We start from the raw sequence: 72,089 nt of genomic DNA, 5'->3' as shown, positions 1-72,089 counted from the left end.
TCTTTATGTGTACAGATGTGACGTAATGAGCAATATAGCCTACTAGCCGAGACTCTTCTTTATGTGTACAGATGTGACGTAATGAGCAATATAGCCGACTAGCCGAGAATCTTCTTTATATGTACAGATGTGACGTAATGAGCAATATAGCCGACTAGCCGAGAATCTTCTTTATGTGTACAGATGTGACGTAATGAGCAATATAGCCTACTAGTCGAGACTCTTCTTTATGTGTACAGATGTGACGTAATGAGCAATATAGCCTACTAGCCGAGACTCTTCTTTATGTGTACAGATGTGACTTAATGAGCAATATAGCCTACTAGCCGAGACTCTTCTTTATGTGTACAGATGTGACTTAATGAGCAATATAGCCTACTAGCCGAGACTCTTCTTTATGTGTACAGATGTGACTTAATGAGCAATATAGCCTACTAGTCGAGACTCTTCTTTATGTGTACAGATGTGACTTAAAGGTAGGGTAGGTAGGATTTATATAAAAACTTTTTACCAAATTTGATTAAACTTTCTATATATATCAATGCATAATTAAAATGTAAGTACTCTGATAAAAAGAGTATAAAAATCGAGTGACTCTAGACCGTTTAATCTTCATTAAACACAGCTCATTATTTCCATTCGGGACGAATCACAGGATTGGCTTGCGCGACTGTCACTCTCCGTCGCCATGACTACCGCCGTTATTACTGGCTCTGCCCACGTGCGCGCAGTCGCGCACCCGTTTTTAGGTGGGAGTGAATGGAATTAATGAGCTGTGTTTAATGAAGATTAAACGGTCTAGAGTCACTCGATTTTTATACTCTTTTTATCAGAGTACTTACATTTTAATTATGCATTGGTATATAAAGACAGTTTAAACAAATTTGAATAAAAGTTTTTTTTAGACAATTCTGACCTACCCTACCTTTAATGAGCAATATAGCCTACTAGTCGAGACTCTTCTTTATGTGTACAGATGTGACGTAATGAGCAATATAGCCTACTAGCTGAGACTCTTCTTTATGTGTACAGATGTGACTTAATGAGCAATATAGCCTACTAGTCGAGACTCTTCTTTATGTGTACAGATGTGACGTAATGAGCAATATAGCCTACTAGCTGAGACTCTTCTTTATGTGTACAGATGTGACGTAATGAGCAATATAGCCTACTAGCCGAGACTCTTCTTTATGTGTACAGATGTGACGTAATGAGCAATATAGCCTACTAGCCGAGACTCTTCTTTGTGTGTACAGATGTGACGTAATGAGCAATATAGCCTACTAGCTGAGACTCTTCTTTAAGTGTACAGATGTGACGTAATGACCAATATAGCCGACTAGCCGAGACTCTTCTTTATATGTACAGATGTGACGTAATGAGCAATATAGCCTACTAGCCGAGACTCTTCTTTAAGTGTACAGATGTGACGTAATGAGCAATATAGCCTACTAGCCGAGACTCTTCTTTATGTGTACAGATGTGACGTAATGAGCAATATAGCCTACTAGCCGAGACTCTTCTTTATGTGTACAGATGTGACGTAATGAGCAATATAGCCTACTAGCCGAGACTCTTCTTTATGTGTACAGATGTGACGTAATGAGCAATATAGCCTACTAGCCGAGACTCTTCTTTAAGTGTACAGATGTGACGTAATGAGCAATATAGCCTACTAGCCGAGACTCTTCTTTAAGTGTACAGATGTGACGTAATGAGCAATATAGCCGACTAGCCGAGACTCTTCTTTATGTGTACAGATGTGACGTAATGAGCAATATAGCCGACTAGCCGAGACTCTTCTTTATGTGTACAGATGTGACGTAATGAGCAATATAGCCTACTAGCCGAGACTCTTCTTTATGTGTACAGATGTGACGTAATGAGCAATATAGCCTACTAGCCGAGACTCTTCTTTATGTGTACAGATGTGACGTAATGAGCAATATAGCCTACTAGCCGAGACTCTTCTTTATGTGTACAGATGTGACGTAATGAGCAATATAGCCTACTAGCCGAGACTCTTCTTTATGTGTACAGATGTGACGTAATGAGCAATATAGCCAACTAGCCGAGACTCTTCTTTATGTGTACAGATGTGACGTAATGAGCAATATAGCCTACTAGCCGAGACTCTTCTTTATGTGTACAGATGTGACGTAATGAGCAATATAGCCAACTAGCCGAGACTCTTCTTTATGTGTACAGATGTGACGTAATGAGCAATATAGCCGACTAGCCGAGACTCTTCTTTATGTGAACAGATGTGACGTAATGAGCAATATAGCCAACTAGCCGAGACTCTTCTTTATGTGTACAGATGTGACGTAATGAGCAATATAGCCGACTAGCCGAGACTCTTCTTTAAGTGTACAGATGTGACGTAATGAGCAATATAGCCAACTAGCCGAGACTCTTCTTTATGTGTACAGATGTGACGTAATGAGCAATATAGCCGACTAGCCGAGACTCTTCTTTATATGTACAGATGTGACGTAATGAGCAATATAGCCTACTAGCCGAGACTCTTCTTTATGTGTACAGATGTGACGTAATGAGCAATATAGCCGACTAGCCGAGACTCTTCTTTATGTGAACAGATGTGACGTAATGAGCAATATAGCCAACTAGCCGAGACTCTTCTTTATGTGTACAGATGTGACGTAATGAGCAATATAGCCGACTAGCCGAGACTCTTCTTTATGTGAACAGATGTGACGTAATGAGCAATATAGCCAACTAGCCGAGACTCTTCTTTATGTGTACAGATGTGACGTAATGAGCAATATAGCCGACTAGCCGAGACTCTTCTTTAAGTGTACAGATGTGACGTAATGAGCAATATAGCCAACTAGCCGAGACTCTTCTTTATGTGTACAGATGTGACGTAATGAGCAATATAGCCGACTAGCCGAGACTCTTCTTTATATGTACAGATGTGACGTAATGAGCAATATAGCCAACTAGCCGAGACTCTTCTTTATGTGTACAGATGTGACGTAATGAGCAATATAGCCGACTAGCCGAGACTCTTCTTTATGTGTACAGATGTGACGTAATGAGCAATATAGCCGACTAGCCGAGACTCTTCTTTATGTGTACAGATGTGACGTAATGAGCAATATAGCCGACTAGCCGAGACTCTTCTTTATGTGTACAGATGTGACGTAATGAGCAATATAGCCTACTAGCCGAGACTCTTCTTTATGTGTACAGATGTGACGTAATGAGCAATATAGCCTACTAGCCGAGACTCTTCTTTATGTGTACAGATGTGACGTAATGAGCAATATAGCCTACTAGCCGAGACTCTTCTTTATGTGTACAGATGTGACGTAATGAGCAATATAGCCTACTAGCCGAGACTCTTCTTTATGTGTACAGATGTGACGTAATGAGCAATATAGCCTACTAGCCGAGACTCTTCTTTATATGTACAGATGTGACGTAATGAGCAATATAGCCTACTAGCCGAGACTCTTCTTTAAGTGTACAGATGTGACGTAATGAGCAATATAGCCTACTAGCCGAGACTCTTCTTTATGTGTACAGATGTGACGTAATGACCAATATAGCCTACTAGCCGAGAGTCTTTTTTATGTGTACAGATGTGACGTAATGAGCAATATAGCCGACTAGCCGAGACTCTTCTTTATGTGTACAGATGTGACGTAATGAGCAATATAGCCTACTAGCCGAGAGTCTTTTTTATGTGTACAGATGTGACGTAATGAGCAATATAGCCGACTAGCCGAGACTCTTCTTTATGTGTACAGATGTGACGTAATGAGCAATATAGCCTACTAGCCGAGAGTCTTTTTTATGTGTACAGATGTGACGTAATGAGCAATATAGCCGACTAGCCGAGACTCTTCTTTATGTGTACAGATGTGACGTAATGAGCAATATAGCCTACTAGCCGAGAGTCTTTTTTATGTGTACAGATGTGACGTAATGAGCAATATAGCCGACTAGCCGAGACTCTTCTTTATGTGTACAGATGTGACGTAATGAGCAATATAGCCTACTAGCCGAGACTCTTCTTTATATGTACAGATGTGACGTAATGAGCAATATAGCCGACTAGCCGAGACTCTTCTTTATATGTACAGATGTGACGTAATGAGCAATATAGCCGACTAGCTGAGACTCTTCTTTATGTGTACAGATGTGACGTAATGAGCAATATAGCCGACTAGCCGAGACTCTTCTTTATGTGTACAGATGTGACGTAATGAGCAATATAGCCTACTAGCCGAGACTCTTCTTTATATGTACAGATGTGACGTAATGAGCAATATAGCCGACTAGCCGAGACTCTTCTTTATATGTACAGATGTGACGTAATGAGCAATATAGCCTACTAGCCGAGACTCTTCTTTATATGTACAGATGTGACGTAATGAGCAATATAGCCGACTAGCCGAGACTCTTCTTTATATGTACAGATGTGACGTAATGAGCAATATAGCCTACTAGCCGAGACTCTTCTTTATGTGTACAGATGTGACGTATTGAGCAATATAGCCTACTAGCCGAGACTCTTCTTTATGTATACAGATGTGACGTAATGAGCAATATAGCCGACTAGCCGAGACTCTTCTTTATATGTACAGATGTGACGTAATGAGCAATATAGCCGACTAGCCGAGACTCTTCTTTATGTGTACAGATGTGACGTAATGAGCAATATAGCCTACTAGCCGAGACTCTTCTTTATGTATACAGATGTGACGTAATGAGCAATATAGCCGACTAGCCGAGACTCTTCTTTATATGTACAGATGTGACGTAATGAGCAATATAGCCGACTAGCCGAGACTCTTCTTTATGTGTACAGATGTGACGTAATGAGCAATATATCCTACTAGCCGAGACTCTTCTTTATGTGTACAGATGTGACGTAATGAGCAATATAGCCTACTAGCTGAGACTCTTCTTTATGTGTACAGATGTGACATAATGAGCAATATAGCCGACTAGCCGAGACTCTTCTTTATGTGTACAGATGTGACGTAATGAGCAATATAGCCTACTAGCCGAGACTCTTCTTTATGTGTACAGATGTGACGTAATGAGCAATATAGCCGACTAGCCGAGACTCTTCTTTATGTGTACAGATGTGACGTAATGAGCAATATAGCCTACTAGCCGAGACTCTTCTTTATGTGTACAGATGTGACGTAATGAGCAATATAGCCTACTAGCCGAGACTCTTCTTTATGTGTACAGATGTGACGTAATGAGCAATATAGCCTACTAGCCGAGACTCTTCTTTAAGTGTACAGATGTGACGTAATGAGCAATATAGCCTACTAGCCGAGACTCTTCTTTAAGTGTACAGATGTGACGTAATGAGCAATATAGCCGACTAGCCGAGACTCTTCTTTATGTGTACAGATGTGACGTAATGAGCAATATAGCCGACTAGCCGAGACTCTTCTTTATGTGTACAGATGTGACGTAATGAGCAATATAGCCTACTAGCCGAGACTCTTCTTTATGTGTACAGATGTGACGTAATGAGCAATATAGCCTACTAGCCGAGACTCTTCTTTATGTGTACAGATGTGACGTAATGAGCAATATAGCCTACTAGCCGAGACTCTTCTTTATGTGTACAGATGTGACGTAATGAGCAATATAGCCTACTAGCCGAGACTCTTCTTTATGTGTACAGATGTGACGTAATGAGCAATATAGCCAACTAGCCGAGACTCTTCTTTATGTGTACAGATGTGACGTAATGAGCAATATAGCCTACTAGCCGAGACTCTTCTTTATGTGTACAGATGTGACGTAATGAGCAATATAGCCAACTAGCCGAGACTCTTCTTTATGTGTACAGATGTGACGTAATGAGCAATATAGCCGACTAGCCGAGACTCTTCTTTATGTGAACAGATGTGACGTAATGAGCAATATAGCCAACTAGCCGAGACTCTTCTTTAAGTGTACAGATGTGACGTAATGAGCAATATAGCCGACTAGCCGAGACTCTTCTTTAAGTGTACAGATGTGACGTAATGAGCAATATAGCCAACTAGCCGAGACTCTTCTTTATGTGTACAGATGTGACGTAATGAGCAATATAGCCGACTAGCCGAGACTCTTCTTTATGTGTACAGATGTGACGTAATGAGCAATATAGCCGACTAGCCGAGACTCTTCTTTAAGTGTACAGATGTGACGTAATGAGCAATATAGCCAACTAGCCGAGACTCTTCTTTATGTGTACAGATGTGACGTAATGAGCAATATAGCCGACTAGCCGAGACTCTTCTTTATATGTACAGATGTGACGTAATGAGCAATATAGCCTACTAGCCGAGACTCTTCTTTATGTGTACAGATGTGACGTAATGAGCAATATAGCCGACTAGCCGAGACTCTTCTTTATGTGAACAGATGTGACGTAATGAGCAATATAGCCAACTAGCCGAGACTCTTCTTTATGTGTACAGATGTGACGTAATGAGCAATATAGCCGACTAGCCGAGACTCTTCTTTATGTGAACAGATGTGACGTAATGAGCAATATAGCCAACTAGCCGAGACTCTTCTTTATGTGTACAGATGTGACGTAATGAGCAATATAGCCGACTAGCCGAGACTCTTCTTTAAGTGTACAGATGTGACGTAATGAGCAATATAGCCAACTAGCCGAGACTCTTCTTTATGTGTACAGATGTGACGTAATGAGCAATATAGCCGACTAGCCGAGACTCTTCTTTATATGTACAGATGTGACGTAATGAGCAATATAGCCAACTAGCCGAGACTCTTCTTTATGTGTACAGATGTGACGTAATGAGCAATATAGCCGACTAGCCGAGACTCTTCTTTATGTGTACAGATGTGACGTAATGAGCAATATAGCCGACTAGCCGAGACTCTTCTTTATGTGTACAGATGTGACGTAATGAGCAATATAGCCGACTAGCCGAGACTCTTCTTTATGTGTACAGATGTGACGTAATGAGCAATATAGCCTACTAGCCGAGACTCTTCTTTATGTGTACAGATGTGACGTAATGAGCAATATAGCCTACTAGCCGAGACTCTTCTTTATGTGTACAGATGTGACGTAATGAGCAATATAGCCTACTAGCCGAGACTCTTCTTTATGTGTACAGATGTGACGTAATGAGCAATATAGCCTACTAGCCGAGACTCTTCTTTATGTGTACAGATGTGACGTAATGAGCAATATAGCCTACTAGCCGAGACTCTTCTTTATATGTACAGATGTGACGTAATGAGCAATATAGCCTACTAGCCGAGACTCTTCTTTAAGTGTACAGATGTGACGTAATGAGCAATATAGCCTACTAGCCGAGACTCTTCTTTATGTGTACAGATGTGACGTAATGACCAATATAGCCTACTAGCCGAGAGTCTTTTTTATGTGTACAGATGTGACGTAATGAGCAATATAGCCGACTAGCCGAGACTCTTCTTTATGTGTACAGATGTGACGTAATGAGCAATATAGCCTACTAGCCGAGAGTCTTTTTTATGTGTACAGATGTGACGTAATGAGCAATATAGCCGACTAGCCGAGACTCTTCTTTATGTGTACAGATGTGACGTAATGAGCAATATAGCCTACTAGCCGAGAGTCTTTTTTATGTGTACAGATGTGACGTAATGAGCAATATAGCCGACTAGCCGAGACTCTTCTTTATGTGTACAGATGTGACGTAATGAGCAATATAGCCTACTAGCCGAGAGTCTTTTTTATGTGTACAGATGTGACGTAATGAGCAATATAGCCGACTAGCCGAGACTCTTCTTTATGTGTACAGATGTGACGTAATGAGCAATATAGCCTACTAGCCGAGACTCTTCTTTATATGTACAGATGTGACGTAATGAGCAATATAGCCGACTAGCCGAGACTCTTCTTTATATGTACAGATGTGACGTAATGAGCAATATAGCCGACTAGCTGAGACTCTTCTTTATGTGTACAGATGTGACGTAATGAGCAATATAGCCGACTAGCCGAGACTCTTCTTTATGTGTACAGATGTGACGTAATGAGCAATATAGCCTACTAGCCGAGACTCTTCTTTATATGTACAGATGTGACGTAATGAGCAATATAGCCGACTAGCCGAGACTCTTCTTTATATGTACAGATGTGACGTAATGAGCAATATAGCCTACTAGCCGAGACTCTTCTTTATATGTACAGATGTGACGTAATGAGCAATATAGCCGACTAGCCGAGACTCTTCTTTATATGTACAGATGTGACGTAATGAGCAATATAGCCTACTAGCCGAGACTCTTCTTTATGTGTACAGATGTGACGTATTGAGCAATATAGCCTACTAGCCGAGACTCTTCTTTATGTATACAGATGTGACGTAATGAGCAATATAGCCGACTAGCCGAGACTCTTCTTTATATGTACAGATGTGACGTAATGAGCAATATAGCCGACTAGCCGAGACTCTTCTTTATGTGTACAGATGTGACGTAATGAGCAATATAGCCTACTAGCCGAGACTCTTCTTTATGTATACAGATGTGACGTAATGAGCAATATAGCCGACTAGCCGAGACTCTTCTTTATATGTACAGATGTGACGTAATGAGCAATATAGCCGACTAGCCGAGACTCTTCTTTATGTGTACAGATGTGACGTAATGAGCAATATATCCTACTAGCCGAGACTCTTCTTTATGTGTACAGATGTGACGTAATGAGCAATATAGCCTACTAGCTGAGACTCTTCTTTATGTGTACAGATGTGACGTAATGAGCAATATATCCTACTAGCCGAGACTCTTCTTTATATGTACAGATGTGACGTAATGAGCAATATAGCCTACTAGCCGAGACTCTTCTTTATGTGTACAGATGTGACGTAATGAGCAATATAGCCGACTAGCCGAGACTCTTCTTTATGTGTACAGATGTGACGTAATGAGCAATATAGCCGACTAGCCGAGACTCTTCTTTATGTGTACAGATGTGACGTAATGAGCAATATAGCCTACTAGCCGAGACTCTTCTTTATGTGTACAGATGTGACATAATGAGCAATATAGCCGACTAGCCGAGACTCTTCTTTATGTGTACAGATGTGACGTAATGAGCAATATAGCCTACTAGCCGAGACTCTTCTTTATGTGTACAGATGTGACGTAATGAGCAATATAGCCGACTAGCCGAGACTCTTCTTTATGTGTACAGATGTGACGTAATGAGCAATATAGCCGACTAGCCGAGACTCTTCTTTATGTGTACAGATGTGACGTAATGAGCAATATAGCCTACTAGCCGAGAGTCTTTTTTATGTGTACAGATGTGACGTAATGAGCAATATAGCCTACTAGCCGAGACTCTTCTTTATGTGTACAGATGTGACGTAATGAGCAATATAGCCTACTAGCCGAGACTCTTCTTTATGTGTACAGATGTGACGTAATGAGCAATATAGCCTACTAGCCGAGACTCTTCTTTATGTGTACAGATGTGACGTAATGAGCAATGTAGCCGACTAGCCGAGACTCTTCTTTATGTGTACAGATGTGACGTAATGAGCAATATAGCCTACTAGCCGAGACTCTTCTTTATATGTACAGATGTGACGTAATGAGCAATATAGCCGACTAGCCGAGACTCTTCTTTATATGTACAGATGTGACGTAATGAGCAATATAGCCGACTAGCTGAGACTCTTCTTTATGTGTACAGATGTGACGTAATGAGCAATATAGCCTACTAGCCGAGACTCTTCTTTATATGTACAGATGTGACGTAATGAGCAATATAGCCTACTAGCCGAGACTCTTCTTTATGTGTACAGATGTGACGTAATGAGCAATATAGCCGACTAGCCGAGACTCTTCTTTATGTGTACAGATGTGACGTAATGAGCAATATAGCCTACTAGCCGAGACTCTTCTTTATATGTACAGATGTGACGTAATGAGCAATATAGCCTACTAGCCGAGACTCTTCTTTATGTGTACAGATGTGACGTAATGAGCAATATAGCCTACTAGCCGAGACTCTTCTTTATGTGTACAGATGTGACGTAATGAGCAATATAGCCTACTAGCCGAGACTCTTCTTTATATGTACAGATGTGACGTAATGACCCAAATACATGCTCGAATTTCCCGCGGAAATCCACCAGTACCACTGGAATTATTACAAGCTTACCGTTTTGAATCGAGCTACGGCAAGCAGATAGTTTTTAACACTGGCTGGTTATGTACTTGCTCAAAAATTTATTTTGATTCATTTTTAACCCAAAAAAGTTACAGACTGCAGCTTTAAACATAAATGCAAAATGCACGAGAGAATTTGGTGGAGGGGAAGATTTAAAGTTTTAGCCGGTTCCTGGTAAGGTTTCAGAAAGTTCCCCTGGATGTGAGTCGTTCAGTTGAAGCGCGGCGATATCAAACTGCTCTTCTCCAGCTGTGTTTCTGCATGTGGAGACTGGAGAGCTCTTCACCAGACATTAGTCATTCACTCGCTCACTGAGCACAGCTTTACATTACTCCTCGACTTGTAGTGATGCATTATTTTCGATTTTTGTGTAGAGAAAGAGAGAGATAAAAACACTGTCAAAGTATGAGGTGTGTCCTTTATTTAAGTTTTAAGTTGTATGGAGAGATTTTTAGTTGTTTTTTTTCCACTGTAAATTGTAAAAGGCGACTCTTTTTACTTATAAAAACAGCATAAAACATTATTAGGTAACACTTTAGTTTAGGGTCCAATTCTCACTATTATTGTCTTATTATCATATTAATTGGCTATTTATTAGTACTTATAAAGCACATATTAATGTCTTATTATTCATGACCATATTCTACATCCCTAAATATATACCTAAACTGAACAACTACCTTACTAACTATTAATAAACAGTGATTAGGAGTTTATTGAGGCAAAAGTTGTAGTTAATAGTTAGAATTAGACCCTAAATTAAAGTGTGACCCATTGCAATTGTACAATGTTAGCGGTGTAACAATATATCATGTCACAATATAACGCAATACAGAACGGAAACAATATGTATCGTGGATAGTGACTTTATGTATTGGGTATAGTTTATCCAAAATTAAAATTACTGTGTGAGAAAAAAGTTTTAGTGTCAGTACTACATTAAACTGCTATATATAATGTTAAATATAATGTATTGTAATGCATGAATGGGGGATGATAATGATGTGTATTGAGATATAGTATTGTGTATTGTACATGAGGGTATCGTTACAACCCTAATAAATGTATATTTAAGGAGACACCATGAAATTTTGTAATAAAATATTGTGAAAGTGTGTTATATTGTTCAATGTACAATTAAATAATAATAAAAATATAGTATAATAAAAATACTAAATGTATTTTATTGTTGTTTATTTATTTATTATATTTGTATATACTTTACAACATGTGTATTTTTATTATATGTAAAATATAAAAATATAAACAGCAGCAAAATAATAAATATTGCATCTTGTCTATTAGAAAACGTTTTAACTTAAAAGGTTTTACTGGATAAAAATGTATATCCACATTACTAAAACTTTAAGGAACTGCAGAGTGAAATGTTATTGCTCAAAGGTTGTGGTTTTTGAGACTTCAGAGTTAATTTTGAGATCTCTTAATTGGTCTTGATATGGTTGAGATTTCGGGCGAATTCAAAACGGCATTTTTGCGCGCTTGAATCTTTTTTGAAGGGGTGTGCCAAATGAAAGTGAACAACTGCATCCCTAAAAGGGTTAGTTCACCCAAAAATGTGTGGGCCTCTGAGTGAGTTCACGTAGTGCAACAGCGCAGCGCTTCTGGGTCGTACATCAGAAGGTAGGCTCACTATTGGCCGACGCTGGTCATGTGTGTGATGCTGGCCAATAGCGAGCCTACGTTCTGACGTATAAGTGCTGCGCTGTTACATTACGTGAACTCACTCAGAGGCCCACAGAAGAAAATCAATAGTTAAATAAAGTCGTTATTTTTATTTTATTTTTGCACACAAAAAGTATTCTCGTCGCTTGATAAGCTTAAGGTTGAGCCACTGTAGTCCCTTGGACTATTTTAAACATTGTCTTTACTAACTTTTATGGGCCGGCAAGTTTAAATTACAATAGAAGCCTATGGAGGAGTGAGACAGCTCTCAGATTTACTCAAAAATATCTTCATTTGTGTCCCGAAGATGAACGAAAGTCTTACGGGGAACAACATGAGGGTGAGTAATTACTGATAGAGTTTAAATTTTTTGGGTGAACTAACCCTTTAATGTATATTTATTTGCAACAGTTATGTTAAAGCTACAATATGTATTTTTTTTCGCCGCTAGAGGTCGCTAACCTCTTACAATAACAATAACTTGTCGTCAAGCCGATGGATCTAATAATGTTTATGGATGAGTGAATACATTGATGTTTTTATCATGACTGTGAGATGAAGCGGGGCGCGAGTGCTAAAAATAGACAGATATCACACGCGAGTCCCGCGGATATAAAGGTATAAGGACATTAATTCTACCGAACTACCCGCAAGTGCTGAATTACTCACACAGGACAGTTTATTAGACTGATTAAGCTTGTGAGGTAACGCAGCGCTGTCTCACTCGCTCTACACTATCACACTAAACTGCATTTGAGTGTTGCAAGTTATAATGTTATTCTATGTGTTAGTTTGTCTGTATAAGACTAGCAGTGAGCTAGATCAACATTATAACAGATCATATTCTAACATTTCATCATGTTGAGCTATATAACATTGATTAGTTTTATGTACATTTGCTCTCCTGTCTAATAAAGTACATGCAAGAGCGTCTCTGTCAAGTCGAAGTTTGTTGCGGACGTAGAGCTCTCGGCGTCTCGAAAACGCCACGCTGATATTGATCCTCGTTTTAGTTCTCCTTTTGTCCCAAAGTCTGCTTGCCATGGTCCATAATGTTTGAACGAAACAACAGCATGCGTCAAACAGCGCGTAACGCAGTTGTCCACGTCTGTTGCCATGGTTACTTTGGCAGTACGAGCGGAAACCAGGGGTAACGCGGATATTACGTCAGTGACAGGCGACAAGTGAACGGACGAACCAATTATTTAAAATTGGAATTTCTCTGAAATTAAAAATCTTTGGGAACTTTTGGAATATTGTAAGTACACAACTGCAGGAAATACATCACACTGTGCAAGTGATTTTTGGATATTTTATTACAAAATTCTTACATATTGTACCTTTAACAGCAATAATAAGACATTTCTGTCAGGAGAACAGCTAATCAGCTGATAGACACCATGTTGCGTCGTCATGGGAACATTCTCAGGGGACGATAATGAGGAGATTACACTTTACAATTAAAGTGCGTTCAAAGCGGCTACATAACACACAAGTGCCCTGCTTCCTCCAGTCAAGCGCCCTGCTCACTTTTATTAGAAATATGCCCTTCTTCTGAAGCTCCGGAGGAAACGCATGTGATACTCAATATACTCGAATGACTCGGTCCTCCAGAATAATCATTTCCACAGCGCTTCATCTCTGTGTCATGTTTGTTTGCGTGTGTATCTGACTGAAGACTTCCGTCATCCTGTTTTAATGAAGGGCAGCTTTATCTTCCGGCACCTCGTTGGGCAGCTGGCATTAGGACCCCTGATTTCACACATCCCACCTCCTCTTATCCGTCACTTTAGGCCTGTTTTAGACACAAGCACAATCCGCCACGGCTGCGGTGTGTCATCATTCATCAGCCGCTTAAATACAGCATGACAGCATCACTGCACTAATAATGAAAATCCCATTCAGACACATTTCAGTCAAATGACATGCGGCCATCGAGAGATTATAGCGGCTAATGCTACTCTTTAACTGAGTCGAATTGAGATGAGTTTGAGTTTAATTTCAACTAAATTGAGTTCATGTTATGTTAAAGAGTCTGTTCACCCAAATATCTTTGAGCCTATTGACTTTCATTGTAATCCCAAAAAAATACTGGAGCATTTCTTTCAAAATATTTCAAAACTTTTCTGTTGTAAACAAGAAATAAAGTTTCTTTAACTTTATATAAAGTCAAAGAGGTTTGGAATGACATTGGTGAGTACGTGATGACAGTTTCCTTATTGGGGGGCAAACTAACCTTTTTAATTGTGTTGAATTTAACCAAAGCTGATTAAATTAATTGAATGAACATTTCAAATGAAGTAAAACTTAAAGGAGAACTCCAGTCAATTTTAACATTGAGCTAATTTTTTTGTAAATTTGGAGTGCTGTCAATACAGAGAACAACGACAAAAATCGGTGTTGCCTACACCGTGTTATCCTCTTTTTAAAATTTGCACCCTGTTGACTTCAATGGGGCAAGTTTTAAACCTGCTTTTAGCCTCTTAACATCCTTTATGTGTCTTTACAAGTGCCCAGCCATGTTGAGTGATTCTTTTAGAGTGAACACGGTGAATCTGACTGCAGTAGATGTGAAAGATATGAATAAAAATTATGTTATTTCAGCCAGCGCACATACCTGTATTTACATCCTGTTTTCGGTCGAAGTCCAAAGTAGTCGATTGTCGAGTTCACACGTGTGATCATACTGTAGGTAACTAAACCTACTGCAGTCAGATTCACTCGTGTTCACTCTGAAGGAATCACTCAACATGGCTGGGTACTTGTATGACACATCAAGATGATAGGACTAAGAACTGGTTAAGTTTAAAACTTGCCCCATTGAAGTCAATAGGGTGCACATTTTAAAAAGAGGATAACACGGTGTAGGCAACACCGATTTTTGTCGTTGTTCTCTGTATTGACAGCACTCCAAATTTACAAAAAAAATGAGCTCAATGTTAAAATTGACTGGATATTAATATAAGTCATAGTCTATAATATTTAATAAAATAAATAAATAAAATATATACTTTTATTAATTCTATATAATTTGTATTAATGCTATACACACACACACACACACACACATATATAAATACACACACATATATATATATATATATATATATATATATATATGTATATATATATTAGCATTGAATGTAAGTCTATAATATATTTATAATATAAAATATATAGATACAAAATTTTATATATTTTAGCATTTTAGCTTATATAAGTCTAAATATTATTTATATAATGCTAAATATATATATAATAATATAATATTATATATAAATAAAAATAACAAATAACAAATAACATAGATAAATAAAATAATAATATACTTCTTAATTTTAGCATTGCTGTAAGTCTATAATATATTTATAATGTAAAATAGATACATACAAAATGATATATATATATATATATATATATATATTTATATATAAATTAATTATTTATTTTAAGTTATATTCAAGTCTATATACTTAAATAAGTCTAAATATAATAGCTTTATATAATGCTAAAACTAATATATATATAAAATACTAATATTAATATTAATAAAAAAAACGAATAAAATATAAATATACATATATATATAATTTTTTTGTATATTATATATATAGGTTAAACTTTACAATAAGGTTTTATCAGTTAACAGTACATTAGTTAACATGAACTAATAATGAACTGCACTTCTACAGCATTTATAAATCTGTGTTAATGTTAATTTCAATATTTACTAATACATTAATAACATCAAAAGTTGTATTTGTTAACATTAGTTAATGCACTGTGAACTAACATGATTTTTTTGGCATAAGATGCGGTTCTGATTCAGTGACATTTGTCCAACATTTCCTTCTCAAAATCTTCCCTGCCACTATCTTAAGCAACCGGATCTCATCCTGAAACTTTCTGGGTCTGTTCTCCATTATTCTGACAGCTGAAGATGCACTTCTCCTCCTCTGCAAGGCTTCCTGTCTTCCCTCACTTCCTCTATTCTCTCTCTCTCTCTCTCGTTTCTGTCCCTGGAGATGTTTCTCAGCAGGCTTTTGCTGCGACTCGTGTTTAGTCTCCCACACTTCGGCTTCATGAAACCATCTCTGTGTGTCTCTAACTCCTCGTCCTCTCTTTCTCTCCATCGCTGTGCTTGTTACTGGGAATGTTGAGAGCTGTCTGACAGACTGTCCTCATGTCACTGAAGTTCACTTCTTCATTTACGCAGTGACCACCTGCTCCACGGCGTACTAGTTTTGTGTTTCACAGTGGCCTCCAAAAGTATGTGGATTCTTCATTTTAAGAATAATTAAAATGAAATTGCATTGCAAAAAATCAATCTGAGCTCTTCAAAGAATCTTCCCTTCTGCTGTAACTCTCAAATCTACAGCCACACTTCCTTAAAGGGATAGTTCGGCCAAAAATTATATTAAACCCATGATTTACTCACCCTCAAGCCGTTCGAGATGCATATGTCAATCATTTTTCAGACGAACACATTCTCAGTTATTTTAGAAAATGTCTTAGATCTTTCAGTGGATATAATGTCAAGTTATGGGGTCCACCTCCTTCAAGTCCCAAAAATGTGCATGCGTCCTTCTCAAAATTAATCCATCCGGCTTCAGGGGGATAAACGAAGGCCTACTGAGGGTAATCCGTAGCCTGGCTAACGCCAGACCCAATTCTCGTTGAGACTTGGGTCTGGGAACCACATGTGCATTTTCTCGTATTTGAGGCGTGGTTTACGAATGCGCCGGCGCCGTTTATTGGGTGCTAAGAATGTCTATCAAATGCGCCTGTACGTAGCTCATAGCCAATCGTTTTTCCATTATACCAGATGACGTATGTAGAGAAATGGTTTAACGCCAAATGCTGCTCTTTTTTCTAAATAAAATTGCGATCTAAACTACTTAGAACAATATCTAAGGCTGCATCAAAAGGTAGCTTCGCGTCTGCTGCCATGTTGATATAAACAAACTGCTTAGTTGTGTCGCAAAGATGTCGTCATCGTCTTGCTGCTCCCTCCCCGTTCTGTGATTGGTTCCCTAAACGAGGCGAAAATCAGGTCCATGGTTTCCAGACTGCCTTTCAGCGAGAATAAAATCGCGCTGCGCAAAGGCAGTCTGGGGAAACCCAGGCTAGGTAATCCGTGCGGTTTTGTCGTAAAAAAATACTTAAATCTTTATAAATTAAAATAACTGGCTTCCGGCAACGGTCGACGCGCGTTCACGGGAGATGGTTGCTGGCGTTTGACGTAGGACGTAGCGTAGGAAGCCTTGTGACGTAGAACTCAAGATCCTCTTCTCTAATATCAAAATCCTCCGACATTTTCTTTTAAATATAAGTTTTTTTAAATCGCGGAAATCCTGAGTGGAGTTTTGTTTTGCTCTCTGGCTGCGCTTCTACGTCACGACGCTTCCTACGCTACGTCATACGTCATACACCGGCAACCATCTCGCGTGAATGGCCGTCGACCGTTGCCGGAAGCCAGTTATTTTCATTTATAAAGTTTTAAAGATGTATATTTTTACCCTCAGAAGGCCTTCGTTTATCCCCCTGGAGCCGGATGGATTACTTTTGTGAAGGACGCATGCACATTTTTGGGACTTGAAGGAGGTGGACCCCATAACTTGACATTATAACCACTGAAAGATAGTGGAAACTGAAACATGTCTTTTAGAAAGACATTTTCTAAACTAACTGAAAATGTGTTCGTCTGAAATATGATTGACATATGCATCTCGAACGGCTTGAGGGTGAGTAAATCATGGGTTTAATATCATTTTTGGCCGAACTATCCCTTTAAAGTGTAAATTGCAGGTTGACCACCATAACCAATTAATGTGTAAATTAAAGTGCTCAATATGTATATATTTAAACATTTCTGTCTTAAAATGCGTTAAAATAACATGTATTGGGGTTTCTTCAAAGGTAGCATGTTTTTTTACAGTAACTGGGGGATGACGTTATAAGAGGGAATAGCAACCCATACCGTTTGTGGCTTGACTACGGAGAACGAGGAGGTGGGAAACCATCAAATTCTTGATGGACCACAGCCCTACAATTTTGAACCAGTCAGGCGTGAGAGAGTGGAGGAAATTGCCAGAAATTATGGCCCTCAAAGAGTTATAAATGCGTGGTGTGAGAAAAATGAGTGGAGGGTTGGCCAGGTGTCCTGGTGAGTAGCTAGAGCTAGCCTGGGTTAGCCTGGTGCTAACCCGGATAACATTAGGGAACAAGTCAAAGTCTTTTCAAAATCTTGCCGTCATGTAGAATAGCAAGGAGGGACAACGACTGAAGACATTATTTACGTGTTAGTAGTCCTAATCAGAGCTGTAGAGATGCACACACTGCACAATGGCGCTTTTGCTGGCATCTACTGACATATTGCCTGTGCTAAAACGCAACTAATTAGCGATGCTCATTGCCAGAAAGAAAGAGAGAGATCGATGCCCCTGTCGAGGTGTTTGACAGGAGTTTAGTGGAGCAGCTCGACCCGCGACCGGCAAATCTGACGTGCCTCACGCAGCATCTGGTTTTGACGCATGCTGCCTGAACCCGTTTGTTTTGCGAATAGCTTACTCTGATGTCAGGCAGGATCACGGTCCTCTTGAAGCCAGCACACACGAGTCTGTTTATAGTCACAGAGGCAGCAGTCAAATCTGCCCGCTTCGTAGCCACAAACCTCACCCAGGCACGAATCAGCCGTTTGTCCTTGGGGAACTTGTGGAGCCTCTCCCCCGTTTTTTATATATTCGTACATCCCGCACAAACACAATAGTTAGCCATTTTTGCTAGCTAGGTCTCCAATATAACTGCTAGCCCTCTTATGACGTCACGCCCAGCCTAGTGGAAGGGCGGGGGAGTGATTAAAACTACTGTAAAACATACCAACTTTTCATATTATATTCAGCATTTTGGTATATAAAAAACATACAAAACAATGGTGGGCGGTTCTTATCCTTATGTTTAATAAGCACATTGCATTATCTTCGTGAAAAATGTAACCTGCCATTTACGCTTTAAAGGGTTAGTTCACCCAAAAATGAAAATGTTGTCAGTAATTACTCACCCTCATGTTGTTCCAACCCCGTAAGACTTTCGTTCATCTTCTGAACACAAATTAAGATATTTTTGATTAAATCTGAGAGCTGTCTCACTCCTCCATAGGCTTCTATTGTGATTGAAACTTGCCTGCCCAGAAAAGTTAGTTTTACAACAACCAATCACAGCAGACTGAGCCGTCTGACCAATCAGAGCAGAGTAGACCAATCACAACAGACTGGGCCATCTGACCAATCAGAGCAGAGTAGACCAATCACAGCAGACTGAGCCGTCTGACCAATCAGAGCAGAGTAGACCAATCACAGCAGACTGAGCCGTCTGACCAATCAGAGCAGAGTAGACCAATCACAACAGACTGAGCCGTCTGACCAATCAGAGCAGAGTAGACCAATCACAACAGACTGAGCCGTCTGACCAATCAGAGCAGAGTAGACCAATCACAGCAGACTGAGCCGTCTGACCAATCAGAGCAGAGTAGACCAATCACAGCAGACTGGGCCATCTGACCAATCAGAGCAGAGTAGACCAATCACAGCAGACTGAGCCGTCTGACCAATCAGAGCAGAGTAGACCAATCACAGCAGACTGAGCCGTCTGACCAATCAGAGCAGAGTAGACCAATCACAACAGACTGGGCCATCTGACCAATCAGAGCAGAGTAGACCAATCACAGCAGACTGAGCCGTCTGACCAATCAGAGCAGAGTAGACCAATCACAACAGACTGGGCCATCTGACCAATCAGAGCAGAGTAGACCAATCACAGCAGACTGAGCCGTCTGACCAATCAGAGCAGAGTAGACCAATCACAGCAGACTGAGCCGTCTGACCAATCAGAGCAGAGTAGACCAATCACAGCAGACTGAGCCGTCTGACCAATCAGAGCAGAGTAGACCAATCACAGCAGACTGAGCCGTCTGACCAATCAGAGCAGAGTAGACCAATCACAACAGACTGGGCCATCTGACCAATCAGAGCAGAGTAGACCAATCACAGCAGACTGAGCCGTCTGACCAATCAGAGCAGAGTAGACCAATCACAACAGACTGAGCCGTCTGACCAATCAGAGCAGAGTAGACCAATCACAACAGACTGAGCCGTCTGACCAATCAGAGCAGAGTAGACCAATCACAACAGACTGAGCCGTCTGACCAATCAGAGCAGAGTAGACCAATCACAACAGACTGAGCCGTCTGACCAATCAGAGCAGAGTAGACCAATCACAACAGACTGGGCCATCTGACCAATCAGAGCAGAGTAGACCAATCACAACAGACTGAGCCATCTGACCAATCAGAGCAGAGTAGACCAATCACAACAGACTGAGCCATCTGACCAATCAGAGCAGAGTAGACCAATCACAACAGACTGAGCCATCTGACCAATCAGAGCAGAGTAGACCAATCACAACAGACTGGGCCATCTGACCAATCAGAGCAGAGTAGACCAATCACAACAGACTGGGTCATCTAAACCAATCAGAGCAGAGTAGACCAATCACAACAGACTGGGCCATCTGACCAATCAGAGCAGAGTAGACCAATCACAGCAGACTGAGCCGTCTGACCAATCAGAGCAGAGTAGACCAATCACAGCAGACTGAGCCGTCTGACCAATCAGAGCAGAGTAGACCAATCACAACAGACTGGGCCATCTGACCAATCAGAGCAGAGTAGACCAATCACAGCAGACTGAGCCGTCTGACCAATCAGAGCAGAGTAGACCAATCACAACAGACTGAGCCGTCTGACCAATCAGAGCAGAGTAGACCAATCACAACAGACTGAGCCGTCTGACCAATCAGAGCAGAGTAGACCAATCACAACAGACTGAGCCGTCTGACCAATCAGAGCAGAGTAGACCAATCACAACAGACTGAGCCGTCTGACCAATCAGAGCAGAGTAGACCAATCACAACAGACTGGGCCATCTGACCAATCAGAGCAGAGTAGACCAATCACAACAGACTGAGCCATCTGACCAATCAGAGCAGAGTAGACCAATCACAACAGACTGAGCCATCTGACCAATCAGAGCAGAGTAGACCAATCACAACAGACTGAGCCATCTGACCAATCAGAGCAGAGTAGACCAATCACAACAGACTGGGCCATCTGACCAATCAGAGCAGAGTAGACCAATCACAACAGACTGGGTCATCTAAACCAATCAGAGCAGAGTAGACCAATCACAACAGACTGGGCCATCTGACCAATCAGAGCAGAGTAGACCAATCACAACAGACTGGGTCATCTAAACCAATCAGAGCAGAGTAGACCAATCACAACAGACTGGGCCATCTGACCAATCAGAGCAGAGTAGACCAATCACAACAGACTGGGTCATCTAAACCAATCAGAGCAGAGTAGACCAATACTGTTTAGTCGTTCTGCTGCGAGATTAAAGTGTGTTTCTTGCCATTGCCTTTGTAGTTATTTGTGAAGTTTACTAGCAATTTCTGAGTAAAAATTATTTTTCAAAAAAGTGAATCTTACACCAAAAATCATAAATCAGATCTCCTTTACTGTAATAATATCTCTGTGGTTAAAAGCTCACAGTAATCTCACTCGCATTTGCTTTAGAGAGAGAGAGAGAGAGAGAGAGAGAGAGAGAGAGAGAGAGAGAAAAGGAAAGTCTCATCCTGAAAGAGCAATTAAAAACTCGTATTCAGAAGGCATCGAAACTTGAAACTGCACTTTTTATGCGCTGATAAAAATGCACGACTTCCTTGATTCATAATTATAATCTTCCTGAACTCAGACTCAAAAATAGCCTCGTGAAGACAAGAGGAGAAACCTCACTCACTCTTCTTCTCTTTTTACTCTCCTCTTCTTGTGTTTCTCCCTGTATGATGCCTAATTGCATAAGTGTGTGTGTGTGTGTGTGTGTGTGTGTGTGTGTGTGTGTGTGTGTGTGTGTGTGTGTGTGTGTGTGTGTGTGTGTGTGTGTGTGTGTGTTATGTAAGGAGGCGTGCGCTGCAGTCGGACATCATCTGTCTCTCCTCGGATGTTTTCTGGTTATGGTTTGTGGTGTGAAGGTTTCTGACCCGTCAGTTGTGTGTGTGTGTGTGTGTGTGTGTGTGTGTGTGTGTGTGTGTGTGTGTGTGTCAGATTGTGGTTTGGTGCTTGTGTTTGTGGGTGGGAAAGTCACCCGGGCCGATGATGTGATGTTTATGTAATAAAGCCTCTCCATAAACCTCAGATTCGGGTGTTATATACCTATAATGCACACCATGGAATAAACAAAGCTGGGGTATAATAGTCTGTGTGATGTATTGGGATGCCAGTCAAACCATTGAACTGAATTCCTCCCAGTCAATGTCTGAAGGTCAATAATGTTTTTTTTATTGTATCTCTTTTTTGAGGGAAAAAAGCAGCATAGCAGGATGGAAATGTCAAGGTTTTTGACTCAGTGTATGTTTTTAAAATAAGTCTTTTATGCTCACCAAGGCTGCATTTATTTGATCAATAAAACGTACAATTGTGAAATATTATTACAATCATGATTTGATCAAGAAACATTTATGATTATTATCAAGTTCTATGTAGGCTAAAAGTATTATACATGTATTATAAGTATTATACATGTATTATAAGTTATATGTACACATTCTTTAAGTCTGTATTTCTTTGGATGATACATGTATCATATATTATAGTGAAAAAATATTTTTCTTGGCACAAAGAACAAGAATATTGTTGTTGTTGTTGTTGTTTTTTTGCTCGGCCATCAGATGTTCCTGCCAGGACATTTAACCACAAAACATTTTTACTGTAATAGAGTTAAATTCTGTTAATGTATTTATTTATTTACGAGGCAGAGGGACACATACCGAGTGATTCACCCAGAAATGATCATTTGATGTGCTAATTAATTCCTGGCATTTTTAGGTCTTCTGGGAATGACCAATAAAGAAAACATGCATGGCCAACACAATTAATCTATTGATGCAAGTTAACACTAACAAACTCTGATTGTGTGTGTGCGTGTGTGTGCGTGTGTGTGTGTGTGTGTGTGTGTGTGTAAGCGCCCGCGCGTGTGTGTGTGTGCGCGCGCGCGCGTGTGTGCGCGTGTGCGTGTGTGCATGTGTGTGTGTGTGTGTGTGTGTGTGTGTGTGTGCTTTGGCAAACCTCTCTGTACTTCCTCTGTTAATTCTGTAGAGACACTCGACACATGAATGCAATTACATCCACATTTATGCTTTTGGAAGCTGCTCATCTACAACACCAGTGAGTAAAGAAGATTGTGCTTGTGATAAAACGGTGTGAGTCCGTCACTAAAGCGAACCCTCAATCAGTACTAGTGCAGTTTCAGCAGCTACGCGGTTACTTTCATGTCATCAATGGCCCTTCTTCACTGTGAAGCGTATAAAACACTGCATCCACCTGTCTGACGATGAGAACGGTGTGTGAGGAGGGGATGTGGGCTTCAAAAACTAGATAAAAATATCGCAAAGAGCCGGAGAGCTCTCTGACACCGCTAGAGAGAGAAAGGCCACGAGAACCAGGAATTAAAAAACATCCTCTCTACTTTGCCAACAGTTCCTCGCCTTTTTAAGCGCAGTCTGCCTTGTGTGTGTGTGTGTGTGCGCGCGCGTTTCGGGTGAGTAGGTGTCCGTGGATGAGTGGGACTGCCTGGTAGGACGTGTAGGCATCTGTTGCCATGACAACCATCTGCTGTTATGCATAAGCATCCTCTCGGGCTGCCCACACAGTGTCATCGCTGCGAGAGCGAGCGTTTGAAGCAGTGACTGCCGCACGGTTCATTGTCTGCGTGTTTCATGTAGGCCCAGACAGAATCTTGCAAAGATTTCCAAAGATTATATGAACAGGGTAAAACATGAGTGGAGAGAACTGTAGGTAACTGAAAGCACAGGTATTTAATACAGATAATATACTGGGAACAGTTTAGAAGAAAATTAGAGATGCACCCAGGGCTTGACATTAACTTTTAAAGTTAAAACTTTCCAAAGTTACGAGCCACTCAGCATTTTCACTGGCCACAATTTTGACATCGCTACCATGGGGCAAAACTGCCATATCGATATTATTAATATCATCTCATAATTTGACAGCCGGTATATTAGGCTTCTGTCACTTTAAGAGTGAATGCACCGGCTCAATATACTGTTAAGGCCATTGCACACTGAGTCCGAAATTCGCATTCGAAATTTTCGCACGTTAAAAAATAAATACAACCTCACGTTATGTCAATCACGCTTGCACACTGCCTCCGAAACTTTCGTCCGTCATAAAAAAAATCAAAACGGGTTCGATTTTCTGCGTTTTTCGCATCCGTAACAAGCAGTTTGAATGGTGTTTGAATGGTGCTTTGACAATTCAGAGCCACCAAATCACGAATACAAAAAAACGCATACGAAAAAACTTTCGGACTCAGTGTGCAATGGCCTTTACAAGTGCGTTTTCTTTCTCAACTGTTCACTTAAAGGGGAACACGGTAACTAGCCATTTCTTCACTGATTTTCACTTTTGTTGTCGCATGTTTTCCCACGAGCTCCCCCTACAGCTGTGCGGCGTATATTTCACAACACGGTCGGAAAAAAAACTCACTAGCGGCGCCCTCATCCCCCTTTCTACCGCTGCTCATGTGCATATGTTATTATCGGAGCCGGTCAACTATCGTGTGGAGTTATTGGCGCTTTTCCATTACCAGTACCAGTTCAACTCGACTCGCCTCGGCTCGGCTCGAAAGTATCTGGAAGCAGGTACAGGTACAACTTTTACACAGGCGAGACGAGGCGAGGCGAGCTGGTACCGTGTAGTGGAAAAGCGGCATATGTCTACCGAGGTGGGTAATACCAGACATCCCAAGTCTCCAGGAAGTTCCGGGAGTCTCCCGTATATTGATAGCGGGCTAGGACTAGAGGGAGCGAGAGACCTTGCGTGTGTGTGCTAGTGTGTGTGTGTGTGCCTCACGAAGCGCATGTAAGGACCCAACCAATCAATTGTCAGTGCGGGCGGGCTTTTATCTCTACTCCCCCCGTTGGAGATTTCTTGACTCCCGGAAATGACTCTGTGCAGGCTGGGATGTCTGTAATACATCATACACAGTATCATAGAACATTGACATGTATGCCAAATTGCCGTAAAGCAGTTCATGTTTCTCGCTCGTTCTCGCTTCTCACGAGACTTCCTATTTCCAACTTATCGGGACGTCAGTCCCCATGTTTGCAAGGTTGGTTTTCCATCTGGGAACGCCGGGGGGGAGCGGGCAAAGTCAACATGTTCACCAGAACGGGTCATTTAACCATATAAATGATTTCTACACTGTAAAAAAATATTTTCATGATTTGTTATCACAACTTTTTATCTTTTGTCAAATCAACTTCGATAACTAATGTGTGAAGATAACATACTATTTTGAGTTTCTGTTTATTAAACCATTCTTCATTGTATTAACTTCTTTTTTAATTACAACGAACTCAACATTTTTAGGCAACAAGGTAACGTAAGTTAAAAACTTGAATTTTTTTTACAGTGTACGGTTTTATTAAGTTTGAATAGTTGGCAAGTTCCCCTTTAAAACATAACTGTGTTTACGTGAATAGTTGCCAAGATCGGCATTTAGAATTTTTTGTGTGTGTGTATTTGACTGTTTAAGTGCAATAAGCAGCTAAAAATAACTCCGTGTGTTGCTTTCTGTAAGCGTACTTTGGGTGTTTAAGCACAAAATCTGTGGGAATGAGTAAAATTATGCGCAATATTATAATATGCACAATCACACGCTGAAATTCAAGCCCTGTACCCAACAATATTCATCCGGAGCAAATGAAGCGAGTGAGTGAGGAGAGGCGGGTTTGTGTGTCACTCGCCAATGTTAACTAATGGAACCTTACTGTAAAGTCTTACCAATATATTTAATAAGCATATCATTTTGCGAATGTCAGACTTTCTGTGAGCTCAGATACCTTGTTGGCCTGGCTTTGTGTTTGTTGACCCCTGTCCTCTGCCGTATAGATGGACGCGTCTCTCCAGAGGAGTTTAAGTGTTTTGGATCGGCTACTCCTCACACACTCCATATGGCTGCAGCTGTCAATCAACCCTGACTCCGCCCACCAGATCCTGCAGCGAGAGATAGTCGGGGTGAGAGGATCCCAGCCGCCACTTGAAATCAAATCATCATGTTTTTCACTATTGCTCACAATATAAGCCGTAATTACAGTTATCATGCAGGGTTAGGGTTATAACTGTGCCTGCATAACAATAGCCAGTACAACTGGTGTAATTAACAGCTAATCAACCAATTACACTTCAAAATAAACACAGAGGCAGTCTGTTGCATTATGGTTTTTACTTTATTGGATCAATGTTTTCTTTTTATAAATTCTGTAAATTTTCTTAGAAGAAGCACTTTTGAACAAATGTTTATTCTTATTTAGCAATCACCCCTCGCCACAATACAGTGTACTTGATTCTGACTTCTCAATAATGGTTTCATTTTATTATACATATTCAACTTTATTGTTGTATATAATAATTGGACATATGTGACCCTGGACCACAAAACCAGTCTTATGGTCATTTTTTTTCCAATTGAGATCTATACATAATCTGAAATCTGAATAAATCATCTTTCCATTGATGTGTGGTTTGTTAGGATAGGACAATATTTGGTCGAGATACAACTATTGAAAATCTGGAATCTGAGGATGCAAAAAAATAGAAATATTGAGAAAATCGTCTTTAAAGTTGTCCATTTATGTTCACGATTGTGCAGCATTCACTCACAAAAATATATTTTTTATATATTTAAGGTATAAAATTACAAAATATCTTCATGGATCATGATCTTTACTTAATATCCTAATGATTTTTGGCATAAAAGAAAAATGGATAATTTTGACCCATACAATGTATTGCCACAGATATACCCGTGCGACTCCAGACTGGTTTTGTGGTCCAGGGTCATATATGTATAATATTATACACTTTCATGATATATTATATCCTAACTATCTAAAAAACAGGTTAATGAACTCTGTATCTTCCATGTTTGTCCATAGACGTTTCTGGTGTGTAAGTGTAGCGCCTCCCACAGGAAGGTTCTGTGTGTGCGAGTGCAGGAGGGAGGTGTGTCACAGTATCCCATCCGTGAGGAAGACTCCAGTGAGTTCAACACACACACACACACACACACACACACACACACACACACACACACACACACACACACACACACTGACTGAGCTAATGCTATTTTTTATCCCTTAAGCCTTACACATTAACCTTGGGTCCACACAACATATGTTTGTTGTCATACTGTGCTAGTAAGCCAATTATGGTTACTATAGATTAATACAAATCCTGGTATTTTTACATTGCAATATAAGATATTATTTAGTCTATTTTTGGTTCTTCATACTTTTAGTCACCAAAACTTGACATGCATTTTATTTGGAAGCCTCCCAGCTAAATAGTTTTTGTTCTAGTAATGTTTTCAGTAAATAAATCAAGTTTTATTTTTGTTCCCAGAACATTTTCCTAAAAGGTAGGATACCATTCTCTAAAATCATTTTAGAAATGTTTAGTTATAGAACATTATCCCCTACATTCTTATAAAGGTTTAAGGTGGACATTTCCCAGCAGGCACTGGACATGGACAACTCCACAAACAGCATCACCAGTTACACTTATAACTACCCAGTTTGACTTTATTTCTTCCAGACGTCTACAGATGTTCTTATTGAGAGGTAACAGAGGTTTAGATGTTGATGATTTATTGAAAATGTTTCATTTGAAGTCTCCGTTCTGGTGATTGGTGTTTGCTTTAGTTGGGCTCTTGACTTTTAAACATTAGTTTTTCTATGGGTGCTGCAACTGTGTGTTTATAAAACAGTCTATATGGTGAAAAAGCCGAGAGAAAACGTGATCAGGTGATGCAATCATCATCTAGTGGTTCTGATTCAGTGTCTAAACTTTGATCATATTAATTCTCAATAAGAACTTCTGTATGTGTTATTAATTTTATGTTTGATTATTGTAGCCATGATGTGATTCTACAGCATGAGATTTTAACTCCTGTGTCTATTAGACTCGCTTAGGCATCAATAATCAGTGTATGAATCTCATCAACGCTGTCATTCTTTATGTTACAATAAATCCGACCACTAGGATTGTCATCATCAATAACTAGCCAAACCACCTGATCACGGTTTCTCTTGTCTTTTACACTATAAGGAATGTGTCATAAACACTGTAACAGCAGCCAGACTAAAGCAAACACCGATCACCATAATGGTGAATTCAAACAGAACTGTTATTTTCAATAGTCAAGTCATTTTTATAAAACGGTTAGTTCCAGTCCTTGATTCTGATTGGTCAATAGCTGTGTTTTATTCACGATAAACGGTTCTGTGTATCACTACACAACACCCCTAGCAACCGCTCTTAGCAACGTAAACACGTTCATTGAAGCTCTAGTCGAGTATTGTGAGAGATCGAGTAAGCGAGTGTACCTGCATTTACAGTAAATATAGATATTTTCCTTCAGGTCAGTCCTATATTCATAATTAAGTATCAGTTTGATTGTCCGCTGCGATATCTTGTCTTTTTAAAGGATTAGTTCACTTTAAAAAAAAATTTTGCTGATAATTTACTCACCCTGATGTCATCCAAGATGTCCATGTCTTTCTTTCTTCAGTCGAAAAGAAATGAAGGTTTTTGATGAAAACATTTCTCCATATAATGGACGTCAATGGGCCCCAAACGGTTCACGGTCCAGATGACAGTGTCAGCGCCGCTTCAACGGGCTTTAAACGACACCAGACGATGAATAAGGGTCTTATCTAGCGAAACGATCGCTCATTTCAAAAATAAATAAAAAAGTTTACGTTTTATAAGCACAAATGCTCGCCTTGCTCTGTTCTGTGATGCGCGTTTGTGACGTCACGTAATACGCGATTACGTTGAAAAGGTCACGCTTGACGAGTCAGTGTTTACAAATGTGTGGAAGGAGGACCATATACACATATTAAAACGTCTTTGTGTCAGTTTATCGTTTAAAATGCCTATTTCGTGTGCGTATCCTGGGCTTTGTAATATTAAAAAGCCTAAAATAAAATTTTCGTCAGGACAGAAATGTTTGAGTTTTCATAGAAGCGTGACCTTTTCAACGTAATTGCGTATTACGTGACGTCACGAATGCGCATCACAGAACAGAGCAAGGCGAGCGTTTGTGCTTATAAAACTTAAACTTTTTTATTTATTTTTTAAATGACCGATCGTTTCGCTAGATAAGACCCGCATTCATCGTCTGGTGTCGTTTAAAGCCCGTTGAAGCGGCGCTGACACTGTCATCTGGACCTTGAACCGTTTGGTCCCCATTGACGTCCATTATATGAAGAAATGTTTTCATCAAAAACCTTAATTTCTTTTTGACTGAAGAAAGAAAGACATGGACATCTTGGATGACATCGGGGTGAGTAAATTATGAGCAAAAGTTTTTTTTAAAGTGAACTAATCCTTTAACAGTGAAGGGGTTTCCCCGTGCCCATAGTCATCTGTCAGTTGCCTCTTCCTTCTCCGTGATCACAAGTTTGAGTCATTTCAATGTAAAAGTCTTCTCTCCTGACTGACTCACTCATAAAGACAGTCTTTGCCGCCATCTATTGGCGAAATAATGTATGTAACTTCTGTTGCTTTTTACAGTCAGGGACTATTTTTTCCAGCGGAAGGAAGGCTTTTTAGTGATTTTACTTCATGAAAGTTGCATAGGTACACATTTTTCGGCTTTAATATTTGCATTGTGTGGTAACCGTTTTATAAAAGCAATAAGGTACTCGAGGCAAGTGCTGTATCGTGAATAAGTCCCGGCTGAAGGGCGTTGTTAGGCACGTCGCGAAGCTTATTCGGACTTATTCGATACAGCACAGCCTCTCGTACCTTATTGCGTACATATAGTGCTTTTAACAATATAGATTTTTTCTATAGTAGAATAAAGTTATTGTCCAGATAAAACAAAAAAAGCTCAATAAGAACTTCTGTAGATGTATGCCAGAAATAAAGTCAAACTGGTTAGTAATAAGTGAAGCTGGTAATGCTGTTTGTGGAGTTGTCCATGTCCAATTCCTGCTGGAAAACTTACTGTTAAAAACTTTATAAGAATTTTAGGATAATGTTATAACAATGTGATCACTAAACATGTTTAGAACAAAACATAATAACAAAAATCATGAAAACATTATTAGAACAAAAAAAATTCTAACTGGCCATGGATGGCAAACCTGGTTTTGTGTCTGGTAACATTTTTACATCTTAATCTCTTACGTCTGCTTTGTCTCCATTTAGCGTTCTCTCTAGAAAGTTCTGCCCTGAGCTTCCCTGATCTCTGCAGACTAGTGGCGTTTTACACCATTAGCAGGTACATCAAACCAACAAACATTATAGGATTCATCTGCATTAAACAAGTGTTTTATCTATAATGTATTATGTAATTTATGCTAATTGTGTATGTGTTCAACAGAGATGTATTACCTTTCCCTCTGGAGCTCCCAGAAGCAATTATACAGGCCACAACACACACCCAGCTGGAAAGCATTTCGCATCTGGGCTTAGGTAAGAATACTTGTTTTTCATGACCATTTCCATTTCCACCCCCTTACTGACCCTTCAAACTAAACTAGCCTTTTTGCTGCTGTACCTTTAACAGTTATATGTAAACACCCACTTAGTATCCTTAACACCCTCTTATATTCAGTTGCAGCGCTTTTTAGTGCTTACACCAACCTGCAGGTTTGCGGTTTGGTCCACTTTAGTATTTAATTGTCCTTTCCTTCAATATGAACAGCCCCTTTACAAAGTTAGCATATCCTTGTGACAGAATCACAAAATATGTTAGCGCTGAAATGTGTTGCTAAAACTCAATTGGTTAATATTATTTAACTTTTTTTCCCACAAACATCTGCCAGCCACCACCAGCGTTTTGATAATTTTCACAAAAATGTCACAGCCCCTAAAATCTGAACATGCAATATATCAAAAGAAAGAACATGGAAAAAAAGAGCCTCTGCTTAAAAAAAAGAAAAGGTTTTATTTTAGTTTCATGCATTCTTTCTTTATCAACACTTGAATGTGTGTTTCATAAAAATAGCAACAAGTTGAACAATTTGCTTGTTTCTGCTCCTTTTTTGTCTGTGTTTTGATCCGGAGATTCTGTATTCAATCAGAGGATGCGTAATCAATATACCCAACAATGTATAACAAATAAAACACGGAAAGCCTGAAAATTTCTCATAAATGACGTGAAAATCCATCAATGGAAGACAAAGAGTTGAAACAAACATCAGCCACTCATTTATTGGTGCTGGAAACAAGAGTGACAGACTTTCCCAACATCTTACTCTTATTGTTAGTTGAAATTCCAACTAGCATATACCAGCTGGCTAAGCAAAATCAGCTAGCATGCCAAATAGCATCCTTATCAAACCATAACTAGTCATGCCAAGTTTCACCAAATAGATGTTGTTTCAGGAAGTTGCAAAAGTTGTGATGTTATCTTTTTTTTACGTTACATTGAAATATTTAATTTCAATAAATCTAAACGCTATGACGACTATAAAATTCTTATCTCTAAAACCGGGTTTCTCAAACTCGGTCCTGGAGGGCCAGTTTTGCTCCAACCCTGATCAAACACACCTAGCTGTGAGTTTCTAGTGATCCTGAAGACATTGATTAGCTTGTTCAGGTGTGTTTGATGAGTGCCGAGTTTGAGGAACCCTGCTCTAAAAGGTTCATGTGCAATTGTGTTTTCCATTTAATTTTCACTCTTTGCAACCTTTCATGGCTCTTTCAGAGTTCTGGAGCTCGCAGACGTCCCCTGGCCTTCCTAACGGCCCCCCTCCTCCCTCAGCGCCCCACCGGACATCCAGATTGATCAGCCCATGTTTTGTCAATCCCCTGTTCCTTCAGCCTCCCCAACCCAGCAGAACCGCCTCACACAAACGCCACCGCTTCAAACGCAGCCTCAGGGTCCGTGTGTCCAATGAAACCTCTCTCAGCCTGTCAGGTGGAGAATCGGACCTAACCCAGGCGGAGACACACGGGCAAAATGCCAACCAGGGCGGCCCGAGACGGACAGGAGGATTGAGCGTGCTCAGGAGGACTCCGGCACTCACTCCCACTTCAGTAGAGGAGGACGAACAAATGTTGGGACAGATACCACCCGTAAGTATGTGGACCCTTGGCTGACTGGGTTTTTTTTACATGTAGGGCATACTTCTGAACCAACATACTTGCTGGTCCCTGGAAAACATTAGGGTTAGGTTTTGGCTAAAGGTGGAGGTTAGGACAGACGTGTCCAATCCTGCTCCTGGAAGGGAATTTAGCTCCAATAAACCTGGTTAGCTGGTTTAGGTTGTCTAATTAGGGTTAGAGCTAAACTCTGCTAGAAGCAGGATTGGATTAGGATCTCTAAACTAATTTTAGGTCTTGTTAATGGTTAAAGTTGGGGTTAATCTTAGGGTTAAGACTAAAGGCCGTGAACAATCGCGCTCGGGCTCGAACCGCAGCAAACGAGCCCAGTGTAAAAGCCCCCTTAGACTAAGCACATTTAATTGGCTAAATCATAGTCACCATGCCCGTGTAACTTTCCATGCTTTTTGATAATAGGACACATTTCTGGATCAGTGGATCACCTAGATGTTAGGTATTGGTTTGGGGTTATGCCAATAAACTTGCCTGGAAGGTTTAGTCCTCTTGATTAGCTTGTAAAGTGTGTCTAGTTAGGGTTAGAGCTAAACTCTGCTAGAAGGCGGACCTCCAGAAGCAGGATTGGACACAGTTGGATTGGGATCTCTTGACAACATAATCAATTTAAGATTTCCCTCTGACTTTAGGTCTTGTTAATGGTTAAAGTTGGGGTTGAGCTTAGGGTTAGGACTATGTTTGCTTGACAGAAATTGGCACATTTAATTGGCTAAATCATAGTCACCATACCTGTGTGACTTTCCATGGTTTTTGATAGTAGGACACATTTGTGGATCAGTGTTCTTGTTCGTACTGGTCCAATCATCCATTTAGATTTTAAGGGGTTATGCCAGAGGTGTCCAATCCTGCTCCGGGAGGGCTTCATTCCTGCAGAATTTAGCTCTAGACCTAATTAAACACACCTGAACCACTTAATCAAGGTCTTCAGGATCACTAGAAACGTTCAGACAAGTGTGTTAGAGTTAAACTCTGCAGGAAAGTGGCCCTCCAGGAGCAGGATTGGACACGCCTCGGTTAGGCTTTGGGGTGGGATATGGCAGGGGTTAGTCGATCATGCTCCTGGAGGGCTACTCTTCTGCAGACTTCAGTTCTAGCTGTTCATTTTCAAGTAATCCTGAACAGCTTGATTAGCTGGTTCAGGTGTGTTTTAATAAGGATTGGTGCTAGACTACAGGATGGCAGCCCTCCTGGAGCATCGTTGGCTAACCATGGCAAATGGGGTTGAACAAAATTCTTATCAACCCCTCATTTCCCTCTCAGGTTATAAAAGTAATAGTTATAGGCATATGAGAAGGGTTATGAGTGTCTCTCTTCAATGTACAATAACATATCAGGGCCAACAAAAAATGTAACAGGAGCACATCCTACTTGGCTAAATCATGGTCTCCACACAACTGTGCTGAAGTTAGCGCGGGTGGAGAGAGGTCAGCACAAATATAACCTTTACTAGTTAACTGCCTCCTACAACCAATATAATGATATTCCACATACTGTGCCTACACTGCACTGTGGTTCTGGGAGGTCGTGATCGTGATGCCTGTTTGGAAATATTTCAGTAGTGCTATGTTCTAAAATTAACATTGTTTTTTTTACCTTACCCCGTTCTCTAGAGTAACTCTTTACCCCAAAGAGACAACGCTGAGCTCAACAAAGACACTGAAGATGGTGAGGTGTGTCTCGCTTTGGAAAGAACCAGAGCTCCTTCCCTTGCTGAACTGGACAGCAATAGTTCGTTCAGCAGCCTGGAGGAGGAGGAAGCCCAGGACTTCGCCCACCAATGGCCGCCTGCGGCACGCGGGACCCGTTTCCCCTCGGCGAACCCCACCTCGACTCTACGCCGCATGACCGCCGCCTTTGTATGCGTGTTTGCTCCTGAGCGCCGAGTTGCCCGATTGGTGGACGAGCTCTCCCATGAAAAACGCTCCACGTTTGGGTCATTGGTGCAGGACTTCTTAGAGAAACAGAGGCAGGAGATGGAGGCCTCGACGCATAGTTCTGCTGTGGAGCTGCTTCAGGGCGTGAGGATATTTCTGTCCCAAGCCAAAAATCTCCTTCTTGAAGCAGGAGAAATAGAGCCGCCAATTGAGACACTGGTGCCTGAGAACGAGAAAGGTAAGAAGGCATCACTTGATCAATCAGTAGTTCCTTTAGCTCAAACAGTAGAGCAGACAATAGCAACGCCAAGGTTATAGATTCAGTTTACAGGGAGTGTATGAACTTATAAAGTGTATATCTTGCATGCAGTGTAAGTCAAACCCAAACGTTTGGTCTCTAGCACAGCAGCCACAACACCCCCACTTTTAACCAGTAATATAGAAGTAAATATTAATGAAAATAGACTTTTTTTTATTTTTGTTGAAGGAAATGTTACTGGTAATTACACAAGTTGACACCACAATGCTAAGGTTTTGTGAGTGGTTGGCAGAACATTGCTAGGATGCTCTGGGTGGTTTGTAGATGATTGCCCTAAGTCTCTATGGCCGCATTTACATCGATTTTTTTCCTCCCATGTGGCACAGATTCGATATAACCCCTGAACGTGTAAGCGGGAAAAAAGCACATGGATTCTGATATTCTCTGTTCGGTTTCAGGCCTCATTCATATGTGGAAATAAATCTGATATGAATCAGAAACGTGCGAATCAGAATTGGGCATTAAGACCTGCAGTGTTTAAAGGCGGCTTGAGAAAGCCTAGTCTTTTCATTTGACCCGGCTCCTTCTTTTCATAAATGTAGGAAGTCTGATTTTGCGAAACATAATTCGGGTCATGTTTACAGTTCAAACAGTGCTGCAAAGTTACACAAGAGTTTAATACAACAGAATACACTAGGAGTTAGTTTAAACCCTAAGTTTGAGCGATATTAATTGTGATGCTTAACTTGGGAAACACCACTAAGGATTTTACAGGAAGGAAACGCTATGGATTGCATCACTGAATCCAATCAGTTGGTTTTAAAAACTCTAAAACCTTTGGAAGTGGATAAAAGATGTGATTGGTTTCCTAGAATCCTTTGATATATTGAATTTCTGGAAAATAGTGTTTATGTTTGAATTGTACTGTTACAGTGCAGCTTTTATTAACATATGTAATGCAGTTTTGCTGTAAAAGTATAACTCCAGTTCTCTGATGCACTTGTAAAGTCTAATAAATTAAATTAAAGTCTTATATATTACCAAATATGTTCCTTAAAAATGATGTTCACGTGTATGCAGCACATTCAGTACGGCATTGGTTAAGTTACCGTAGGTCTAATTTTATACTGCAGAACAATCACGTCACTACAATAAAAACATCCAATCTTTCATAACCCTGCATAGCTGGGATTATGAGCTGATTATGAGATATCTCCCACAAATCAAAGCAAGAAATCCGGCCACATCCCTGGGGATGGATGCAGTTTCAGATGTTGGTGGAGGCATTCGCATTTTCCACTTTGCATTTATCATTAGCACATTGCACATTCCCACGCATACTTTAGGAAGCGTGTGGAGAGAGAGAGAGAGATGGAAGGAGGGATGGGGAGGTGATTTTGCACAGTGCACATATTTTCCTGTTTTGCTATAATGTGTCTGGCTCTTTCTTCTACTGTAAAAACATTAATTTGCCATTGAACAGAGCTTGTTTATTTTCGCCAAGCTGCTCAGTGGCTGTATGTTCACTTCCACAGACACACTTTCTGTGGGAAACATTTGAAATCACCAACCTTGATGGTAAAAAGTTACTTTACAAACCGATATTTCAATTCTAGGGCGGTCAAGGCCATATAAACCCGTAATAAAATCTGAATCAACATGCACCAATACTACATTTTTCTAAATGTCATATCATTTGTTAACAAACAAGTATTCATTACTTCAATGAGCTTATTGTTTCTGCATTCAATTATTACATTGTTTAAATTAATACTTTTTTTCCGCTAACTGTGATTCTGTATATGTACATTTCTGAAATACATAACTTAGACAGTTACCTCTGATAACAGATCTCTCTAAATTGTAATGTGGACTCGTGCATTTTCTGTAAAGCTGCTTTGAAATGATGTGTATTGTGAAAAGCGCTATACAGATAAATGTGAATTGAATTGAATTAAACACTGTAAATTGCACAAGGACACCAAAAAGAGTCTGAATAACCATTCACAGGGATGATTTAGAAATATTATTTCAGATTTTAAAGTGCACTTTCCTTCGCTGTCATGTGACCCACAGATCTAGCCCTGGAGAAGGCTCTGTTCGGCTGCGTGTTGAAGCCGTTGAAGATCCAGCTGCACCAGACGCTCGTGTCTCTCCACACTCGGGACGGCTCTTTACGGAGGATCACAGACAGCTTGCTGGCCTACCAGGAGGGGGCGCTGGAGCGCCTGGCTGTGCGAGTGGGAGTCCTGGACGTTCGTGGTATAGACCGAGCGAAGGCAAAGCTCACGCTGATGCAGCGCAGCCATTCGCCCATTGACAAGGTGTTGCTTTTGCTGCAGGTGTGCAAGAGTGTGTACAAGGCTATGGAGACGCAACCGGGTGAGAAAAGATTTAGAAACGGGTTTGTCATTAGGTATAGAGCAACTTTAAGACGTTAAAGTTAAGACTTTTCCTCATTTCCTCTGCAGATCAGGAAGTGGGGTCTGAGGACTTCCTGCCGGCACTGTCCTACGTGCTTGTTCAGTGTAATGTCCCACAACTGCTGCTGGAGACGGAGTACATGATGGAGCTGCTTGAGCCGGCATGGCTGACCGGAGAGGGTAAAGGAGAACTCACCTCAACAACAAAAACACACAGACTCGGTTTAAAGAGGACCTATTATGCTTTTTTACATGTTCATCTTTCTTTAGTGTGTAATGTTGCTGTTTGAGCATAAAGAAAGCACAAAGTCCCTCTAGCCGCGCAGGGGTCTCCAACTTTATTTAATTTGAGAGCTACTTTTTAAAAATGAAAGTGGCCGAGAGCTACTCATGTAATACAATACTTCAATCTCTTAAATGATGTCTCATAACTCTCATATTAACAACTATCCAAACTGTTTTAGACCTAAAATAGGCCTGTATATGTCACCCTTAAATGTCAGAAAATAACCAAATCAGAGATTCATTTTTTATAGAAAATTGTATTTTGCATATTATACTGTAAAAACACATACTTATAGTTGATTTTAGTTGATCATAACTAGAGATGAAATGGCATGAACATTTCATTTCATGATTATAGTGACACAAATTATTACGGTTATCACAGAATCATGTTCAAAAAGTACTAATACACAATGAAATTAAGTTTTTTATGTCGAAAACTAGCAAATAACAAATAAAATTAGCATTAATATGCACTTTTTGTTTACATAAACATTAAAATAATAACATTAAAAATTATTTTAAAATGTCAGATTTTAAAATGTCTTGCAACATGTTATCTACTAACATCCATGTACAAGTTCAAATAAAGTTTTGACAAAAAAAGGTTTTATAAAAAGATAAACCTGACATATTTCAGCCTTTAAATAATTTTTTTATAAAAATAATGAGTCAAAAAAGATAAATTACTGACATTCACAATGCACATTAGCTTATCTTTTATTATTAATCGTAAAATTCGGTCTGATTTTCCCGTGGCGTCTGTCGTTGCTAAGCAACCATGCACTGCGCTCTCCACAACGACAGATAAGAACACTTGACAATATTCATAATTGAAATAATTCATACGTAATATAAAGGGGGGGGCCTGGTTGAGTTAGTTAGTAGTGTGTTGAAACTCGTAGTGTGTGGAAACTGGCGATTATGGTAAGAGACGGGGCATTTTCCAAACACTCTCAACGCACTTGACCAATCACAACACACTGGCCCAGCCGACCAATCAGAGCACAGTGTGCTTTTCAGAAGGAGGAGCTTCATAGTGACAGGAACTAAACAGAGCGTTACTGACAGACTGGGAAAAGAGGAGCTGCAACAATCTCAAATATTGAGTGTTTTTTGAACATTCAAGCATGAAAACCTCTTCTAGAAGAGTCCAATAACAACAGCAAGACTTTGTAAAAGGGCATAATATGGCTTCTTTTAAAACTCTAGTTACTTTTAACGTGAAGGTTGTGTCAAAAACTAGGTGTCACATTTATGCTACTGTGTAAGATAACTTGTCAGATGAAAGGTAATCACATATATCCTTCACAGATATTAGAATCGCAGATATGCTATTATAAATGACAAATATTTTATTCATTTGTAAATCAAAATGGTTTAATTGAAAAATAAACCTTTTAGCCAAAAAAATGTAAATCTTGATGTTTAGCAATACTATACAAGTCTTGCAAGACAGTCTATACCATGAGCTCTGAGCCACACAAGTGAGTGTGATTTCCACTTCATTTATCATTTATCTTCATGAACTTCAACAGCCAGATTCCCAGTGAAGAACTTCACCACCTGAACAGAGCGGCAGCAATCAGAAGTTGCTGTTACCATGGAAACCCAGCAGCGACCACACATTCGAATGAAGTTTTATGAATTATGTAATCGAGTTGATCTACCTACACTCCTAAATCTATTTATATACAGATTTATACATATATTATATATTTGTCACGTTATATTATGTCACATAATAATGAAAAAGTCAATTGTTTTGGATGTTTTATATTAGTGATGATGGGAAGTTCGGATCATTTAACTGACTCTCTTCAAAATGAACGAATCTTTTTTCGAGTCATTTCGTTCATTTAAGTGGCTTTAAATGTTATCTTTTAACAGGCAAATTCCCCGAACACATCCACCTACGCAATCTTGATCATATTCTGAATTAGGAAATCATTATGTAACAAATTATTATAATGCAGTCAAAAATAATTTACAGGGAACATAAATAATTACTTTACCTTCCGAGTCTTTCGTTCATTTGTCATGTGACAGACGTTCATGAACGACTCATCACTATTTTATATATGTGTATAATATATATATCATCATTCTTAATGGTTTATGGGATGAGTAATTTAAGTACATTGTCTTTTTGAGGATTTTGTAAAATTTAGTTTATAAATATTAGACCCCAAACTGAGGAGATTTCATGGTTGTTTGTTTGTAGGCGGATACTATTTGACGAGCGTGTATGCCAGCCTATGCCTGATCCAGAACAAGCCTGGGACCACGCCCACCTGCACTCTGACCAATGAGGCTCAAGAGTACCTGCGGGAGTGGAGCCGGAGGCGGGGCCAAGAAGCCAAGACCCAGAAGGACAGTCAGCAGAAACAGGTGGAAAACAACATGCAAACACACACAGATTGTTTTCCTGTGAATATAATACACAATCCATTTTATATTTAGAAACGTATTGTTGATTTTTCTTCTGTGCAGTCTTATTTCACTATTTATCAGATTATCTGGAAACACCTTTCGTGCATCCAAAACAATTGGCTTTTTTATTGTAACGTGACAATGTGACAAATTTGTGATTTTAACAGAATATCTGTTTAACAGAACAGAAGACAGGGCTTGATTTTATCGGAGGTTTGACTGGATTGTGAAGGGCTAAAATATGTCAAGTTACATATTAGAAATTAATCGCTTTTCTGCTTGTTTACATTAACAGAAACATGAAGAATGTATTTATTTTATTTTAAAAAAATGTAATTATGGTATGCACAGATTTGTCTTCTATCGTCTGTCTGTCTATATCTATCTATCTATCTATCTATCTATCTATCTGTGTTTATCTATCTATCTATCTATCTATCTATCTATCTATCTATCTATCTATCTGTGTTTATCTATCTATCTATCTATCTATCTATCTATCTGTGTTTGTCTATCTATCTATCTATCTATCTATCTATCTGTGTTTATCTATCTATCTATCTATCTATCTATCTGTGTTTATCTATCTATCTATCTATCTATCTATCTATCTATCTATCTGTGTTTATCTATCTATCTATCTATCTGTGTTTGTCTATCTATCTATCTATCTATCTGTGTTTATCTATCTATCTATCTATCTATCTATCTGTGTTTATCTATCTATCTATCTATCTATCTATCTGTGTTTGTCTATCTATCTATCTATCTATCTATCTATCTATCTGTGTTTATCTATCTATCTATCTATCTATCTGTGTTTATCTATCTATCTATCTATCTATCTATCTATCTATCTATCTGTCTATCTGTCTATCTATCTATCTATCTATCTATCTATCTATCTATCTATCTATCTATCTATCTATCTATCTATCTATCTATCTATTTAAAGCAAGTTATTGTTTATTTAATTAAATCAAATCCACCCCTAACTCCGTTGATGTTTCTTCTTGTCCCGTGTGTGTGTGTGTGTGTGTGTGTGTGTGCGTGTGCGTGCGTGCGTCCATGTGTGTGTGTGTGTGTGTGTGTGTGTGCAGAGGTTCATCCGTGTGTTGTTCCAGGGTGACAGTCGCAGTGCGGTGCGGACTCTCCTCTGGAAGGCGGGGGAAAGCGTCGATGCTTTGACCCAGTCCTGCGCCGCTGTGTTCGGTGTGAGCGAGCCGCAGCACTACTGCCTGTTCTGGAGGAGTGAAGGCGAGATGTGTCCTCTCCCGGCCCACGTGCAGCAACATCAGCTGGGCTCGCACGAGGGCGCGTCCCTGTCCTTCCTGCGCGTGGATCACGACTTCAGCAAGATGCGCAGACTCACCAGAGGGGGCGCTGTGGATCTGGGAGAGTCCGTGTGTGAGGAGTGAGGACAAGCAGGTGCACAATATGACTTTAGATTATTTTTTTCGTCACAATCGTGGCTCGATGTCACACAGTATTTGAATGCTGTATATGTGTTCAGTTCTATGGATGATGGTGATTATTTTTGTTTGTGTTGGGTGTAAACAGAAAGCACAATAGCATTTTCAATTAATCGAAGCAAGAAGGGAGATACTTGGTAATAATGCAAAAAGCAATATCTGCCAAACAGGAGATCTGGAAACGCTGAGGTCCAGCTGTCACTCATTGATCGGCTTGCAGAGGTGTGTATTGCAGAGTAATACCAAAGTGTTGAACATAATAACAAAAAACTAATAAAAATATATATGTTTAAACAATCATATATGTACACATGCTCTGAGTATTGACACTGTATCTACACTGGATGTGTTCGCTCCTATTATAACCACTGGAGCCGTTTGCACTGGAAGTGTGTCGCGATGCACCTTCTGTTCTGCAGACACTTTATTTATTTTATTCATCTGATTTTTTTTAAATATATATATATTAATATCGTATTTTAATTGGTTGCTGTTCATTTTATTTAATTTTATAGTAGGATCCAAAAGTAGTGCTCGACTGATATTGATTTTTTTTTATGGCCGAAGCCGATAATAATAATAAAGTATTAGACAGATCTGTTAAACCGAGACCGTAAACTAATGAAGAAGGAAATGGGAGTTCTGTGGCACTGGCGTTCGTAGCGCTGTCAAAATAAAAGTCCCGCTTCCGGCACATCATCACATGCCGACAATTCAAAAATGTATGTACATGTATGTACACACACACACAAACACACACACGCACACACACACACACACACACACACACACACACACACACACACACACACACACACACACACACACACACACACACACACACATATATATTATGTAAGGTTATGTTATAAAAAATTATAAAAAAGGTTTTTATCCATTTTCTAATACGCAAAATGAGCACATTTGTGCATGAGGCGCCATAAAGCTATATTACAACTTAAATTGTGCTCGATAACATTCAAAACTTCATTGTAATGCTGATTAATATATTTTTAATAAAGAAAAATAGGCAAATATCATCTATGTAAATATATATTTTACAGCAGTGAGTTTTTGTTGTATACACTACTGTTCAAAAGTCAAGGGTTTTTAATGTTTTTGAAAGAAGTCTCTTAAGCTCACAGAGTTCATTTGACCAAAAACACAGTAAAAACATAAATAATAATTTCTTATTTTTATTAATTTTGAAAACAGAAAACAGTAAAAAAAAAAAAAAAAAAGTAACAGCTAATGATAAATGATGAATAGAAAGTTTAAAAAAGCATTTTATTTATAATATAAATATTTTTTAACATTATAAATGTCTTGACTGTCACTTTTGATCAAATTAATGCGTCCTTGCTGAATAAAAGTATTAATTTCTTTTTAAAAAAAATCTTACTGACCCCTGAACTTTTCAACGCTAGTGTATATTTAATAATCAAAATAAAAATGTAACAAAATGCAAATATACTGTAGCTTAGTTCGCTATGAGCCGATGTGCAGCGTTGACATCTCCAGTGTAGACGACAGACGCGTCCGGTGTAAACACAGTGTGAGTCTGGGGTGTGAAGGCTGGAGTGTGTTGTGCGTTGTGCGGTAACACTGCTGTACTACAGTCTGCTTGTGGTACTCTTACGAGTTTTACTTGAACTGCACTGGCTATTTTGTTAGCTGAACATTAACTGAATGAACATCGTGGATCATTGAATCACCACCGGCCTGATATTTGTGTTTATTTGATTTATTCCTTAATGTCCTTCAGAAAGCAGACTATTTCAGTGTTTGAAGGATGCAGTGAACATGTGGCATCGTGATCATTTGTGAATACTTCATGTAAATAGACTCCAAAGAAACGAGCTGGTTGTGTTTCTGCAGAAGTGTATCGCTGGATGTGCGGCTCTGCTTTCTCCTCACGGTGGGCAGATAAACACATAAACACTGTCAGCCTGCCCACAGTTCAACTCGCACTGGAAAGCAAATGTTGTTAAGTCGGAAAGAATTTCCCTCTTGGATTGAGGAGAGGAGGGTGATTCTCAAAATGGCCATCAAGTGTCAAACTTGAGTATTTCATTGACAGGTTTTAGTTCTGCAGGAAACGCTGCCATTTTGTGCCCGATAAATTCAGGATTTTTTCAATTAAAGTGCCCGTATTATGCTTTTCCGGATATATCTGTGTGTGAATGTAAAAGTTCTGCAAAGATCAAAGTGAACGATACATTTCGTTATTTTCTCTAATGCCTGGTTCAGATTACACGATTTTAGCCCGATTTTGGCTCAATCCGTGTGACGTAGGGTGTCGTGGGGATTCGTAAACGTCAACGGGCGTCGGGACGCAAGATTCGATCGGTTCATCTCGTAAAGTGTGTGTCATAGTGGACGATGTTCACATTACACTATTTACATTTTTTTTCCCCGGCCCTCCACGACGGGTTCCGTCAAGAGTTTGTGTGTGTGTGTGTGTGTGTGTGTGTGAGTGAGTGAGTGAGTGCGTGTGTGTTTATGTGTGAGTGAGCAAGTGCGTGTGTGTGAGACGTAAAAATAGTGTAATCCGTACATTTTTACAGGTTTCTTGTTAAATGGCAGGGTTTGTCAGTGTTATTTTCTTATTATTTATAAACTATTATATTTTTATTCCTATTTTTAATTGACCTTTATTTGATATTTTTAGTTTAGATAAAAAAATTTGTTGAAGTTTCAGTTATTTTATGTGCTTTTCACATTTTTATTTTATGTTTGTGTGTGAGTGAGTGCGTGTGTGTTTATGTGTGCGTGAATGTGTGTGTATGTGTATGTATGTGTGTGTGTGTGTGTGTGTGTGTGTGTGTGTGTGTGTGTGTGTGTGTGTGTGTGTGAGACGTAAAAATCGCGTAATCCGACACAGTGACTATCGTAACAGACAAAAAAAAATTGTAATCTGAACCAGGCATAAAAGAAAAAATCGAAAAATTCAGAAGTGTCTGAAACTAATCGTAATTTCTTACTTCCTGTTTGAACCTGCATAGGTTTGTAAAAATATTGCATAATACTATGCAATAGTATCATATGGTTTTCATTGGCTGCCGGCGAACAGCGTCTCCTTTGCCCCGCCCTCAAACACTGTAGTTGCAGCTGAGACTGGAAGTACGGTCAAACGACGCCATTGTTACTGTTAATTTCACTGTGTATATCAAGTGCTGAGAAGTGCTGTACGAGGTCGACCAATCACAACGCACTGAGCCGTCTGACCAATCAGAGCAGAGGAAGCTCTCGAAAGGCGGGGTTTAGAGAGACTGAATCTTCGATCAAACCGTTTCAGACAGTACGCGCGTTTCCATTACAGATTTGCGCAAAACTTTTGCGTTTTTTTCTCTCTAAATGTCGACAAAAAACGACTGCGAAATGACGCCGTTTCCATTAAACGATGTTATGCGACTAAAACGTAATTTTTTCCTCTCGCGATAATCATTACAGAACTCATGGCGCCGGATGTTGGTAGGTTTATGTATATCCCAGCCGCCGCACTGGCCATTAATATTAATGGAAGGACGAATTTACGTGTTTCCATTGGGTGTATTTTCAATTCGCAATTTCAATTTGCGCAGTTTGAAGGGTAATGGAAACGCGGCTACTGTGAGAAAGTTGTGATAATGCAATATATATTATGAGAAAATTTGTGTTTTTTGACCTTGGATGTAAGATCTATTGTAGGATCTCCAAAACAAAATACCATAATATATTGATCATAAATAGGGGCACGCGTTAAAAGCACTGCCATTTTACTGTTCGTATCAGAAGTGTATCAATCCCATGTAGTTTTTCCACCACAAATTGTGCTGTTCAACACGATCATTTTAAAACTAGGTTGAAATAATACGGCTTTTGCAGAAGCAAATACGATGTGTTAACAGCCTCGTAGCTCACGGTAAGGGTTTTAAGGTTTATAAGTTAAAAATCTGTTTCCTTATGGAGAATATGAAGTAGAAATATGCCGTTTCTATTTCCAGTACCTGACTGTTGCTCTGTTAATGGGCGCTTGGTGTCCAACACAGTCGATCAATCACAACAGATCTGACCAATCAGAGCAGAGGAAGCTCTCGGAAAGGCGGGGTTTAGAGAGACTGAATCTTCGATCGAAGCGTTTCAGACGCTGAGGAAAGAGCTGATGCTGCACTGTATATTATGAGAAAATTACGGTTGGAGACCTCGGAAACTAAATTTAAAAAAATAGCATAATAATAGGGGCACTTTAAACTATTACCCCAATGTAAAATATATGGTTACAGCTTTCCAAAGTACAAATGGTATTTATTGTTACCAACTGTAACCGTAAAAGGCTACATTAATTGGGCCATGTTACACTGAGTATCAATACTCAGAATATAATTCTGGTCAATTTTGGTAGTATTACTAGTTTTGTGTGCCTTACAACATAATATATAAATATATATGTGTGTGACCCTGGACCACAAAGCCAGTCTCGAGTCGCACGGGTATTTCTTGTGCCAATAGCCAACTAACATTGTATGGCTCAAAATTATTTATTATGCCAAAAATCATGAGGATATTAAGTAAAGATCATGTTCCATGAAGATATTTTGTACATTTCCTACCGTAAATATATATAAAAAAAATGTTGCGAGTGAATGCTGCACAATCGTGAACATAAATGCACAACTTTAAAGGAGATTTTCACAATATTTAGATTTTTTGCACCCTCAGATTTCTGAATTTCAATAGTTGTGTCTCGACCAAATATTGTCCTATCATAACAAACCACACATCAATGAAAAGCTTATACTGATGTATAAATCTCAATTTAAAAAAAATGTATCCATAAGACTGGTTTTGTGGTCCAGGGTCTAAATATATATATATATATATAGTCTGGGTTTAAACATCAGTGCACAATTGTCTGATGTTTAATTAATACGAATGAATAATTAAATAAAAGTAATTATAACCCATATAATAGGTTCCTGTGGTAAAAAAGCATCACATGGCAGCGTTTCCTGCGAATGTCCCGCCACACGACTGTCCCATCCAATGCTATGCCACCGGTTTCACTTTGACTCTGAATGTGACGTTGAGATATTTTCTTTCTACAGTGACGTGTATAACTCTGAGTGTAATGCTTACTCTACATGGGGCTCTGATTATGACTTGAGTTTTGATGCTTTTTATCGCTGGATCAGTTGAACTCTTGACCGATGCATGCCTTCGCTTGTGATGCGCTTCATTGTGATGCATGAATGAACATCACGCTCAGATTAATTTCTCTGAATGTTTTCTGCCTACAGAACGGTGCTGTACGCTTGTTCACTGACATGCAGAATTAAACTCCTATATGAATGCTGTCTGTCTCTCTCTGGAGCTGTTGGTTGGCGATTATGGATTATTGTTTTGTTTTTTTGCGGTTCAACACGCTCACGTTGACCTGAACATTAATGTGTAGTCCTCCTCTAGATGGCAGCAGCAACTTAGTAATAAAATGTAATGTTGATTTGAGGCTCTTTTCTTGCTTTGGATCAACAGTTAAATTAATAAAAAGTAGAAATATTCATTATCAACACATGATTTTTATTCAGTTTAGTCTATGTTAACAGGTACAAAATGTATAAGGTACAAATATATTGATTTCTATAGTTTCAATTTGCAATTTATTTCATATATATTTGCATTTGTCTAAAGTTTATACATGGATGACAAATTTGCTTTTGTATAAAAGTCCCCAGAATTTAGTTATATTTTTTTACAAAACTTCCTGGGAAACTTGTTTAGAGGGATAAATAGTTCATAAATAGCAACAATGAGACTGTGAAAATGAGAATGAAACTTATTTAAAATATTAGATATGATATCAAGTCTATAGTATGTCATCTTAGTTTCTATTTCCATTTAGATAGCTTGTTAAAGTCACAATGAAATCAAAATTGAGAATACTTATTTTTTTATTGCAGTATATTAGGATGTAATATGATTTATCTCGTATCTGACGAGGAGGGCGGGGCAACCTGTCAATCACATGAGATCCACCAATAGCAAACCACACCCATCCAATCAATTCCCCACAGACAAAATCAAGCCCCGCCTACATTTCTTCTTGTTTGTGAAGCGTTTTCACTCGGATATACGTCACAATAGGGAAGAAAAGACAATCGAAACTTGTGTTTCATGTCGACTTTAGTTACTTATCTGTACTTTGGGGGCTAAATTGCTGGAATAAACATCACTAAACGTCTCCAAACCTATAATAAGCCTTATAAACGCATCAGACGTCTATGATATGTCCTTATTTAGATGAACAGCTAAGTGTTTGAGTCTTTTTTAGGATTAGATGTAGTTTTTTTATTATTAATAGCACTAGATATGAATTGGGAATAGCATGAAGAGGTTAGTGTGACTGGTTTTGGTGGCGACGCTCATCGCAGCACGGCTCCCAGTTTGTCCAGCGCCTTCAGGCCTTTCTCCTCGTACTCGGCTCGCGACAGCCAGAAAGACTCTTTATCTTTCATGATGTTGGCCAGCACCGCGCCACCCATGAACACCATGTGCTTGCGGCGCGGAGGGTCTTCGATGCGGATCTTAAACTTCTGTGGCGGGAGAGAAAACAGCAGTGAAGAAGCAGCTTGCTTGAAGAAAATATCATTTAAAACATATTCACGAGTTGCATTTCTACCAGATCTATTTTCAATACGCAATATTCCTTTAATGTGTGCCAGTACCTTCATTTACATGCTTTTCAAAGGCCTTTGTGATTTAAAACTGGTCACTAGATGTCAACCAATTATGGATTTTGCATTTTCTGATAATTAGGGTGTAGTAAAATAATAATAATAATAATAATAACTAAAGATAATTTCCATAGTTTTCAAATTCTGTATATTGAATTGGTTGAATCCTATTTTACGAGATAAATTTACTTGAATTAAATATTAAGACTTCAGAGAAATCTTGAATTAAGTATTATTTCCCTATGTGTTATGCAAGTATTATTTATTTACTATTATAGTATTTTTTCATATTTGGAATAAGCTTTTATTTTCAGTTTGCATTCAAAAAAAATATTTTTTTTTTGTAATTTTGTTATGTGCTTTTATTATGTATTGAAGCTTTTATGCTTTTTATGATAATTGTATTAGTATTTTTTTTTTACATGTCTATAGGGCTATTTAATGTTTATTTAAGCTCTATGAAAATTTCAGTCAGTTTCCAAAGCATCATTTATAATTTTCTTTTAGTTTTTCATCTAATATTTATATTTTATTTCAGCTTTATTTCAATTACCAAAAATGTATTAATTGTAATAGGTTTAGTCAACAATGACAAAACTATACACCACTAGCCATTAGTTTTTTCTTGTTTTAAGCACAAATCAAGCAAATTTGAGTTTTATGCTTAGATAAAGCTTATTTTTATTCTTTGTTCTTGTTTTGAGTCTTCATATTTCACATACTTTCGATTCTGGAGTGAATGTATCTTGTTTTAAGGATGTCTAGATGTTTTTAGAGGGAGGAACAAGACAGAACTCCCAGCACAGGAGTTAGCATTAGCATTAGCGTCAGGGCTTACAGAGAGCTTGTCGGTGTCTCCCTTCAGCACTCTCTCCAGATACAGCTGCTTGATCTCTCGCTCCAGCCGGGACGGGAGACCCGGGTACATGGTGGTTCCTCCGGACAGGACGATGTGCTTGTAGAAGTCCGACCTGCAGACGGACAGTAAGACACGAAGCTCACACACACGCTCACTGCAAAAAATGCTTTTCTTACTTAGTATTTTTGGCTTGTTTCCAGTCCAAATATAAACAAATTCTTAAATCATGAAGCATTTACTAGATAAGTTAAATGACATAAGAATTTTTTTGGATTAAAAAAAAAAAAAAAAAAAAAAAGTTTATGCTTAAAACAAGCAATATTACTAATGGGATAAGTAAAAAAAACTTAATTCAAATGGAAAACAAGATTATTTTTCTTACCCCATTGGCAGATCATTTAGCTTGTTTTAAGCAAAAACTCACTTAAATTATTTTAGCAGCTACAAGTTTATAGCACAAAATTCTGATGTAAACTCTCAATTGTGAGAAAAAAAGTCAGAATTGTGATTTTTTTTTTTGAAGAGTTATATCTGTTTTACTGCTTTTTATATTTGTATTGTTCACTGTAATCTTCTTATTGTGTATTTTTAGGCAGACAATTTTAAGATCTGTCCAGGGACGACGGATGATAAGTAGACTTTTGGCTAATTCTGGTGCATTTGCAGCAATGTTAATTAATGTACACTGTCCCTGTCAAATAAATTAATAAATAAATCGGGGTTTTTTTGTTTTGTGGCAGAAACAAGCTTCCATAAAAATGTCTCCTAACTTGTTACTTGAAAAACATTTGCAGAAAAAAGGACTGGCTATAAGATTTGCTCAGATCTCAGGCATTAATCGACTCTGCAGAGACGGTGTTGAGTTGTCCTGACCTGAGGTCGATGTCCGCGGCCTGGATGGTGTTGAAGAGCAGCTCGGCCACACCGACTCCCTCCACGTTAATGAGATGCGGCTGGAAAAGAGCCTCCGCTGCTCCGAACCTCTCGCCTCCCACCATTATCATCCGTCCATCTGGCAACTGTGCGGGACAGGTCAGTAAAATCTTTTATATGCTGTGAGGAAGGCAGTCAAGTTTTAAGTCCACATCCTCACCCTAGTTTTTTTTCTCTTTAATCTGTTAATGTCCCCCTAGTCAATCCTTTTATCTCTTAAAACTCATCTTTGATCAGCAAAATGACATATTAAAAAAAAGAATCCTTGAAAAAAAATTCTTCATGCCTTAAAATAACTAGAAATGTAACTCGACACCCTTTCCTCGTTTAGTATACGCGGTTCTATGTATATGCAAATGAGCCCCGCCTCCACTCACTCACTCGATCACACGTTGATCTGATTGGTTGCAAGGTAAACGAGGCTTCGTTAATTTATAACTGCTTCGAAAGTTTCTACATTTTAATGGTTCGACTGCATGTTTTTTTTATCAGTTTTATATAAAGTTGTAGACATTTGTAATGGGGAATTACACATTGTGTGATATAGAAGATGAGTAGAGTTGATGGTCTTATATTGGCCTGACTAACCACGTCCTCTATAAAACACACATAATACAGACACTTCATATTTAATGGCTATTTGATGATTTGTATATTCAATTTGATAGATTAATCTTTCAAGAAAACATTTGCGATTGGTTTGTAAAAGGTGTTTTTATGAGGCTGTTTTTCCTGCATTTACAGTTTTAACCACCAGGTGTCGCCGGTGTGCAGCGTTTCGAATCAGTGAATCATTTAGCAAAGCAATCGGTTCAATTGATTCAGTGTTTCGAAAAGCTTCTTTTCTCCCATCACAGATACATTGACAATTGAAAAAGTTAAATGCATATGCAATAGAAAACGGTTGTCAGCTTGTTTTGCCTCAAGACTTTTAAATGGAAACACAGTCTGCCAAACTTTACATAGTTTTGCTCATGCAACCTGACCATAGGTGTATTTGTGTGACTTATTTCTGGCTTCAGTTTCATGAGCTGTGAGTGTATTACCGTGTAGGACTCCACCAGGACGGTGGTCTCGTTGGCCAGTTTCTGTTCCTGCTCGATGTTGTAGCCGACGAAACACAGTTTCTCCTTCATCATCCGCACCGTCTCGAAGTCCGCCGTGTGGTTGAAGACGTAGCCTCGCATGAGCAAAAGCTGAATCAACAGAATATCCGCATTTCAACAATTCGAGATGACTCTTTTTGGTCTAAACAGGCCACAACTGATAATTGCTAACACTTGCTCTTGATTGATCTTTTTATTTATTTTTAAATAACACAATAATTTGATCCATTTTAAGAAATGAGTCCAAAAAATAGACAGTTTAACAAAAATATATATATAAAAAATATATATATATTTAAAAAAAAAAGTTTTTAAAAAAGTTGAAATGGTTAGTTCACCCAAAAATGACAGTATCACAGTTTCCACAAAAATATTAACTGTTTTCAACACTGATAATAATCAGAAATGTTTCTTGAGTATCAAATCAGCATATTATTATGATTTCTGAAGGATCATGTGACCCTGAAGACGGGAGTAATGATGCTGAAAATACAGGAAAATCACAGGAATAAATACTAAATATTCACATTGAAAACAGCTAATTAGAACTGTAATAATTTTTCACAATATTGTTTTTACTGAAAAATATATTTTGAAAAACACCGGTGTCCAAAATAACACTGGACCCCATTGACTTTCATTGTATGGCCATTTTTTCAATCAAACAGTTTTGTATCAACATGAGGGTGAAAAAATGATGTCGTTTTCGGAATGAACTAAGTTCTGAATCTGTAACAGTTCCTCAGTTTCCATGGTGACGATAGGAGGAGAATGTCACCTTAATCAGATAGCGCGTGATGTCCCGTCCTGCGATGTCGAGCCGGCGCGTGAGGTGAGGCAGAGAGAAGCCCTCGTACACGGGACAGATGTGAGTCACACCGTCTCCCGAGTCGATCACCACACCGGTTAACAAACCTGCCGCAGGAACACCGCGCAAGTCAGCCACACGTTCGTCTTCAACACTCAGGGCCCTAATATTAGAGATGCACCGATTACAATTTCCGATTTTTTCATTGAGTTTGTTAGAAAAAAAAACGGCTGGTATTGTTCAGGTGCTGCGTGATATCTCTGCGCCCAAGTAGCAGTGCTTCGCCTGTGCTTCACCCTAATATAGTCCTAAGTCAATATCTGCCTAGGACATCGCCTATGCTTAATCTGCATCGCTATTTGTACTCGTTGTGAATACGCAGGCCACAAGAAGTAATTAGGTGTTCTTTTTGGATCACTTTTACTCAGGACATGCTAGCTGGCAACAAAGGATTCCATTCATTATGCTAAGCTAAGCTAGCGGCGACCCTGCCAAACTAAAACAATGCATGCACTGAGACAGAAATGCATTTGCCAACCTATCTAAATAGGAAAGACGGTGAATAAGCCCTATTTCAAGAAACGGTGGAGAGTTCCTTTAATCATGCGGCGCCCGAGTGCATTTGACCGGCAATTAAATCGGCATATGTCAGACTGACCGGCCGATCGCCGGTCACGTGAAAATCGGCCAATTCCGGTCACCAGCGATCAATCGGTGCATCTCTACCTAATCTATCATACACCCGGATTAATGCAGCGTCAGGCACGACACAAGTGTTTTTTGCTAGTTTCAGCCCGACGCAGTTATCATTTTCACGTCCTGCACCACCTGTTGTTTAAATAGCAAATGCATTTGCGCCCATCTGTGCGCCCATGGCTAGTCTGAAAACGAGGTGTGTTTGTTCAGGCGCATTGTTGGCACGTTGCTATTTTGAAATATGCAACTGAAATATTTTTTGCGTTATTTAAAAAGCACGTTAGTAATGTGTGTCTAAAGACGGGTCCACAGCGCACGTACACTCTGCTTTTTAAACACACAGGGACGCACACGCGCAGTAGCACACAAGCTAGCCAAATATTTAAAATAAAAGGATTACTAGATTACATACAGATATGGTGGATTCCATCTTTTTCCGTAGTTGGTCTGCTAGCGCGCTTTATCCTCGCAGAGATGAGACTCTGATTGTTTTTTTGCACGTTAAGCCCAAAACACACCCATTACTCAAGAGAATAGGGACAACACTTTTAGACCATGCGCCGGGAGCGCCGACCATTTGTCCCGTCGTTAAACTAGCAGAAGTGGATTCGGACTCGTCCTAAGTAGGGGTGGGGAAAAAATCGATTCTTAGATGCATCGCGATGCGGACGTGGACGATTCTGAATCGATTCACAAATGCCAAAAATCGATTTTCAAAAAAAAAAAAAAATGTTTTTTTTTGAAAATCGATAATAACGTAATATTGACGGAACGCAAAAGACGGAACTCTGAAGCGTGGAAACAATATTGTCAAAGCTTCCACCCGGCCCGGAAAGGGCAAAGCGCATTACACAATCAATCGCAACTTTTATTGCCAAGGATTTGCATCCATTTGCAAGATGTTGCACACTTTGGAGCCGAGATACAACGTCCCATCTCGGAGATATTTTACAGACACAGCGATCCCCACACTCTACAACAAGACCAAAACCGAAGTCATGGAATCACTGAAGAAAGCGGGTAGGATAGCTGTAACATGTGATGCGTGGACATCCGTATTTTATGTTAATAGAGATTCAGAATATGTTGAAGTTTGTTATAATTTGTTATTGTTGTGATTTTTACTGTAGTGAATTTACTGTTGTGAAATGGAAAATCAATAATCGAGAATCGAGAATCGTTAATAATCGAAAATCGACTGTAATCGAATCGGGACTTCAATAATCGTAATCGAATCGAATCGGGAAATCAGACAGATTAACCACCCCTAGTCCTAAGTGAACTTGCCCCGTGCGCTTTAGACCATGCGCTTAGATCCTTAAAATAGGACCCTAAAAGTGTTTCACACTTTTAGGTGTTTCACATACAGTTGGACTATATTAAGTGATGGTTTATATCTAGATTCAAATCGGATTTGGACTGACAGTCTGAACTAAGTGCGCTTTAGACCATGTGCTTAGATGGTTGAAATAAGGCCGTAACCCTAAGCGTTACCCTGAGCGTAGAGCGTCAGCACGGCCTGGATGGCGATGTAGATGCCGTGGAACTGGTAGGTCTCGAACATGACCTCTGCGATCTTCTGCCGGTTCTTCACGGGGTTCAGGGGCGGCTCCGTCAGCAGGACCTTGCTGTCGGGGGGGCTGATGTCGAGCCGCTGCGGGCCGAACGTGTGGTCCCACAGGTGCAGCATGTCCTCCCAGCTGCGCACCATCCCGTTCTCCATGGGGTACGAGATCTCCAGCATGGAGCGGCACTCGCTCGCCTCGTCGCCCACCATCAGGTCCTGAGAGGCAAAGGGGCGGCTTCAGTGTTAAACGAAAACAAATTATATTAAAGTCCCCTGAGGTCAATCAGTTTATCCCTTAAAACTCATCTTTGATCACCGAAATTATTTTTTTTTGCAGTTTTCCTTGAAAAAAATGTCCTCATGCCTTAAAATAGCTTGAATGTAACTCGACACCCCTGCCTCATTTAGTATACGCGGTTCTATGAAAATGCAAATGAGCCCCGCCTCCACTCACTCACTCACTCAGCTCAGAGATCCACTGGTTGATCTGATTGGTTACAAGGTAGTGTGTGACGTCAGAAACACCAGCGATTTCAAACCGAACTACGTAAGGGATAATGTATAGCGAGGCGGTTGTTATAGCGAATACAACTCCCGACAGGCTGACTGAGCCCGACGCGAAGCGGAGGAGACTTGAATCAGCCTGAAGGGAGTTGTATTCGCTATAACAACCAACTCGCTATACATTATCCCGCTTATTACATGGCTACCTACCAAATAAATCGATAATTTTACACAAAATATTGATTTTAAAAGGAATTTATTGATTTAAAAATTATTTATATGGCTTCCGCTAAAGAAAATAGTCCGTCTCTACGGTTAGAATCCTGCGTCCATGGCAACGGTCTGTTTTTCATGGCAACGGTCTGTTTTTCATGGCAACGGTCTGTTTTTCATGGCAACGCTCTCTGTTTTTCATGGCAACGGTCTGTTTTTCATGGCAACGGTCTGTTTTTCATGGCAACGGTCTGTTTTTCATGGCAACGGTCTGTTTTTCATGGCAACGCTCTCTGTTTTTCATGGCAACGGTCTGTTTTTCATGGCAACGGTCTGTTTTTCATGGCAACGCTCTCTGTTTTTCATGGCAACGCTCTGTTTTTCATGGCAACGGTCAAGAAATAACAGACCGGATTCTACATTAGAATTCAACCAAGCCATGTAATAAAAATCTATATTAGATTAGTACATAATGGCAGTGTTTATATTTTTTATATTTAATATTATTTATTTATTTTAATTATATTATACTGTTATATATATATACTATTAGATCATTTAGATTAAGGAACTTAAAGGACAAGTTTGGTATTTTACACTTAAAGCCCTGTTTTCAGATCGTTTCTGATGAAATATAACGGTTAAGATTGAAATTTGGACACAAGATGTTTTTACAGGTTTCTTGTTAAATGGCAGTGTTTGTCAGTGTTATTTTCTTATTTTTTATATACTATTATATTTGTATTCAGATTTTTAATTTACCTTTATTTAATATTTTTAGTAGAAGTTTCAGTTATTTTATGTGCTTTTCAAATTTTTATTTCATGTTTGTCTTTTAGGTTTATATATATAGTGTGTGTGTGTGTGTGTGTGTGTGTGTGTGTGTACATGTATACAGAGCCTATATTGTTTTTTGACCGGATAACTCACCTTGATCTCTATATTCCCAACTTTAATATCTGACCGAATGATGGGACGTCCCACCAGGGCTGGGAAGATGTGGTCGGGGAAATTGGAGCCAGCGAAACCACACTTGACAAACTGCAGACAGTGTGTGAGAACATGACGAGTGAGCGGTAAGAACAGATCAAACTCAGTTGTGCTTTACATGTCAGGTTCATAAGGACACACACATTTGATCACTGCACTGAATGATAAGGAGAACTGCATCTTCCCCAACTTCCCTACAGTCACCTCAGTTTAAAGCACTTCCTCATTTGTGACCAATAACCGTGTATCTTTTGCCCTGCCACCTTTTAAGGTGAAGTAAGTGTTGTTCCTGGCCTGACGTGTTCAGACAGAGTGAAGCAATGCAACAGGTCTGCGCACGAGCGCAAGTCAGGCATCCACGCCTGCAGACGCAAGCCTGGGACATAAAGCTGCGTAGATCTCTTTTAACTCAAAGTTCAAATCGCTTAAAACAGTTTTCGAATCAAAACAACTTCCCTTTATCATTCATGTAACCACAAATAGTGTTCTTTCATAAATGTTAAATCAGCAATTTTATATACAGTTTTAAAGCCGTTATGAATAACGTTTCCAGAATACTTTGTGAATGTCTTACCCCAGTGCCATTGTCACACACGACCACTTTCCTCCCGTCGCTGTCCATGCCGCAGTGTTTCAGATGCTGTGCACACACACACACACACACACTCACACACACACACTGGCTGTTCTGCTGAAGTGAGGTCAGAAATAAAGGGGCCGGTTTCCCTGAGGAGGAACAGAGGGACTCCGCCTCGTTCACTGAGATCCCAAAACAGAGCTACACTGCTACAATATATCATTTCATGGAGTAAAGCAAACATTTTTATAGTGAAAAACTGTTCATTGGTGAACTGTAAGTCACCTCATATCATACAGTTACATTTTAAAAGGTAATCATGCTATTTAAATAACTGTAAAATATGCTGAAAATTATGCATAAAGAGAATTGCATACCTTAGAATTGAGAATATGTGCATCCTATTTGTGACCCTGGACCACAAAAACAGTCATGTCAATTTTAAAATTGAGATTTACACATCGACTGAAATCTGAATAAATAAGCTTTCCATTGATGTGCGGTTTGTTAGGATAGGACAATATTTGGCCGAGATATGACTATTGAAAATCTGGAATCTGACGGTGCAAACAATTGAGAATTGAGAAAATCTCCTTTAAAGTTGTGCATTTATGTTCACGATTGTGCAGCATTCACTCACAAAAATACATGTTTTATATATTTACGGAAGGAAATTTACACAATATCTTCATGGAACATGATCTTTACTTAATATCCTCATGATTTTTGGCATAAAAGAAAAATCTATAATTTTGACCCGTACAATGTGTTGTTGGCTATTGCCACAGAAATACCCGTGCGACTCGAGACTGGTTTTGGGATCCAGGGTCACATTAATAAAGCAAAAAGCAAAAGCGTCTCATTCTCACATGCTACCGGTGTGTTAAGTTTTTACTTTAAACGCTTTATGTTAAGTTTAGACTTTATTTAACTAATTTAAGACTGCTCTTATGAGGATACTCGACATAATGGACAAAAAAATTTGTGTTATTGTTTGTTCAAGCAGTAAAGATAACTCGATACAAGTGCACGTCTTTTTGCGCGTTGTGTGTGTGTGTGTGTGTTAACATATCAAGACATTCACAGGCAGCGCGGTGCGTGATCATATAGCTAATGTAAAGGATGACAGAAAAAACGGATACTGCGTTAAATATTTTTAACACGTTAAACTGGAAATAATTATTTGCATGTTAACGCGTTAACAGCACTAATATTGCACATACACAAAATATGAAATTTAATGGAATAATGCAAAAAAATGTACAGTAATTGACTGACTTCTAAATCAGTTTCTGGTTCGAACATATCTGAATTAAACCAATATTTCTACTTATCCTGTAGTGTTTACTACCGAGTGGATCAGGTGATCTGGGCTGCTGTGATTGGTGGAGAAGGGGCTAATTTGCATATTCATGAAGCAAGGGTGTAGACTGTAGAGTAACATTCAAGCTATTTTAAAGCAGGAAGAAATTATTTTCACAGGAAAAAATTGATTATCAAAGATGATTTTTAAGGGACAAAATTATTGCCTGCAGGGGGACTTTAAATTACGGTAAAATATGTTGAAAATTAGGTATTAAATGAATGAATTGCTTCATAATTGAGAAAATGTATAGCTTTTTTTAACAAATGAATACCTAGCTTTTACAGTAACATATATGCTATGAGTTTCCTTCTCATTTACAGAAGAAAATATATTATATTTAACAGTGCAAAGCATTTTTTTTTAGAATAAAATTGTTGAAATAATTTTCTGCTTTTGTGTTCTACAGAAAAAGCAGTTTGTACATGTTTGTAATGACATGAGACTCAATAAATTATGACATTTTCTTTTATTGTTAAAATATTTCTTGAAATGGATATTGAGGTTTAGTAAAGCCATATTGTTATTTCAACAATGGCTCATTTAGTTGATGTCAGTGCGTGCCCTAAAGGGCACAGTGGAGGTTTTGAACACACAGCTCTTTGCTTCAAAAAATAATTTCATTTATTTCAAAATTTGCAAACAACAGACAAATGAAAACAAAACAATCCCGCTCTTGTAACTTCGGTGAGTATGGGTGTGAAAATGAAAACCAGCGGACGATCGTACAGTCTGACGTCGTCCTCAAAGTCTAGGCACATAAAATGACTTCAGATTGAGACAATTGATGCCATACGTTGAAATGAAATGTTTGATTGAGAGGTGATGCGTGTCATTTCTACGATACTAACACACTTTCTCGTAGTGTTGAGGAAACCTGTTAGGTCACAGTTTTGGTGGCGCAGAAATAATCATAGCATATTTTCAAGTTAAGCAGCATTAATATTGCATGACATGTCAGTTAATCTGTTCATTCAGACTGCACTCTTAGAAACAAAGGTTCAATACCCAGACTGCAACAGTGTCGGCCCAGATCCGGCCCACATCGGGAACACTAAGGGCCCTATTTTAACGCTCTGAGACACAAGTATCAAACGCAAAACGCAAGTAGCTTTGTGGGCGGATCCCGGCGCTGTTGCTATTATACCGGCGGGATAAACGACTCTTGCGCCCGACCCAAATCTAAAATGGGTTGGTCTGAAGTCGCTTCATTACTCATAGGTGTGGTTTGGGCTTAACGTGCAATAAACCAATCAGAGCGTCATCTCACATTCCCTTTAAGAGCCGGCGCGCTTGTTCCCTGGCGGATTGCTATTATAACGGTGGGTTTCCCAGCACACGCAACTTACATGATGGTAACGGTGATTTCGCAGTCTTCAGAATTTAGTTTCCTGGTTCTTGAAGGGACAACACACTGTGTCAGATGTCCTTATACACCGATGTGTCTTGCCACTATTGATCAAACAGTTTTGATCCGTCATTACTACAATTAGCCTGAATAATTTAATGTGTAAACTAGATTTATGCCTATTTTTCACATCTTCATGGACACCACATTGATTTCCCACGTGTGGTAATATTTTTCCTTGTAATGTATGGTTTGCAAAAATGGGAACTGCTGCGTCTGTAGATGAGAGAAGCAAAGTGTGTGGTGTTGTGCACATTAACATTATGGCCAAGCATGCGCCCTTAAAATAGCATCTGAATAATGCAACGCTGACTTTAGACTGGGTATTTCCTGGACAGTGGGGGAATTGTTTTCTGAAACTGCAAAATATCACCAGGGAACGTTTGCGCCGGGACACGCTCCTCTTTTCTCTGAACCGCCCCCGCGAGCGCAAGTTCATTCCCTAATTTACAGACGTGCGTCTGGAGGGAAAAGTCCGCTGTGCGTCGGGTGCAAAATAGGAATGATACATGCGTCGGTGTATAAAGTCAGATAGGGCCCAATATGCCCAAAAGGTTTTATATATAAGGAGAAATGTATTAAATGATTACATTTTTTTCTAGTGATAAAGTATGTGTACAAGCTGTTTAATTCATACATTGAATTAAAATAAAAAAAGGATGAAAAGAAAATGAATGATCCCATATTCAAACCCCTAAAAGGTTCTAAATATGTAACGCCTGACGGAACCCTCGTATAATGGTTCCGTATAGAACCTTTCCTTCTAAGAGTGACATCGTTATATTCCTGTGTAAAACTGTTCAATGTTTCATATCCTCATTTAACAACGACAAAACGCAATGTTAGCATAAGTAACTCTACGCTATATTCTAGTGAAAACAAACAGCAGCAAGTTATTTCTACCTTCCGTTTTCAGTGGACATGCGGATCAGACGTGTGTAGTGCTACGAAAAGGAAGGACCTAGACTAGACTTCATGTACAAAATTTGCATAATATTTCCTGTGTTTGATGCGTCTCGTATTTTGTGCCACCTGAGTATTTGAATGGTTAAAAAAAGCCAATGATCCCGAAGAGATTTATTTGGCACATGCCTTTTAAGAGGTGCAGTCTGTTCAATTTCAAGTCTTGAAATCGTAGTTCCTCTTTGGTCCGGGAGAGACCAAGCATGAACGAGGGAGCGTTTTGTCCTTTTTTTGTGTTTTTTTTGCCCATTCACAAGCTGATTTCTCAGTCTTTCTTTTAAGTGCATCTATCCGCTTTGACGGGATCCAGACGAGGCGTTCCTCACGACTCGAACTCGCTGTCGCTGCTGACGGAGATGTCGGGCGTGGAGGCCCCGGTCCCCCTCGGCCCCGTGCCCGAGCTGCAGTCGCTGTTCTCCGGGCTCCCGGGACGCCGCGGGGACGAGCCCTGGAGGAGCGTGTGGTGCTCCGAGGAGGAGCATTCGGGAGAGCTCCCGGAGGGAAGGAGGGAGGAGTCCTGCTGGAGTCTGCGGAGAAAAACAAGAGAAGAAGGTTAACTCTAATCAAGTCACTTATTTCTATAGCGCTTTTTACAATACAGTGTTTCAAAGCAGCTTTACAGAGGACAATAATGCAACAAAGTTTGTTTCCAGAAGAAAACAGCGCCACAGTCCAGCTTAAGTTCAGTAATGTTTCATTTTTTTTTGTAAAAAAGTTATTAATTGAGTTAATTTATATATAGCCGCTCTGGAGAAAAGCGTCATGTTATCGTCCAGCTCAGTATAGTGTCAATGCAGGCAGATCTATAATATTGTTGAATATTAAATTAAATGCAACTCTATGCTTGAGTAAGCATAAATATATTTTATTTTAGTTAATTAAAAAAGTTATTTAAATTGTATGGATATAGCATTATAGTGTTTATTAATATTTTAAATATTTTTTTTATATTTCATTTTCGTTTTAGTAATATAAGTAATTTAGTAATTTTGTTATGTGCTTTTGTCATTTTTATGAGTTTTTTTTTTATCTATATAGCTTTCATTTCACTAACTTATTAATTTCAGTTAGTTTCCTAGGCAACATTCTTCAATTTTCCCAGGATTCTGAACAGACAACTAAACAAAATAAATGTAATTTACCAGAGGTTCAGGCAAAATGTTAATTGCTGCAATCTATTTAAAAAATATATCTAATTCAGTTGAATAAATTTTTAATCGTGGATGAATGATTCAATAACATTACTGGATGAATCAGCATTTTTGAATGAATGATTTAATGACAAACACATTTTTAACGGTCACTTGTCGCCACCTACTGGTGTAACGATGTAATCGATACAGACTTTTTTTAGTTACTTTCAAAAGGTTTATTTTGATCACTACCATAGACACATCAGTGTTTATATCCGAACTATAAACTTTTATCCCAGTTCTTCTGTGATCATTTGAATATTTATAACAGAAATAATGATACTGCGTGGTTGAAAAGAGTTAGTGGAGCGGTTTCATAGCTTTACATGACAACGGCTCTCTCTGGCTCAGCCGCGGTGTGAACACAGATCTGAGTGTTCGCTAGACACAAGCGAATCGGTGTCATTTGTGACCCTGGACCACAAAGCTATATACTTTGAGATATAGATATCCATATTTTGAGATGTATACACCAATGGAAAGCTTATTTATTCAGCTTTCAGGTGATATGGTTTGTTAAGATAGGACAATATTGGGTCGAGATACAACAATTAAAAAAATCTGGAATCTGAGGGTGTAAAAAAGTTTAAACATTGAGAAAATATAAATTTTGCTTAAAAAAAATATATAATTTTGACCCATACAAAGTATTGTTTAGACTGGCTCCGCCCTCCTACGTACTTCCGCTCAATTTTAATTTTCCTTCAGCACTACGTCTGGGTTTGCGGTGTATTCTTGGGTTTTCTCCGGTCAATTTTTTGCAGGTCCAATCAGCGAACAGAGGGAGTGGGTGAGAACGATGACGTTGAGGTCGTGCGCTAGTTTGAGTCGTCATACGTCACGACCAAACGTTAGCGATTGGTTACGGCAGATCCAGAGTGGCTCTGGGCAGATCCAATAGTTTTAAACTTCAACTGAGGACCCGCCTTCAAGGAAGTTAACGCTCGTCAATGGAGAGCGGCCAGACTCTCTGTACAAATGAAATGTACGAGAAAGTCTGGTAGGACCAGGCTATGTATTGTTGGCAATTGCCACAGATATACCAGTGCGACATGTGACTGGTTTTGTGGTCCAGGGTCACATTTAGGAATAAGATGGTGTGTGTGTGAATCGAGATGGCCATGTTTTAACGATTAATCGTGCAGCTCTGTTTCTCAGCGCTTCATTTCTAGTGTGTGTTAGTTTGTGTACCTGTTTTTAGCCGATGCCGCTCTGTCCCGCTGTCTCCTGTTCTTGAACCAGTTGCCCACCTGTGTGGGAGTGAGCCCGGTGGCCTGAGCCAGGTGACGCTTCCTGGAGGGGTTCGGATAGGGATCCTGCAGGTACCATTCCCTCAGGAGACTACGGGTTCGCTCCTGGAAGACAGAATCAAGACCACGGTCACTCTGTGAAGTTAGCTTTTTTTTACACTAATATTTACAAATTTAGGGTCAATATGTGTAATATTTTTGCTCACCAAGGCTGCATTTATTTGATCAAGGACACGGTAAATTGTGTAATAGTATTACAGTTTTCTATGTGAATGTGAACAGTAATGTATTCCTGTGATCAAAGCTGTATTTCCAGCATCATCACTCCAGTCTTCAGTGTCACATGATCCTTCAGAAATCATTCTGATTTGATGCTCACAAAACATTTCTGATTATTATTATTATCAATGTTGAAAACAGTTGTGCTGCTTTTTTCAGGAATCTGATGATTAAAAACCATTTATTTTAAACTTTAGTGACATTACAAATGTCTTTACTGTCACTTTCGATCAGTTTAATGCATCATAAGTGTTGGGGAAATGCATCACAAGTAACTTGAGTTACGTAATCAGATTACTTTTTCAAGTAACTAGTAAAGTAACGCATTACTTTTAAAATTTACAACAAAATATCTGAGTTACTTTTTCAAATAAGTAACGCAAGTTACTTTGTTTTCCCATTTATTGACTGACAGCTCTCCTGTCCTCATGTTGAGACAAATCAAAGTGTGTGTGTGTGTGTGTGTGTGTGTGTGTGTGTGTGTGTGTGGTTCTAGACTAAATGTGAGCATTTACTCATCTCACTTGCACAAAAAACATATTCAATATTTCTCAAAATGAATAACATCAGTGAAATGCAGAATCAGAATACTATGCAAACCTCCAATAACTAAATATGTTAAATAAAACATAATTCTTATGCATTTAATCTCACTTTATTGACCAATATACTTGCTTCTGACCTTCGATGATTCAGTTTAATAAGCAAAAATGAATAGATAGATGGATAGAAAGGTTTGCTTGTTTGCTTTCCTCTACTGTACACATGTCCTTCAGTCTGAGGATTATTATTTCACTTTTGGGGTGAAAGGGTCTCTACATTTGCCCAAAAATAGAACTTTTGTTATAAAAAAACAAGCCCAGCCCAGGTGGGGGAAAAAAGTAACGCTAACGTAACGCATTACTTTTCTAAAAAAGTAATTCGTTACTTTTTAAGGGAGTAACGCAATATTGTAATGCATTACTTTTAAAAGTAACTTTCCCCAACACTGATCATAACCCAAACTTTTGAATCGTAGTGCATACGTTGAATCATAAAATCATCTTTTTTTCAGCTAATTTTTCCAATTAGTTTAAGGCTATTTTGTGGGTATCCAGACAGAATATCTCACATTTCCAAGAAACGCTGAACTATAATAACCTTTCCGGCCGTTTCACTGGAGAGTCCTTTAAAAGGCTCAAGAAGGATGATAGCATTATATCTTATTATAGCACATTTAAAGTCCCCCTGTGGTGAAAATCCAGCTTTTAGTGTTGTTTATATGTCTATGTGTTGTTTTTAATATGCTTTAAGACAAACCATGTGTAGATTCATAAGTCGATAGTATTTTCTGCTTAAAACTGCAGTGAACCACAGACAGTCTCAAAAACACGGTTTGAAATCGCCGGTGTTTCTGACGTCACACACTACCTTGTGACCAATCAGATCAACGTGTGCTCGTCAACCAGTGGATCTCTGAGGTGAGTGAGTGAGTGGAGGCGGGGCTCATTTGCATATTCATAGAACCGCGTATACTAAATGAGGCAAGGGTGTCGAGTTACATTCAAGCTATTTTAAGGCATGCAGAAAAAACGCTTACATGTGTAATTTTGAGTTTTAAGGGATACAATGATTGACTACAGACTTTCAAATAATCACTCTGCCGGGTGTGATGTATTTATAGATGGCATTTTTATTCGTCTGCTAATGAGGATCAATCCTGCAGTTCGTTTCACTGTGATCGCCAACCAGTGGATCTGAGTGAGTGGAGGCGGGGCTCATTTGCATATTCATCGAAACGCGTATACTAAATGAGGCAAGGGTGTCGAGTTACATTCAAGGCATGAAGAAAAAACTCTTAAATGTGTAATTTCGGTGATCGAAGATGAGTTTTAAGGGATACAGTGATTGACTACAGGGGGACTTTCAAATAATCACTCTGGGGGATGTATTTATAGATGGCATTTTTATTCGTCTGCTAACGAGGATCAATCCTGCAGCTCGTTTCACTGCAAACTAATTTTGTCGGACCCCCCAAAAAAAGTACTAAACTGGTTGTATTCAATTCAAAAATCAAATCATTGTTGATTCATTGCAATTAGCTTCACTAGATGCAATAGTAGATATTTCCATCATAATGTCCTTGGAAATGGGAGCTAAGAAGGGCAGACGCTGGCATTAGGCTTAAAGCACTGTTCCTGGATCAGGGCATCTGAAGTCAATCCTGGTTTGTGTGTTAAAGAGCTAGCCGTCCGATCTCATTTACCGTCTGCTGGAGTAATCTGCCGACTGGCCAGTGATTAAGGCTCATTTCCGTGCGGCAGTAACTACTGACCACCTTTGTGAAGTGACCCAGCACCCGAGCCGCCACACGCTCGCACGTATTAAAAATCCACTTTCCATTGCAATTCGCATTCGGTCAGTCTGCAAAAACAATGAGGGACTCGTTATGAGAGCTTTGTTTAGCTGTTAGCTAATCTGAGCACTAGTGTCTGCGAACCGGGGGAAAAGGTAGAAAGTCCTCTGTGCGGACTGAGAGCTTAAATGCCACAGGTGGTCCTCGGCTCAAGAGGCTTAAAGCAAGCCGCACACAGGCCGACGGCCACGTCTCAATGCGCTCGTGCGCTCCACACAGGGATCCTGACGCGTGGAGACGCTCGGCATGAGATCATAGGTGCAGGAGCTTAATGATGCGTTGTGGCATCGGGAATCCCAGCGTAACTAAGTCCCTGTTTGTTTGCACTTTTGCTGAAACTGAAAATGCAAAGATCTGTTTTCAGACCCTTCAAATGACTTTGTTGTGTTACTTAATGTGGTTAGGTTGATTCAATAAATATGTATTATATGGGAGCACTTTATTTTAGAGTCCTGTTCCCTGTTTACATATGTACTTTTAATTGCAATAACTGGGTAATAACTCGGTACTAACCCTAACCTAATGTTTCCAGTACTTTCTTAGGTAAGTACACTGTAACTACTGTAAAAGAAAGTGCAACCCATTATATTTTTGACTTGAATTAACCAGTTCATCTACAATGTTACGACAAGAACCACCGTTTTTGACAAAACATTTAGTGCATAAATAATCAGATACAAATCCTGATTTGCTTTCAGTATTGCACTCTTAGCATGCTTTCTTTTTATTTATTTTTTATTTTTTTAGGCTTTTATTAATGCATTCTAATGAATATTTAGTTTTTAATGAATACATGCTACATTTTTAAACGGATAATTTAGTGTTTTATATGCATGTATGTATTTGTGTGTGTGTAAAAAATTATATATATATATATATATATTAGTGCTGGGCAAAGATTAATCGCATCCAAAATAAAAGTTTGTGTTTACAATATATATGTGTGTGTACTGTGTATAATTATTTTGTATATATAAATACACAGACATGCATGAATATATTTAAGAAAAATGTATTTAATATATATATAATATGTATATTTATATATAATATAATGTATGTATAAATATATATACAGTGTATATGCAAATATTTCTTATACATGCATATGTCTGTATTTATATATAGGAAATAATTATACACAGTACACACACATATATTATGTAAACACAAACTTTTATTTTGGATGCGATTAATCTTTGCCCAGCACTAATATATACATATATGGATTTGGTCCACTGACAGGTATTTTTCAGTGATTGATAACGATAACGAGAGAAGGCTGGCATATTTTACATAATATTTACACAAAATTCACTATATTACAAAAATAATGATCGGCCTATTTATAGAAAGTCATATTTTAAAACAAAAGTTGTGCATTATCCATTAACTAGGTTGTCTGAACTTACTAAATTACATAGATATTGTGTCAAATGTTGGACACACTTTACTGAATTGGTTTCTTATGATCTTAAAAATCTTTCAAATGTTTATGAGTCAATGCTTGAAATTAGATTTGTAGACATATTGTGCTTCTAAACTGACATTTTCACTTTACATTGTTATAAATCTTGGACACTTTGAAGCACAGACTTAAGTGTGGTTACTTTTTAAAGGAGACACTTGTTAGATTATTTAAGTGAAAAAAATATATGAAAGTGAAATAAAAAAAACTTTAGAAGTTTAAGTTTATGAAAATGTAAAAATATTATTATTTTTACTGTATATAAAATAGGATATTTTACAAAACACATTTTACTCTAAAACGGCAAGTAAACCAAAGCCATAAATCCAAAAAAGAAGAAGAAGAGCTTTCAGTCAGATGTTGTCTGGGCGCAGTACCAAACTATTCCACTAAATGACAACCAGACTCCATTGGTGATCATAAAAGGAATCTTCCATTTCCAAATATGGTTCGAGTGATCTATATTTCCATAATTTTCATACTATTTATGAAGTAGACATCTATTTCAGTGAAGTTTGGCAGTCATTGATTTGAATTCAACCTTTAACAGAGCAGTTAAGGGATTCAAATCTATGGCCACTACATAACTCTCATCTTTCTATTTGTGTCATTTCAAGGTTTTCATACAAATATTATTATGTCAAGGCGGAGTGTCACTCCAGACTTTTACTATCCTTCCTTCAGTCATCAATAACTTTTCAATTTTGACACATTTCACATTTCCGGGATTCTCACAACCGGAAGTCGTCCTACATTTGCTCAAATAACAAAAGAAAAACGCCACAATAGTGTTTTCACAACAAAGAATAGATGAAAGATGTCAACTATACGCAGCCTTAACTTTTTTAAAAATGCAATTGGATGCAAATGTAGGCTAATATAATACTAAGTTTAGTGTTATAAATGTAGGCTACATACGTTAAAAAAAACTGATGCCGATGACAGTTAAAACGGTTAACTAGTTTATTATTATTATTATTATTTAAGGTGCAAAAGTAATATTATACTAAGTTTAGTATTATAAATGCACATACATTTTTTTAAAATTGCAATGTAAAAAAACTTAGCAGGATTTACGGTGCTGATGACCGTTAAACACGTCATCGCCGTCTGTGAATAAAAGACTCACCTTCTTCTTTATCTTTACTGAATAAAAGTAGGCTAATTTCTTTAACCCAAACTTTTGAACGGTATGTAAGCCTATCTTGAATCACAAATTCATCTTCCTTTTTTTTCAACTAATTCAATTTTTTGTGTTCCTATTTTCTTAAATATCAAAAGAAAAACTCCACACAACTTTCAAAAAGGCAAACGATGAAATATGTCACTCTTACAGCAGCGTTAAATATATATATATATATTTTTGTAGTTGAATGCAAACTAATATAAACGTTTAGTGTTATAAACGTACATAGGCTACATAAAAAAAAATATATATAAAAAACTTTGCAGGATTTACGATGCCGTTAAAACACGTCATCATCATCACAGTCTTTTGAAAAGGTCTCTCACCTTAAAGCAGTGCGTCTTCTGCTCGCCGTCCCAGATGGTCCGAGGAAGGGGGAACTTCTTTCGGATTCGGTACTTCTCCACCGGGCCCAGCGGTCTCCCCCGCAGCCGCTCCGCCTCGCGGTAGTGCGCGTCCAGCCACAGGTCCTGCAGCTTCGCGTGGGACTCGCGCGTGAACCGGTGACTCTGCAGGATCTGATAGAGAGCCTCGAAATTCCCGCCGTGGAATGCCACGAGCGCGCGCGCGCGCATCACCGACTCGTGACGGTTGAGAAGTTCCCCGGTCGAACCGGGCACGGCGGCGGGCAGAGACCAGAGGAACCGGCCCAAGCGCTCGATATCTCCAGTCTCCTCCAGATTCTCGCAGACCCGAGCCACCTGCTCAGCCGTGAACATCGGCAGAGGAAACATGACTAGGTTTGTCCGTTAGGTGTTGTGGTTTAAAAGTTTGCGCGCCTCCTTATATCACCATCGCGCGCTGGGTCCACTAAACGCGTCTGATTCAGTTCAGGTAAAGCGATATAAACACCCGGACTGACTTGAGGAGACACCTGTTATGTAATGTAGCTCTAGACCGACTCGTTTCTCGGTAGGATCTCCGTGAACTCGCGGAACACCGGCGTTCTCGGTGCCGCTTCTAGTAAAGGAGGAGGAGCAGCAGAAGTCAAGCCTATTTATAGAGAGATTCAATTAGCATCTTTGTGCTTGTTTTGAGGAGGATTATACGCCTCGGTCATTAGCCACTTAGCGGGGGGTTGCTGTTCACCGAGGGACTGATCAGGTTGTTAGACTAACTAACTGTCAGGACAGCGACTTTATTTCATTCTGCTGGATAAATACAGGAAGATCGAGTCATGATGCTGTCGTGGTTTAATGATCACGAGAGAGTGTTATCTGCCCAGTGAAGTGATGTGAGTTTGAAGTTATATATGAACTACTAGTATAAAAGGTAATGAAATGTCATCAAGATGGGGGTTAATAGTTTATTCAACAACATCTAAAGTTCATATTGATGAAACTATCATGTAGAAATACATTCATTTAATTTTGCATATTCACACCTGAGATTCAAATTGCGACTTAAAAATGTCTGCTGGCATAAAGATATGATGGCATTGATAAACATAATGCAGAAAAAACTAAGAAAACAGTTATAATGATTTAATATTGAATTATCTATCTATCTACAGTATATCTGTGTCCGTCCGTCCATCCATCCATCATCTGTCTCTGAATATTAGAATATAGTATTCAAATAAGAATATTAACAATTGAATTTGAAATACATTTTTTTTATTAAAATAAAATATCAATCAATATTTAGTAGTAATATTTGATCTATCTATTGTTTGTAATCTCCAAAAACCTGCAGCTTTTGGATGGAAAATTAGTAGAAACTTCATTTGAAAATCAAAACGGTTGGCATTGATAAACATAATGCAGAAAAAAACTAAGAAAACAGTTCTAATTATTTAATATTGAATTATCGATCTATATTTGTGTCCGTCCGTCTGTCCATCCATCCATCATCTGTCTCTGTGTATCATCTAACTATCTATCATTTTGGTAAAATAGTCGCTTATGTGACTAGGTCAAATAAGAATATTAACAATTGAAATTTTTTAAAATAAAATAATATAAATCAATATTTAGTAGTATCTATTGTTTGTAATCCCCAAATACCTGCAGCTTTTGGGTGGAAAATTAGTAGAAACTTGAAATTTGAAAATCAAAACGTTATAAAAAACATAATAGTAGCCAAAACTGGAGTGTCAACACGCCACTGATCGTAGATTTTCTCACTTTCCTCTGACTAGTCTAGTCATTGACCCAACTTGTATCTGCATTTGTCCTTGTCTTTCCAGAATCTCTTTGACGTCTGAGTCGATGATCAGGCGCTGTACGTGATAAACGGGCTCATGTAGTCAGAAGGTAAATGGACCAAAGGGCTCCGGTGTTGTCGTACCGCCTTTAATTGGGATTTGATCTGAACGAGGCGCTTAGGCCATGGAAATCACTATCGCACGCCGGTCCGCGGAGACGTTTCGAGATGCATGTTGCCTTAAATCGCTTCAGACTCCTCCACAATCCCGACTGACTAATGCCTCCTTAATTAATCTGGACACGTTTATACCGTATCCTCTGTGACCCTGGAGCAGGTCTGAGCGCCTGATGCCCCACCGTAGGGCAATAATATCCCTTCTCTCCATTCAATCCCTGAGATCTTCTGGACATTAATCAGTCCTCCGGGAGACAATTTGACTATTAATCCGCTTTCAAATAAGCATCTGTCAACAAATTGGTTAAACAAATGGGTAACTACCCTTATTTTTGAAATATGCCTGGCTGAGGCTGATTATAGACGTGTTGTTCTTAAAAAAAATAAAGGTGTGTCAAGAATATATATTAAATTAAATAAATATATATATAGGATATACACACATATACAAACAAATATGCACATACTTTAAAAGTTTGTATATATGCAAAAAAAAAAAAAAGTGGACATTTTATTAAAAACACTTAACCTGTTATTATCATAAATCTATAAATTATAATAGAATAAATCTCTTATTATGGTATGTCATTCTGACGTGAACTAGACCAATGAGAATCTCCTGTTTTATTTTGTGCCTTTATCATATATTTTGGTTTGCAGTCAACATATTTTAACATTTTTGTGACACAATTTATGCATTTATAACATTCGTTGTCTGATGAAATGTTTAAAATCTTAAAGAAATGCACTTTTTTGTAATGGAAAAGCCACCAGTTTCGGTGGAATGAACCTTTTGCGTTCTTAAATTTCATAATCGCCTGTACGTTTCCTATAAAACAGACTGCAAATTCTTTTTTTTTCTTTTTTTTCTTTTTTTTAAGCAGAAAAAAATAATCTTTAATGTTATGGACGAGGTCTGCAGACTGCATATGGCTGACTTAAAATTAGTCTTCTTAAATGTGCTCTCAGGGCAAACGATGTTAAATCTTCATACAGACTCTTTAATAAAGGTTGCAGTCAGGTGAAGGTCAAGATTTAGAGGGTTTTATCTGAGGACAAAATTATCTGTCTAGATTTGGGGTGGGGGGGGGGGGATTTGTGTATTCTGAAAGTTATGAGTGTTTGTTGTCATGGAAAACAAAAGCCTTTGTTATGCCTTTCAGTGAGACGTCCATTAACATCTGTTACCTGTAGTAAATCAGCAACAGCGTCATCGCAGCGAATATACTTTTACAAGACTGTCCCCCTAATTAATAACACTTCAATGATAACTCAAAAAGTCCTATTATTATTACTAAGTAATACTATGTATTATTGTATTGCATTTTTCAGCAGTTAAATTGCAGTAAAAACAAAACTGCCCCCCCCCCCCCCACACACACACACACACATTTACATTTATTTTAAATATAAAATGAATATATTTTGACAATAAATCACTAAATTAAATAAATTAATTATTATATATATGGTGAAACTCAAAAAATTAAAAGGTGAAACTAATATATTATATAGACTCATTACATGCAGAGTGAGATATTTCAAGCCTTTATTTGTGATAATTTTTATGATTATTGCTTACAGATTATGAAAACCTTTTCACAATATTCCAATTTTGAATTTGGGGTTTTCATAAGCTATAAGCCATAATCATCAAACTTACTGAAATAAATGAACTTTTGCAGGATATTAAAAAATGTTCGAGTGTCACCTGTATATATATATATATTCAAATATTTATAGGTGGGTTCTTTTTTTAACCCAAATGCTGGGTTTTTATTGGGTTATTATTAATAGTTTTACCCAGGTGCTGGGTAGTTTTTCTGTAATTAAGCTGCTGGGTCATTTTTACTGTCTATACAAATGGCAAACCCCCTCACACACCAACCCAGCGCTGGGTCAATTTAGCCCAATGTTGGGTAGTCTGTGCCAAACCGGTTAGAAATGATAACATTTGTCAACGGTCATTTTGTTTTCTGTTCTGAGAGAAAACGTCCTGAGGGGAAACTTCCTGAATGAAATTAAGGTTTGTATTACATTGTATTCCTATCAAATTATTACTGTACAAATAGGAAAACGTCTGCAGTCTCACATTTTATCTTTTCTGTTTACATGTATGTCGCAGCTATCGTCTGCTTGCAGCTGAACGACGTGACGGCGCCACCATGGAAGTACCAACTCAAAAAACAAATGCGCGCCCAGGGCTGAAGAACGACATCGCTGTCATGTGTAAAAGTTAAAGTTATAATCAGACCGCTGCATGTTGATCTAATGTGACTCGTTTGTAATAATCTAACACCATTCGTTTGATGGGTTGAAACTTGTCTGATAGACAAGATGGCACAAGGTAAAGCTGTTTTTGATGTAATTTTTCTCAAACATGAATATATATAAGAAATG

At 38.8% G+C, this 72,089-nt stretch overlaps 3 protein-coding genes across 5 annotated transcripts; 1 reads left to right on the top strand and 2 right to left on the bottom strand.

The window, feature by feature from the left end:
* Positions 1-25,904: 25,904 nt before the first annotated feature.
* On the top strand, positions 25,905-41,412 carry rin1b (Ras and Rab interactor 1b; the record flags this gene model as incomplete). Of its 2 annotated transcripts, XM_079605162.1 has the most annotated exons (11): positions 25,905-26,030; positions 26,951-27,053; positions 30,234-30,306; positions 30,409-30,500; positions 31,738-32,108; positions 33,761-34,262; positions 36,360-36,665; positions 36,755-36,886; positions 39,216-39,382; positions 40,525-40,852; positions 40,985-41,412. In XM_079605162.1, the coding sequence occupies 10 exons, from the start codon at positions 25,905-25,907 to the stop codon at positions 40,840-40,842; spliced, it is 2,190 nt and encodes a 729-aa protein (XP_079461288.1). In that variant the 3' UTR covers positions 40,843-40,852; positions 40,985-41,412. The 2 variants fall into 2 exon arrangements, with proteins under 2 accessions (XP_079461288.1, XP_079461287.1); XM_079605161.1 differs by having other exon boundaries at positions 40,525-41,412.
* A 5,396-nt stretch (positions 41,413-46,808) lies between these two features.
* On the bottom strand, positions 46,809-56,025 carry LOC306994669 (actin-related protein 2-A). The gene is made up of 8 exons (XM_079605389.1): positions 55,860-56,025; positions 55,226-55,336; positions 53,506-53,794; positions 51,286-51,422; positions 50,448-50,597; positions 49,342-49,487; positions 48,448-48,580; positions 46,809-47,468 (listed from the first exon to the last, which is right to left on the bottom strand). The coding sequence occupies exons 1-8, from the start codon at positions 55,905-55,907 to the stop codon at positions 47,298-47,300; spliced, it is 1,185 nt and encodes a 394-aa protein (XP_079461515.1). The 5' UTR covers positions 55,908-56,025; the 3' UTR covers positions 46,809-47,297.
* A 1,651-nt stretch (positions 56,026-57,676) lies between these two features.
* On the bottom strand, positions 57,677-68,339 carry six7 (SIX homeobox 7). 2 transcript variants are annotated; one of them, XR_013796716.1, is made up of 4 exons: positions 67,694-68,339; positions 61,981-62,144; positions 59,118-60,123; positions 57,830-58,926 (listed from the first exon to the last, which is right to left on the bottom strand). XR_013796716.1 is itself a non-coding variant. In XM_079605405.1 (3 exons), exons 1-3 carry the CDS (start codon positions 68,099-68,101, stop codon positions 59,919-59,921), a joined length of 777 nt encoding a protein of 258 aa, XP_079461531.1. In that variant the 5' UTR covers positions 68,102-68,339; the 3' UTR covers positions 57,677-59,918. The 2 variants fall into 2 exon arrangements, 1 of the variants encoding a protein (XP_079461531.1); XM_079605405.1 differs by having other exon boundaries at positions 57,677-60,123.
* Positions 68,340-72,089: the final 3,750 nt, after the last annotated feature.

Source organism: Phoxinus phoxinus (genome assembly GCF_949152265.1).
Source record: "Phoxinus phoxinus genome assembly, chromosome: 2".
In the NCBI taxonomy this organism is placed as follows: domain Eukaryota; kingdom Metazoa; phylum Chordata; class Actinopteri; order Cypriniformes; family Leuciscidae; genus Phoxinus; species Phoxinus phoxinus.
The sequence above is the reverse complement of the archived record's forward strand: the minus strand, read 5'-3'. Positions and strand labels throughout refer to the sequence as shown.

Bases quoted from the DNA above. Each gene is read 5' to 3' on its own strand.
- LOC306994669 (XM_079605389.1), bottom strand. From the start codon at position 55,907: ATGGACAGCGACGGGAGGAAAGTGGTCGTGTGTGACAATGGCACTGGG. The intron at 48,581-49,341 runs GTCAGGACAACT...GTCCGTCTGCAG, and splicing joins GCCGCGGACATCGACCTCAG to GTCGGACTTCTACAAGCACA. The intron at 47,469-48,447 runs GTAAGCCCTGAC...CTCCCGCCACAG, and splicing joins GAGACACCGACAAGCTCTCT to AAGTTTAAGATCCGCATCGA.
- six7 (XM_079605405.1), bottom strand. From the start codon at position 68,101: ATGTTTCCTCTGCCGATGTTCACGGCTGAGCAGGTGGCTCGGGTCTGC. The intron at 62,145-67,693 runs GTGAGAGACCTT...TCTGTCTTCCAG, and splicing joins AGAAGACGCACTGCTTTAAG to GAGCGAACCCGTAGTCTCCT. The intron at 60,124-61,980 runs GTACACAAACTA...TTTTCTCCGCAG, and splicing joins GCGGCATCGGCTAAAAACAG to ACTCCAGCAGGACTCCTCCC.